The 72,089-nt window shown below is 39.6% G+C and overlaps 5 protein-coding genes across 5 annotated transcripts; 1 reads left to right on the top strand and 4 right to left on the bottom strand.

Moving 5' to 3' along the window:
- Positions 1-16,036: 16,036 nt before the first annotated feature.
- LOC135677534 (RING-H2 finger protein ATL68-like) lies at positions 16,037-16,717 on the top strand. Its single transcript, XM_065189894.1, has one exon. The coding sequence runs from the start codon at positions 16,037-16,039 to the stop codon at positions 16,715-16,717; it is 681 nt and encodes a 226-aa protein (XP_065045966.1).
- Positions 16,718-34,596: 17,879 nt separating this feature from the next.
- LOC135676954 (probably inactive leucine-rich repeat receptor-like protein kinase At3g28040) lies at positions 34,597-38,137 on the bottom strand. Its single transcript, XM_065188703.1, has 2 exons — positions 36,314-38,137; positions 34,597-36,238 (listed from the first exon to the last, which is right to left on the bottom strand). Exons 1-2 carry the CDS (start codon positions 37,900-37,902, stop codon positions 34,753-34,755), a joined length of 3,075 nt encoding a protein of 1,024 aa, XP_065044775.1. The 5' UTR covers positions 37,903-38,137; the 3' UTR covers positions 34,597-34,752.
- Positions 38,138-51,352: 13,215 nt separating this feature from the next.
- Positions 51,353-52,078, bottom strand: LOC135677533 (E3 ubiquitin-protein ligase SIS3-like). The gene has a single exon (XM_065189893.1). The coding sequence runs from the start codon at positions 52,076-52,078 to the stop codon at positions 51,353-51,355; it is 726 nt and encodes a 241-aa protein (XP_065045965.1).
- Positions 52,079-56,573: 4,495 nt separating this feature from the next.
- LOC135677532 (uncharacterized) lies at positions 56,574-63,363 on the bottom strand. Its single transcript, XM_065189892.1, has 2 exons — positions 62,850-63,363; positions 56,574-56,914 (listed from the first exon to the last, which is right to left on the bottom strand). Exons 1-2 carry the CDS (start codon positions 63,361-63,363, stop codon positions 56,574-56,576), a joined length of 855 nt encoding a protein of 284 aa, XP_065045964.1.
- Positions 63,364-68,443: 5,080 nt separating this feature from the next.
- Positions 68,444-69,289, bottom strand: LOC135677830 (E3 ubiquitin-protein ligase RING1-like). Its single transcript, XM_065190239.1, has one exon. It carries the CDS (start codon positions 69,258-69,260, stop codon positions 68,577-68,579), a length of 684 nt encoding a protein of 227 aa, XP_065046311.1. The 5' UTR covers positions 69,261-69,289; the 3' UTR covers positions 68,444-68,576.
- Positions 69,290-72,089: the final 2,800 nt, after the last annotated feature.

Raw genomic sequence — 72,089 nt, 5'->3', positions numbered from 1 at the left:
TGACGGAGTTAACCTTAACTCCGGGAGTTTAAACAAACTCCCCCTATCAATATGCCATATTGATAGAACCTTGAATTCAAACTGAATTCAAGTCGTTGCAATATTCATCATGAATACTTGCAACACATCATCATGAACATATGCATAAACTTATGCATATCATGTCATCAACATACTTCTCCCCCTTTGTCATCAACAAAAAGGAGAAGTACAACTATTTTTTGTGTTTTTAATATAAGTTCAACTCATTGCATGAAAAACATAATATCAAGTTTTATCATCATGCAGTTTTGAAGCTAGAAAATTTAGCAAGTATTGCATCATGCTTAGGACATTCAAGCTATCAAGTTTTAGATATGCAAGTTTTATAGCATACAAGATAGCACTTTTGGTAATGTTCAAGATAGCAAGTTCTACATCATGCAAGCTAGCAAAATGTTTGAAAAAGTGATCAAGTTTTGCAACATACAAGCTAGCAAAAATGTCAAACTAGCAAGAAATAATGTTTTACATGAGGCAAGCAAACAATTTGACAAATGTTACATTTGCATCTTCTCTTTTGAGAAGTGCAATTTTTGCTTTCATCTTGAATTGTGCAAGCTAGTTAGTTTGCCTCTTTTCATGATGTCCACGCTAGAAATTCTTGCTCCCCTTTGTCATTGTCAAAAAGAAGGGAAGACCCTTATATCAATTTTCATATTATGACAAAGGTAAGTATCATTCTTATTTGTGCATCATTATATATTCAAATTAAAACATACACAATTTCAATAACCTTATTTTTCATGCACGATACCGAAAAATAAATCAATCATCATTAATAAGCATATCATACATGATACTCAAACATTAAAATTTTCAAGCATTTATCAACATGTTGATCATGATACCAAACATTCATCATTTAAAGCATTCATGATACACATCATATGCAATACATCACATAAAAAGCATAAGTGTTGCATGCATCATTTTAGCAACAATTCGTAGCATTTCATCATATGACAAGATATCAGCAAGTAAAATTACAATGCTAGTTCTTGATATCTTAATATGATGCAAACATGGCATATGGCAATCATAGCATTTCGATTATCAATTTTCCATATATTTCGATGCAAGCTTCTTTTGATATCTCAACATAATTCAAATTTAAATATGGCACTTATTAATTCATATATTTATCATTCAAATATGGCACTCATAGTATCAATTCATATATTTCTCCCCCTTTGTCATTACCGAAAAGAAGGGAGAAATCGATGGCCAAAAGATTTTAATCATTATACAAGCCAACTTACAAAATCATGTCATGATATCAAGAAAATTCAAGAATGACATGATTCATTCAATAAATCCTTTTAATAGAGCAAAAGAATTATATAACCAAGGATCATGATTAAAATATATCAATATCATAGATCAAATCATGATTCATGATTCATCATAAAGCAAATTAATTTTTAATCATCTCATAAGGTTTTTAAAGAATTTTTGAAACATAGGAGAATGATTAATTTAAGCATGTAATGTTTCAATCAAATTCAAGTCATGAATACCAATACTTTCATATTGTGAGTATCAATTCATAAATACCAAAAGATATTATTTGTGATTCCAATTTTGCAAGATCAAGATTATGATTTAAATAAAACTTATTCAAATCAAATCGGTAACTTGAAACTCATAATCAAGTCATCAAAATCAATTTCGAGATTCACAAAATATCATGAAATCATTAATCTTGATCCGATGGGAAAAGCATTTTTGAAGTGATTCTTTTTCATCTAAGTATGCCTTAGTCATTATATGCCAAATCAAGATAAGCATGAAAGTTCAAGACATAAAGGCAAAATCTTATAAAACAGCTAATCAAGCAAGATTTTAAACATCTATTTTCAAGCTAGAGTAAGTCAAGGATTCAATTATCTTATGTCATGAATTCCAATAGGCATCTTAAATTATCAACATCACATTAAAAAGATATTTCAAAAAGACATATCGATAAGTGATTCATTTGCATCATTTTATTTTTGGAAGATTCTCCTCTTTCGTAAATAAATCTAGGAGAACAAAATGAATTAAGGGAGATATAATATGATTGAAGCATTGAACATGATTCATATTTAAAATGTGTCTCATGTCATAAGTATGAATCAAGCATTTGTGAAATCCGAAATCATCCTCAAAATCACATTCAATAAATTCATACATGACAAGCATAGATTTATTGAAAAATCGATAAGATAGAGGATCGTATTTCGTTTTTATAAATTTCTATTCATGTGATTTGCTTCTTATAAGCATTCCTTTACCTTTAATAAAACAAGTGTCAATATTTAAGACGGAAAGGTAAATTTCATAGAACAAATCATCAAGTATGATTCCATGATAACATCCTTTTAATATCTTGATATTCATAATCAAGTATGATTTCAAAAAAAATATGTTTAAGAGAAATCATTAAGACCAAATACATGATACACTCATTTATTTTTAAAATATTCATCATGTTTATTTTCATGAGATTCACAAGATTTGTAAACTAAATTCATTAATCTCAATAGGATATAAAATTTATTTCCATTTCATATAATTGATTTCATGTGAGGGTGTTCAAATCTTTTTGTGAAAACATGTATCATCATTTAAAATCAAAACAAAAGTTTCGTCATAAAACCGTCAAGACCAAACACATCAAAAATAAAACATCATGATATCACATCTATCATCAAAAGACTATCAAGAAATTCATACATAGATGTACATACACTTTGTCATCTTAATATGTCATGAGAATGTCATCTTAATTCATCATAAAAATGATTAAACCAAAAACATGTTAATCCAAAATGAGAGTATCAAATCAATATTCACTTCAAAAACTCATGCATGACATAAAATCATCAAAAAACACATGCATGAATTAATCCTAAGCATTATATATAACTATCATCCATAATGTTGCATACATCATTCAACATTTCAAAACATAACATGTATGAAAACTTAGCAATATACTTTTCATGATCAAATTTTTAATTTTTTCAAAGATGCTAAAAAGAAAAACATGATATAATTTTTGAAAAACAATTTTTTTTTTATTTCCTATTCCTACTATCTAAATTAAGAACTCATTAAAAACTTTAAGTAATTTCAAAATAATTCAAGAGAGTTGAGTTACTTACCTTGTAGTTGAAGCTCGTCAAAGCCCTCGTCGTTTCACCTTTGGAAGTTCTTGATTCATCCTTGGTTGCCTTCCTCTTCTTTGGCCTCTTCCTCCATTCAAGTTCATTGTTTATTTTAGATTTTTGTTTAATGAACTTATTAAGAGTTAGTGTTCGAAGTTCAAGTTCATCATTGTCCTCATCACTTGAGTCATCGCTCAAGTGGTATTTATTTGTCCGGAGTTCCAAATCCTTCCTGTTCTTTGGAAGGTGGTCCAAGTGTTCATTGTGTTCATTATGTGCATTGCACACCATTTCATATGTCATCAATGAGCCGATAAGTTCTTCAAGTGGAAAAATATTTAAATCTTTTATTTCTTGTATTGTCGTTATTTTTTATTCCCAAGCTTTAGAAAGTGATCGTAAAACTTTACTAACAAGTTCAAAATTCGAGAAACATTTGCCAAGAGCTTGTAAACCATTGACGACATCCATGAAACGAGTGTACATGTCAACAATGGTTTCGCTCGGCTTCATTTGAAAAAGCTCAAAATCATGCATTAAAATGTTGATTTTCGAATCTTTAACTCTAGAAGTGCCTTCGTGTGTGATTTCAAGAGTGTGCCATATGTCGAAAGCCGTTTCGCATAAAGAAACCCGATTGAACTCATTTTTGTCCAAAGCGCAAAATAAGGCATTCATAGCCTTTGCGTTTAAAGAAAACATCTTCTTCTCCAAATCATTCCATTGGTTCATTGGAAGAGAAGACATTTCAAATCCATTTTCGACTATGTGCCATAAATTCAAATCCAAAGAAAGTAAGAAAACTCTCATTCGAGTTTTCCAATAAGTGTAATCCGTCCCATTGAAAAAGGGAGAACAAATGAGAGAGTGACCCTCTTGAAAGCCGTAAAGAGCCATTTCTATTTGGGTGTTAAACCAAGGTATAAAAACGTGGCTCTGATACCAATTGTTAGGATCGGAGCGGCACTAAGAGGGGGGGGGTGAATTAGTGCAGCGGATTAAAACGTTGATTTCGGCAAATCTTTCGTATGATAAAAATCAGAATCGGAAGTGATTAACTTGAAAGCGTATTCGCAAAGTTGAGCAGCAAAGATAATGATGAAACAAAGCAAGTAAGAAGGTTTGCAGTAATGTAAATGATAATAAGAAATGCAAACCAGAGATTACGCCGTTTTTAAAGTGGTTCGGTCAAGTGACCTACATCCACATGCGAGGCCCCTCTTCGATGAGGCTCCCACCTTCCACTAGCAAATCTCTTGAAAGTAAAGGGTGAATACCCCTCTTACAACTTTTACAAGCGGTTCACTCTCTTACAGATTTTCAGAAAGAAAGAAGGAGGTGAACACTAGCAAATTGAAAACAAGACAAGCTAACACTTTTCTAAAGCCTTTCTCTCAAACACTTGCTGCTCAAAAGTTGTTCTCTCAGCTGAGATTTGAGGGGTATTTATAGGCCTCAAGAGGATTCAAATTTTGGGCTCCAAAATTTGAATTCTCTTTGGGTTCCCGGTGTTGGAGGTGCCACCGCCCAGCCAAGCGGTGCCACCGCCCAGCGCTCGGGTGCTGGACGGTGCAACCGCCCAACCAAGGAGGTGTCATCGCCCAGCTCTCGGGTGCTGGGCGGTGCCACCGCCTAGGCCAAATCAGCTCACTGGTTGAGCTCCAAACTTGGCCCAAACCAGTCCGAACTCGGGCCCAATTAGCCCCTACTTGGGTTATAGGATTAACACCTAATCCTAACTCTAATTAACATGATAACTACGAATTTAAAGACATTTTATAAGCTATTACAAAGTCCGTAAGTCAAGACTTCTTCCGGCGAGCTTTCGGCGAACTTCCGACGGTCTTCCGATAAACTCTCGGAAACCATTCTGCGGACTCCCGACAAGCTCCCAGACTTCACGATTTGATCTTGGCGAGTTCCAACGAGCTTCTTCGGAAAGCTCCGATCATTCTCAGTGAGCTCCGCGAACTTCCAACGAACCTTCCGGCGAGCTTCCGAAAAACCCTTCGGCAAGCTCCCTACTCATTCTTGGCTAGTTTCGGTAGCATTCCCGACGAACCTTCGGACTTCCGTCGAACTCTCGAACTCACAATGAATCCTTCGTGCTTGACTCCGACACTTTGTTTTGCTTTATGTCTTCGTCGTTATCGTAGTTAATCCTGCACACACAAGCAAAAACTCTACTCCGATCTAGACAATTATTATAAAGCGAATTGATATTCTGTTGCCCGGCACGTCATTGGTTGGCGCTTCGTCCGATTCTTCGGCGCATCATCCTCTCTTGCGGCTTGTTGCCCAATCGGCAGTTGACCTCCGCAACGCCGATATCCTTGGCACAGTTTCGCTCTCCTTGGCCCGATGCCCGACGTCCGAAGCGTTCAGCCATCCAATATCCTAACGTGATCTCTTCCAGCGCAACGTCAATTCCTCCTGCGTCAACTGTCTAAACCTGATCGAGTAGACCTGCATCACTCAAAATGCAGTTTAAATCATAAACACATATCAAGTGGTTTCATCATCAAAATACGAGATTCAACATATACATGTCTTGATGAAAAAAAAAATATATCATTAGAAAAATAAATGTGACCTTACATTACTGACACATGCAATATGGAATGATGGCTTTAGGCAATAGGATTCTCCTAATTGAGTCTTTCTTTGTGGTCTTGTATGTGTTAAGTTTACCTTAGTAGCTTATTCTTAAACCAATGAGCTCAATAAAATGACAATGACCTTATTAAGTTTACCTTAGCACCAACATTATACTTCTTGAGGCCTCTTGGTTTAAGAATAAGCTACTAAGTTAAACTTCAAGAAAATATTGTGAGACTAAGAGAATTATTTAAACTACAAGTTGTTGAAATAGGTTTTATTACATGCATCCTTTGTAAAATTTGGCCAATAACATCCTTTATAGAGGACTCTTTAAATGTCACCGTTCACCCACTGATGTATTCTCCCCTTTGTATCAACAAATACCCTTTAAGCCTCATCAGGAGACAAGCACCTTAGTAGTGGCTGACTGAATGACTTATCACACGAGCAGTTATTAATAATACCACGAGACCATATAATGACCATATAATGGCTCAACTTCAAACCAATTTGACCTAATTCATCCTTTTAACTTGACATAGCTCAATTTTAACATAATTAAAACCCAATTTGACTTCAAGAAAGACTTCAAAATAATAATTATTTTTTAATGCATCACTGTCTTTCGGAAAGTCATTCATTAGCATTCTTTTGGCATGTATGTTGTCATGTGTGTTGTCTAATACACAAATACACAAATATACGGGTATGCGAATGTGTGAATATGTGACATGATTGAAAGATTATAGATCTTCTCTCATCTCTCTTTAGTCACGTAAACTAATTAATGAAATATTACAGATCTTCTCTCATATATTTTATATCCATAAATCCATCAATCATAGTGGTCCTATAAAAGATAGAAAGAAAGAGAGGAGAATGCGAGTTTAATTATCCTTGTAGATCGACATCACTACAGATCTTTGATCCGATAACAGTGTGCTTATTGATCAAATAAATGATTTCTTAACAACATCAAAGGTACATATTATAATATTTAGATATATTATTATTTAATTTCAGATTTTTACATTAAAGCTCTTCTGCTTAATAATAACATATTATGATTTTTATGCTTGCACCTTCGACATCCTATATGATTTTTAATTCTTTGACATAAAATCAAGAATCTTTATCATATCATTTGAGCCCTTGGCACTATTTTTAATCTTCAAGTATAATATATAATCCTTTGGCGATCTACATCTTTAGTTGAAATGCACCTATAACACTTATATTATTGTAAGATTAGTTTCATAAACTCATCAATTGATTTCATCAATAAAATTTTAAATTTAATATTATTATTTATAGGCACATGACAACCACATGTCGAGCTCAAAGAGATGGTCAATATTCCATGGATCAATTATTCCCAATATTTTGATTTTATTAAGATAAACTTTCTTAAATAATTAAGAAAATATATAAAAGATACAAAAAAATATAAAAAAAATACCACTATAAGGGGATTTGATCTTGGCACTTTATTTCATTGCAACACCTCATCAATAGCATAGTTATAACTTGACCAGAAATTGACCAATAAGATTAATATATATTTTATTTTTAAGTTACAATTTTGATTTTAAATACTTTTAATAAGATATCAAATCTTCCAAATATATCTTCGGTAATTTTTCTATAAATTACTTATATTTTAGATTGTTTTCAATAGTTATCCTTGTTTTAGTTTTTCCCAAATCACACCCCTAGTTTCAAAAATATTGAAATTGCCCCTTCCTCCGCTACTCTCCTTCACTATCGCTATCACCTTCGTCATCGCTTGTCGTCTACTCACCATTATCGCTTGCCATCCTTGAGAGGAGAAAGGGGAGAAGGGGGGAGGAAATGGAAGGATAAAGGGTGAAGGGCGAAGGCAATAAGGAATGAGGGGGAAGGGAGGAGAAGAAGAGGAGAGAGGAGATTGTAGTTTACGAGAAAGGAGAGAAGAAGTGGGGAAGGAGGTGAAATAATGTGGAATAAGAAGAAAAAACTTCTATAAAAGTATTGACTAAGTCAATACCAAAAAAAGAAGCTAAATAAACTTGATCAAGGAGCCTTCTTTGGCGCCTCAAATCTTTCAAAATATAAAAGTACTTGAGGAGTATAATTTATGATTGCAGAGATCTTATGGTGATCTATAAGTAGGTACCAAGATCCATCAAGGATATCATGTAAAGACTAATTTCAAAGAGTCTAAAATTACCCACTTATCATTTTTATTTTTGTGTTTCTTTTAATTATCTTATATTGTTAGTTAATTAGTTTTCATGGCCTATAACTAGTATAGATAAAGGCCCCCTTTAAGTCTATAGAACCACGAAAAATAATATCTTTCAAGAATTATATGAATCTTCTCTAATACGAGGAGTTGATTCCTCTCTTCACCTTTTATAAGGCCAGTTTGATGGAATAATTTCTAGTTATATTTTCTTGATTTTATTTTTATTATGTGTTAGTTGATATCAGAGCCTTGCTATTGGTGTTAGCATAATAGGTTTGTAGTTAAGAAATTAAGAAGTATGCTCTATACTTGTCACTTATAGTAGTTCTTGTGTATTAGAAATTTAATTTGCTAAGTACAACTTTATAACCCATCAAGATGAGATCTAGTGACAATAATGGTAGCGATCACGATGGTGTTATTGATAATAGCAATGGCAATTTTGACAATAATAGCTTTCGTGATTGAGGCAATGACAACAACCATAATAATAATGATTGGAAAGTGCTAGCCCTATGGGTGGTATTAGAAGCACAAGAAGTAAGAATGACCTAAGATCTTTGAGAGATTCACAACACTTTAATCGACATAGTATTATCCACCCATGACAACAAACAATATATGATGATGACTCAAAATATGACAGTGAAAGATAATACAAGATATTAAGTACCACTTAGATAAAATAGACTATTTGAGGATTACCACCTCAAAGTAGACCTCCTCGTTTAATAGTCACCTCAATATTGAAGCATTTTTTTACTAGAATTATGAAGTAAAGAACTTCTTCAAGGTGAGAGATGTCCTTGTTCATAAATAAGTCAAGCTTATTGTATATAAGTTAAAAGGAGATACAACAACTTAGTAAGATATATTATATAATAATAAAATAAAATATGGAAAGACACCAATATAGATATGACGGAAGATGAGGTAACTTTTCAAAGGAAGATTCCTATGCTAGATTATGAACAATTATTGTTTCAATAATACCAAAGCTACATCCAAGATACTCGATCGGTAACCAAGTATATTGATGAGTTTCTTATACCTTTCAACCAGATGTAACTTATCAAAATAAGAAAACTAGTTGACAACAAGGTACCCTAACAGACTAAAATTTGTAATAAAAAATAGAATGTCTTTAACTCCAACATAGATAGTAGATGAAGCTTATAATATAATATTAAATATTAAAATATTATTGACTTGATCTCCAATTACTATTCGATAATTTTATACTCTGACAACATGGCATACTATAACAAAGAAATGCAAGTTATGATTGAGTCAATACAACTTATAAATTAAGGCACAAGTACCGTAGGAGCAATAAGACAAGCTAAACATATCTTAATTACCACAAATAATCCATATGTTTGATTCTTGGTTGAAAAATATTTTAAATGTAGGGATTATAGTCATCATTCCAATGAGTGTCGTGCTTGTAAGACTCAACCTTGCATATAACAAAGATGACTTTGATAAAGAATAAGATGCTCAAAATGATACGATTAATAATATTGACAATCTAAAATAGCAAAGGAAAAATGAGAACATGCGGTGTGTTGTAAAAAGATTACTACTCACCCTAAGGCAAGATCTATCTCAATATAAGAAAATCTTTTATTCTCGATGTAGTGTTAATAACAAAGTCTATGCATTGATCATATACAATGAATGCTCTAACAACATCATTTCTAAATCATTAGTGAGGCACTTAAAATTATAGACAAAAGCTCGTCCAATACCATACTAGTTATAATAGATTAAATAAGACCCAACTATCATTGTAACTGAGATATATTAAGTTCATCTCTCAATTGGGTAGCCATAAGGAGAAAGTTATATATGAGGTAGTTGATATGAATGCATGTCATGTGCAATTTGGAAGGCCATAGCATATAAATGTAACCCACCTTAGAAGAAAAGATTATAGTAGAATGAGAAGAAGATTATCATTCAACCAACTAACAAAAAGTGAGATGAATCCAACACTTCTAAAGTGAAGTGAAAGTCTTTCTTATTCATTTTTAACTCTATGCAGGAATTTATTATCAGTTCTAAAGAAAAAAAGAGTATACTATGCTCTTATTGTAAAGGGAGAAAAGTCATGTGAAGTAAAGATTCTAAGAAAACTAAGATTGATCTTGAAAGAATTTAAAAAGATCACCTTTAAAGAATTACCAAATGACCTCCACCCATGAGAAATATTCAATACCAAATTCATTGGACTCGAAGAGCAAATTTACTCGAAGAGTTAATATGAAATGAGCATATTTGAGAAAGTATGAGCCTATGTGAAGTCTGACTTTATTTATACCTAAGATGGAAGCCATAGGATGTGCATAGATAGGAGAGTCACCAATAAAATCATAGTCATGTATCACTTTCTCATACTTCAACTAGAATATATATTGGATCAACTTCAATGGTCCAAGATATTCTCAAAGATTAATCTTCATAACATATATCATCAAATTCATATAAGTTATAGAGACGAATGAAAAACTCCATTTAAGAAAAGAGAAGACTTATATGAATAATTAGTTATATCATTTGGTTTATCCAATTATATTCGAATCAAGTACTTAAACTATTCATCAAAAAAAAATTATAATAATATATAATAAAATATATTTTTAAACAAAATCACACATATATTTTAAATAAAATAATTAAAATTAAAAATTAAATATATATTTTACTATTGAACTATATAATAAAATATTTTAAAATAAAAAATTAATTGTATTTTTCTATCGAGCTATATTTTGGATGTCGATTGGTTTTAGGGAGGAATTAATTTGGTGTAATGGCTGTCGTCAACGCGGAGCAGGAAAGATTTGACTTCTTAGAGATGACGTCATAAAACCTTTCAATTCCCAATTAAATCTTCACTAATAATCCATCAAGAACGTTGCAAGTTCTTTCTTCCGCAATGGAAACTACGTGTCCGATTCGAGATAACGATTTGTACTCGATGAATTCGATCCCGTCTACGATTCGGAGACCAGAATCTCTCTATATATAAAGCCGCTCCGCTCCATGGTAGGAATTAATCCGAGTTCACAAAGTTGAAGTGCGACAAGAAGGCGAGGGCGACGATGGAGACTCCTCCTGATGATGGCCATGCCGATTGGGTTTTCAGGGCCTATCAAACGGAGGGGACTTCGGCGTCGCAGCCGTTATCGTCTCCGGTGGTGATAAACCTCGGCTACAGCGTGATGCAATTTCTTGAAGATCGATTCGTGGAGGAACCGCCCCGTGCCTACTACACCTTTGCGTTCACTCTCTGCGACTTCCTCAACCAAGCATCTCGCCGCCAGGCGATCTCCACCGTTCTCTCACGCACCGGCGCCTATGGTTATGACACCTGCTTCGCCGGGCGGTTGGAGAGACAACTCGTTGCCTTCTGCAATGATCCAGTCGAGACGGCTTTCAACTCGGGCAACGGGATCGAGATGATCGTCGACGTATTTTTGTCCGACTTCCCGAGCGATGAGGAACCCTCTTTGGACGTCGAATGCGTCGGCGAGGACGGGGATTTCGTCAGCATCCCGGCGTCGACAGATGCGGTGGAGGAGTTGGCGGTGGTGAAGTACGAGCGTAGAGGAGATATCAGAGAGGAGAGTTGCATCATCTGCTTCGAGGAGTTCGACGAGGGCGTGGCGGTGACGCGGACGCCATGCAAGCACGCCTTCCATGGCGACTGTCTCACTCGATGGTTGGAGAGCAGCCGTGTCTGTCCTCTCTGCAGACACGCCATGCCTGCTTCTGCTGATCCCTGAAATGCTTCTCCTCTTCTTGATCTCCCCGAGATTCAGAGACATCTTCTGTTTCCTGCTTCTGGACTGCATATTGTTACAGATGAAGAGAAAATAAGTGCTAGCGGATGCAGTCGATTCAAAAGGTAGATAATGGCGTTCGTGTTGTACATACATTGATGAGGACTTGAAGGAAATAATTGGTTCTTGAAATGCTCTACAGCTACCGACGAAGAAAGAGTCCTCTGTTCTATGCTTACCGAAAACATCCTTGTTTTCGGCAGATCAAACAAATTGAGTTGTGTGCCTTTCAAGTCAATTTTGGAACGAACAATAGAGTACTTAAGAATCCCTGATGGATTTAGGAAGGGTTTAATTTGGCATCTAACAGTGACTGGGCGTCGAAAGCGAGCAATCCATTAGATACGTAGCAAACTCTGGTTTCTCCTATATATGGCAATGGAAATTTCCGAATCTAAACTGCAACTTTATATGGCAATGGAAATTACGTGTCGAATTCTAATTAGGATTTCTTGCAACGTAATGCCATCCTATCTGGGATATGTCGAGGCTCATCGTTCTACCTAATTTGGATTATTAGAATCACTTAGAGAGAAGGATGAGAATATTTATTACAGGTTAAATTGTTAAAATGTACAGATCTAAAAGAGGACCGAGAGAAATAAGAAATCCAATGGTATCAAGATCATTAAATTCTGACTCATAATGAAAAAAAAAAGATGTAAATCTATTTACAAATCAGTCGCTTATAATTTATATAGTGATTGGTACATCTTTAAAATTATAGTGTATGATAATTTATTATTATTTATATATATTTTATTTTGTTTCCCTTTCATTCCTTATTTCTTCTTCTTGGTGTGCTCATGACTTACCTCTTGATTTCTCTATTTTATTCTCTTAGGTTAAAAATCAATTTGTTATGATCAATCACTATTTAATGGTCTATGGTCCTTTCTTTCTCTTTTTATTATTTTTATAATAAATTTCTCATCATCTACTGTCAATAAAAGAAATATAATTAGAAAATAAAAAAAATCTATGGTGATCTAAACACAACATTTACTTTATGAATCCTTATAACCTAATTTAATTGATAGAAAAATAATGACATGACCAACACTTCACTGATACTTTGGTGTTAAATAATCGATATCTTGATGCCACGTACCTAATATTTTTAACACATGTGTCTATTATAACGATGTTCCCTAGACGATACCGACTACTTCGTGCTTAATACATATTTTCTAGATTCGACACAAGAAATACAAAAAACTATCTCAAACATCAATATATGTCCCAAGCAAACGTTGTTACTAAGGAAGTAAAAGAGAATATAATTGATACAAGCCATACTACATGAAAGTAGTGGTCATGCATGAGATTTATAGTTTATCTTTCCATCGATTAAGGGGAATTACTCGAAAACATAAAGGTGTTGAAGCAAATGATCAAAAGGGATGAGAAAGTGACGATAGGTTTAGAGGGACAAGAACATAAAATCAAGCATTGATTAGAATAGAGGTGGAGTTAGAGGAGTGTCATAGTGCCTTAGGGACAAATCTACTAAAAGCGAAGAAAGGAATGTAGATATGAGATGACAGATAATAGGGTCATGAGTATGACAACGTTATGATACCATAAAGGTAGGACTATCATTGAGTTATCGATTCCTTACTCTCATGAAGGGAGAGCACTTTATCATAAAAGAGACCACGGAGGTAAAGAATACAAAGTCAAACTCTTAAGTACTGAGATAAGGCTAACGAGCAAAGACTAAAAGACTTTGCAAAACTAGTGTCAACCGGCTTCTTATCTAAATAGTTGAAAGTGAGGGACTTCGGGTCAATACAGGAGGGCTCGACTAAGGAATGAAGAAGTTAGTATATAGTGTTATACTTTTTCTATTCAAAATAGTCGACAATAGAAATGATAGAGAAGAAGGTATAATTTCAGATATGACAAACTATTAGAGACTTGCTCCAAGTCGAGGTAAAATTTTATTTTTTTCAATAAAACTTCATACATTCCAAAAGTTTAATGGCAATGAGAAGGTAAATTATAATAGCTAATACAATTCAAGGAGTGTAATCACTTATGATGCTTCAAAAGTATGAGTAAAAAGTAAACGAATGCTAGTAATCAAATCAATATATGAAGTACAATCCTCGATGAGGTGGGCGAAGTCAAATAACTTTTACCTTATCAACTCTTAAAAAAATAGGCGAAAATGATTCCCCTAGTTCTCTTATTTATCTTATAAAGGAGCTCTATCTATGTTTAAAGATCCTTCGAATAAAGTGAAAGATAATAGTTTTTAAAATCTAACCAATGATGATTGGTGCTATCGAGAGTAGACTATTCATTTTATTTCCTAACAAAATATCAATTACAAGTAAAAATGATACGAACCTACTTGAAAACGATAACTAAAGAGAGAAATTGATGGGCATATTTTGTGAAGGAAAGACCTCGAAAATTTTAAAGTCTGTGAGACAATGTTTATTAAAGTTCAAACAGGCATCCACCCAGTTAAAGCGATGTGAAACGTTTAAGAGACTAGTTCATAATAAGGAAGGTTTTTTTCCTTCATCTATCTACAAGAACTTATAATGATCAATATAACTTAGCCGATTCTACACTAGTGTTTGAGTCATTGGCAAGTTGAAGTAACATGACAGATTAAAGTTCAACTACTCAATAACAAAAATGGAGAGTAGTTGGGAGCCAAGAGGTGTATTGCAACTGGAGTAGAAGATTAAAGATTTAGTAAAAGTTAGAAGATATAGCATCCGTAAAGACTTCAACAAGAACGTTAAAAGAATAAGTGAAAGAGAATGTTATAGATAAAGTTATAATTAGAGTGTTCGATATAATGCTCATGCATGTCTGTGTCTTTTATTTCTGTTTATGCTTTGTGTAGCATATAAACGACTTATAGTAGGTTTGGTAGCCCCAATTTTATTGGCTTTTGTGGTCGTTTCAAGCTTGTAAATATAGGTTGTGGGCAATTATCGTGTATAGATAAAATTATCCAGAAATAAACCATCCAAGTAGTCTTTTTGGGAGGGTTTTCTAGTCCCATGGAGTGGTATAGAGTGTCAACTTGCACAACACCCACGAGCTACCTCGGTGGCATATGGTTGGAAGAGCCTTTGGGATAGTATTTAAGGCTAGTTCATTGTCTTCTTTCATAGTAATATCACATGGGGACTTGTGGGGACTTTTAACCACGATAAATCACCTTAGACCCTTTGTCGAGTGACCGGTCAGAGTTTGCAAAGTCTATATTTGTCATTTGTATTACCTATTAGGTGTTTGTTAAAATAATTACTTATGAATACCAAGTTAAATAGTTTCTCTAACCTATCTTCTCTTTTGCAGGTCCTCAAGGAACCATAAGAACTTTGGGAGAAGCTAACCTTTTGTAGATGGACACGCAAAGATGTCGCACGAGTTAAGTAAGACCAGTTAAATCATTGATAGCCTATTGTCCACTTATTGTCATTGCTCGGCATCCACGATGGAGAGAGGAGGAGAGGATGAGCTATTGGGAAGGAGAGGAAAAGACGAAGGGGAAAGATGGAGCAATGGGAGAGGAGAGGAGAAGAGCGAGATAATGTGATGGTGATAACAACCAAGGGAGAGGGACGGAGGAGAAGGGGTAGTTTGAATTAAAATGAGATAATCATTTGAAAAAATCTAAAATATAAGTATTTTTTTTAAAAAAAATCATCCTTATATCTTTAAATAAAATAATAAAAATATTAAAAATTAATTCAATATATTACTATCGAGCTATATAATAAAATATTAAAATATTAAAAAATTAATTCTACATTTTGCTGTCGAGCTATATTTTGGATGTCAATGCTTGATTGGTTTTAGGGAGGAATTAATTTGGCGTCTAGTAGTGAATGGCTTCAGTCAACACGGAGCAGGAAAGAGTTGACTTAATACATCTGACGTCACTAATAATCCATCAAGAACGAAGCAAGTTCGTTCTAACGTAGGGTTTGAACACGTGTCAAATGCAACTGCTTTCGGAGTCCAAGCCGCAAACTTATATGGCAACGGAAACTACGCGTCGGATTGTATTTAGGATTTGTACTCGATGAATTCGATCCCGTGTCGGATTCGGAGACCAGAATCTCTCTCTCTATATAAAGCCGCTTCATGGTAGGAATTATGCCGAGTTCACACGGTTGAAGTGCGACAAGAAGGCGATGGCGACGATGGAGACGACTCCTCTCCATGGCCATGCCGATTGGGTTCTCAGGGCCTATCAAACTGAGGGGACGCCGGCATCGGCTCCGGTGGTGATCAAACTCGGCTACACCGTGATGCACATTCTTGAAGATCGAGTCGTGGAGGAACCGCCCCTTGCCTACCACACCTTTGTCTTCACTCTCGGCGACTTCCTCCACCAGGCATCTCGCCGCCGGGCGATCTCGACCGTTCTCTTACGCGCCGACGTCTATGGTTATGACATCTGCTTCGCCGGGCGGTTGGAGAGACAACTCGTTGCCTTCTGCAATGATCCAGTCGAGACGGCTTTCAACTCGGGCAACGGGATCGAGATGATCGTAGACGTACTTTTGGCCCACTTCCCGATCGATGAGGAACCTTCTTGGGACGTCGAAGGCGTCGGCGAGGACGGGGATTTCGGCGGCATCCCGGCGTCGACGGACGCGATGAAGGAGCTGGCGGTGGTGAAGTACGAGCGTGGAGGAGATGTCAGAGAGGAGAGTTGCATCATCTGCTTCGAGGAGTTCGACGAGGGCGTGGAGGTGACGCGGATGCCATGCAAGCACGCCTTCCATGGCGGCTGTCTCACTCGATGGTTGGAGAGCAGCCATGTGTGTCCTCTCTGCAGACACGCCATACCTGCTTCTGCTGATCCCTGAAATGCTTCTCCTCTTCTTGATCTCCCCGAGATTCAGAGACATCTTCTGTTTCCTGCTTCTGGACTGCATATTGCTACAGATGAAGAGAAAATAAGTGCCAGCGGATGCAGTCGATTCAAAAGGTAGATAATGGCGTTCGTGTTGTACGTACATTGATGAGGACATGAAAGAAGTTTTTGAGTGGACTGTAAATGAAGTATGTAATGAATTGCCTTTCTTAGGCAAATAAAATGCTATACAATCCCATCTGGTGATCTTTCTTGTTTCGCTCTACTACTCTGTTTGTTTTGTGCTTGTTAGAGCTCTCTGTTTGTGGCAGAGATCTCTCTGTTATATGCTTACTGCAAGCATCCTCTGTTTATGGCAGATCAAACAATTGTAGTTATGTGCCGTTCAATTTCGATTGGGAGTGAGCAAGAGAGTAATTATGGGTCCAATTTCAACCTGTTTTGACCCAATTCAGTAATTTGACATTGCTCGAATTTAGCATAATTGAACCCTAATTTAACTTCAAGAAAAATTTCAAAATAACATTCATTTTTTTTGGGTATAACACCGAGTCTTTCGGAGAGTCATTTATTCTTCCGGTGTATTAGCATTCTTTTGGCATCTCAGTTGAACCTCTAGAGTATCATCATATCTTTCGATATCTCAATTTATCCTTCTTCAACATTTCATATGATGTTCGATTTTTCAGCAAAACATCAAGAACCTTTATCACAAGCCTTTGACACCACTTTTAATCTTTAGCATAACATCTAAACCTTTCACAATCTGTATCTTTTATCAAAATACCCTTATATAATTTTGTTTACTATAAGATTAATTTTTAAAACTTTTTAATTAATTTCATCATCAAAATTTTATATTTAACATTAAAGATCAGTATTCCACGTATCAACTATTGCCAACATTTTGATTTTATTAAGATGAATTTTTAAATAATTAAATAATCATAAATATTTAAGAAAATATGTAAGAAATACCATAATAATCACAACGGAGGGGAGGATTTGATCTTGGCAGTTATTTGATTGCAACACCTCAATGGCAAAGTTTAGATCATAAATTGACCAATAAGATTGATATATATTTTATTTTTAACTTAAAATTTTGATTTTGAATTCTTTTAGTAAGCTTTCAAATTTGCAAGATATATCTTAGGTAATTTTTTATAAAATACTCATATTTTAGATATTTTCTAAATAGTTACCCTCATTTTATTTTTTTAGATATTTTCAAACCACAACTCTAGTTTAAAAAATATCAAAACAATCTTTTCCTAGTGACGCTTCATTGTCGCTATCACCTTTTTCATCGCTCTATCACAAATAAAGTCATAAATATGGTGTTTGATGTGATGTAAAACTCATATATATTTGCGTCATTTGATTTTATTCATGTTTTATACATCATGTAGATGGCTTATAATAGGTTTGGTAGCCTCATTTTGGTTAACTTTTGTGACAATTTTAGGCTTATAAATGTAAGTTGTGTGCAATTATCACATGTAGGTAAAACTGCCTGGAAACAAACTATCCAATTAGTCATTTTATGGATTTTCTAGCTCCATAGAGTAGTGCGAAGTATTAGCCAGCATAACACCCAAGATCTACCTAGGTGGCACATGGTTAGATAGACTTTTGGGGTAGTGTTCAAGGTTTGTTCGCTACCTTATTCGACAAACCACCTTGGACCTTTTGTCATATGACCGTTTAGAGTTTGCAAAATTTATGTTTGTAATATGCATCGTTTATCAAATATTTCTTGGTAACAACGTTCACTTAATATTTTTTTTATATGCTGTTAATATTCCTTAATCTATTTAAAATCATGCTTACCCATCTGATGAAGGCTTAGTAACAAAGTATTTTTTGATAATAGAGAAATAAAAAGAGAAGAAAGAAATAACGATAAAAATAAATGGATAACTACGATACTCATTTTAAGACAGAAATGAATTCCAAAGAAAAAAACCGCATCTTCTCATGTGTTGCATGTGGACATTAGAAAAATAAATATGATATCATTACTCACATATATAATGTAAGAAAAGGACATTGTTCACTATATTCTTATGGTCTCCATTATAATGTTCTTTTTTATTTATAGGCCTAAATTTAAGAATAAAAAGAAAAATATAATTATATCAAATCAAATATATGATAAGTTCCACTTGATAAAGGTAATAATCTTTTACTTGATTTAACAAATAATCTTTCTTTCTTAATGACATTATTTTTTGGTATATTTTCATCTTTGTAGAGATGAATTTTTAATATTTTTAGTCAATATTTGTAGTATTCGATTAAGATCGAATCTGATTGAGAATTGACTCATTTGCTTTAATATCAACATTAAATTGGATTTAGAAAGCGTTTAGATTTGGAATCCGAGGCGTAAATTTAAGTGGCAATAGAATCCACGCGTCCAGTGCTAATTAGGATTACTCCCCCACGGCAACGCTATCCTATTTGGGACTGAGACGGCTATAAAGCCGCTCCGTGGAAAACCCGAGAGCACACGGTGGAAGCGCGAGAAGAAGGCGACGATGGAGTTTCGTTTCAGTTCTGCTTCTTGGGATTTCAAGGCTACGGTGACGGGCCGGACGCGGGCGTCGCAATTACATAGACAATTGGCTCCTGTGATGATCAAGCTACGCTACCCCGTGATGACCCAGCAGGGACCGCGCTACCGCCACCGCTACTTTGCGTTCACCGTCGCCCAGTTTATCCACCAAAGATCTCGCCAACACGCGATCTTCTCCCTTCTCTGCAACGTACGCACCCACGATCCTAGTTTCCTCTATATTCCGCGCTCGGAGCTAGATCTCGTTGCCTTCTCCCATTCTCCAGTTGTGTCGGTTTTTTGTTCTGGCCGTGGGATCGAGATTGATAAGGTATATGTTAGGTCCAAGACATGTCACAACCGATGTCACGCCGCGTCACAGCCGAGTCAGCAAGGGGAGCACAACCACGCGCTAAGTCAGAATCCGTACAGAGGCGTTGTTTGGCATGTCCCGTCCCGGAAGCTCTGGACGGCGCCGTCTGGTGCCGCCCCTCGCATCCCGGGACGACGGTCGTACAGAAGTACCGTCTCATCCCTCGAGGATCAGTCGTCACGTCGAACCCACGTACGATCGACCATCGTACAATAATATAAAAGCCCCTGGCCAGCATCCGGCTAAGGAGGGAGAGGACACAAAAGAAGAAAAAAACAACTACTGACTTGCTCGTCAGAGGGGCCAAAGTCGGGAATCACCCGACGAAGGTCATTTTTGCAGGAAAGCGGCCACTCTCGAGCCACGGGCATCTCAACCTGGGAATTGCCATCCGGTGAACGAAGATGAGTTGCCAACCAGCCTGGAGATGAAGAGACACTGCTCAACGCGGACGACGCCCGAACCGAGAAATCCTGATCAACACCCCGTCGCGAGGGCCCCGCCTACCTCGGCATCCAACTCAGTTGACAGAAGACTCCCGACATCGACCCGTGGACCAAGCCGTGCTAACTCATCAACCACGGCATATTTGTTCACCAATATTTTTGGCGCTAGAAGGCGGGTCATGTCGCAGGAGCATCCCGCGGGAGCTCTCCCCGAGGGAGAACCACCGGCCGGTCACCCTTCTGTCGGGCCCGGAGATCAGCCCCTTCCCGTCCTTCGAGATGGGGGGATCCCGACCTCGACGCCAGATCGGTACTAGTGTTTGTTCAACGACCCGGGGTTATCACTCGCAGGACTTACCACGGGACCCTCGGCCATGTCACCCGAGGCGTTCCTCGGCCTAACCAAGCAAGTGCAGGCAATGGCAGGGATAATGCAGACGATCATCCCACTCATTCCCCAAATCGTGTGGCTAGCAACTCCCCTGACTGACCCGACATGGCAAAGGTCGAGCAAGGAGCAGGTCGGGACGGGAGAAGCCAGAGAGCGAACGATGAACCCGAGAGGCCTACTGGAACAGAGCATACCCACACCCTACCGGGCCACTCCGCCCCACGCCGAGCCTAATACTATATCGTCCGACTCGACAGATGACTCGTTCAGAATTCAGTTGTCCCGTGTCAACTAGTGCCTGGACGAGTTCCAGCACAAGTTCTAGAAGTCGCGAGGCGAGACGAGCAAAGGCAGCTCGGGCGGATCTCCCTTTACTCAGGAAATATAGGACAAGCCTGTACCACTCAACTTCAAGCTACCAACATTGGAAATGTACAACGGTGGCTCGAACTCCACAGAGCATGTCATGGCATTTCGGGCTCAGATGGCCCTCTACGGCACCTCTGATGCTCTGATGTGTCAGGCATTCCCAACCACCTTCAGAGGACCGGTATGAATATGGTTCAGCCGGCTACGCGCGCTCTCAGTCTCATCCTTCTACCAGCTCGCAAGGGAGTTCGAGCAAAACTTCCTCGCCAGCGTGCGACCCAAGCCTTCTATCACCACTCTGTTGGCGTTATCTCAACACGAGGGCGAATCGCTCTCCTAATTTATGGTGCGCTTTGCCGCGGAAATCCGAGGATTCCCGGACGCTCACCCTTCTGTAACCATGCAGGCATTCCTGATGGGCTTGAGGCCCTCGAGGTTATTTTGGTCACTCATCGAGAAGCCACTCACGACCATCCCTGAGATGCTCCGATGCGCCAATCAATACATCGCCACTGAAGCCCTAATGGCAGGGAGGCACGAGGACAACAAGAGGCCGAGGATGGAGCAAGTCTGAGGAGCAGCTCCATCGCCCCCATCGCAAGCTCGCAGGAGGCTCGATCAGCCCGAGTTAGAACCTGCGTCACCCCAGTCAGCACACAACGTGGCGCGATGGCACCACACGTAAACAAGGGGTCTCCCACCAAAAGTTGCGTCACCCCAGCTAGCACGCCATGTGGCATGATGGCACCGTGCATAAATAAGGGGTCTCCTGCTACAAGCTATGTCGCCCCAGCCAGCACGCCACATGGCGCGATGGCACCGCTCATGACAAAGGGTCTCCCGCCGGCAGACCTAAGCCCGAGATTAGCTACTCAACGGGACTAGTCTCCTCTCAAGCCATATAGCTTGGTCCCCTGACTAGTGACTGGCCATTATCATCCTGCCATGATGCCGCCCCTCAAGGACCGGCTGCCACATCGGCCCAGTCTTCGCCCTAGTCGCTCCAAATCGGACCCCGACTTGTGACTCGTCAACCTAGTCTTCGCCCGAGTCGCTCCAGATTGAACACCCGACTTGCGACTCGTCGGCCCAATCTTTGCCCGAGTCGCTCTAGATCGGACCCCCGACTTACAACTCACCGGCCCAGTCTTTGCCCGAGTCGCTCCAGATCGGTTCTCAACTTGCGACTCGCCAGCGTCAAACCTAAGCCCGAGATTAGTCACTCGGCCCATAGGTCCAATCCATGCCCGAGTCGCTCCAGATCGGACCTCTGACTTGCGATTCGTCAGCCCAGTCTTTGCCCGAGTCGCTCCAGATCGAACCCCCGACTTGCGACTCGCCGGCCTAGTCTTTGCACGAGTCGCTCCAGATCGGTTCCTGACTTACGACTCGCCGGCACCAAACCTGAGCCCGAGATTAGTCACTCGGCCCACATGTCCAATCCTTGCCCGAGTCGCTCCAGATCGGACCCCCGACTTGCGACTCACTGGCCCAGTCTTTGCTCGAGTCGCTCTAGATCAGTTCCTGACTTGTGACTCGCCGACACCAAACCCGAGCCCGAGATCAATCACTTGGCCTACATGTCCAATCCTTGCCCGAGTCACTCCAGATCGGACCCCTGACTTGCGACTCGACGGCCCAGTCTTTGCCCGAGTCACTCTAAATCGGTTTCCGACTTGTGACTCGCTAGTACCAAACCTGAGCCCGAGATCAATCACTCGGCCCACAGGTCCAATCCTTGCCCGAGTCGCTCCAGATCGAACCCCCGACTTACTACTCGCCAGCCCAGTCTTTGCCCGAGTCGCTCCAGATCGGTTCTTGACTTGCGACTCGCTGGCACCAAACCTAAGCCCGAGATCAGTCACTCGGCCCACAGGTCCAGTCTTCGCCCAAGTCGCTTCAGATCGGACCCCCAACTTATGACTCGCCGGCCCAGTCTTTGCCCGGGTCGCTCAAGATTAGTTCCCGACTTGTAACTCGCCGGCACCAAACCTGAGCCCGAGATCAATCATGTTGGGAAATCATTGGGGGCGACATCATATGCGCAGCGGAAGAACAAGAAAACAAAAATCCCCGATTCCCAAAAAGATGTTCGTCGTCGTGCGAAGATTGGTGCGCAAAAAATCCGCAAAAACACAAAACTGCGTATAGAGATTGTGTTACCTAGGGAGATCGTATATCCCTGTTTCCTTGCAGATCCTTAGGAGAGGGTGAAGGAGGTCAAGCGTCCTCCTCTCTAGCGGTGATCCACACAGCAGGGTTGCGACGACGCTCCTCAAAACTCCAGGCCTACTCTGAGGTGGAGAGGGAGAGGAGAATAGGAAGGGCAAGCAAAGACTCTAGCCTATGAGGCTGTGAATCCCTCCTATTTATAGAGATCCCGTGTCAAAACCCTAATTGGTCCTTTCCCTAGTGGGTATTGGATCTGCATCCAATAAGACAAGGGCTCCGTCGGATATCTCATATCCGAACCTCTACTCATCGCAATGCCTACCATATGTGTGTGACCCTCTAGGCCCAATATCGAGCTGGCCGTGAGTCATACCTGTCAGAACTCCTTCTAACTTAGTGAATTATTATCTCTGTAATAATTCACTCGACTCATCGACTACGGAAGTACTAGGCCACTACGCCGTAGTCCCCAGACGATACAGGGGAATCCAATCCATTGGACCTGTCTGTCCTCAGTTACCATGTACCTATAGTCCCTCATCCATCTAATATCCCAGAGACCGTATATCGAGCATGGTGCTGTCAGACCCATACGGTTTCTACTCGAGTCTCGCTCTAATCGGATTCTCCCGGAGAACTCTTTCTCTCTCAACCCGAATGACCCTGGCCAGGGATTTGTCTGAGCAAGAACACATAGGATATTCCTCTCATGACGCCGAGAGTGGATGATCCTCTGTCGACACTCAATAGCCCTCGTAAGGTCGACTACCACTCCCAATGACCAGCTGTACTAGATCTGAGAACAGTCAAACCTATAAGTCTGGTATCAAAGAGTGGAGCACTCATACAGGACATCCTTGGTGTCTCAAGTCTAAGGACCAGATACACCACTAGGACTATGGAATCGCTGTCTGACAATAAGGCATCATCAACCATCCAGCATTCCGTAAGCGGATCAATCAGTGAACTCATTCTCCAATGAGCACCTGTACTGTATCCCTAGTGTCCCTACACGAGCAGCTATGAGACCAGCTGCATCCATCATATGGACGGGTATACAGCACACCAGTCTATCCGGTTATCACGATGTCCCTCTCGAGTAACCTATGACCGGGATTATTTAGGATATGTGTTTAAAGGTGAATCGATCTCATTATCGTGATCTCATCACGATCCGATTCCCATTGCACAAATCCAAGGACATCACAATATATATGCATTTATGCAATAGTTATAAAGTGATATACGCCAAAATATAATAAGCAAAAAGATTCTGTATCAAGTCACACGTGCCATCACTCACGTGATTGGCTTGCTGGGCACCTATGACTAGCAATCTCCCACTTGACCTAAAGCCAATCACCTATGTGTCTGATCCCCATCAGACCCCTGTGACGCTCAAAGACAATCTGAGACAACGGCTTTGTCAGTGGATCTGCAATGTTATCTTCGGATGGAACTCTTTCCACTGCTACATCTCCTCGGGTTACGATCTCTCTGATAAGCTGGAACCTCCTCAGAACACTTCTGATGAGACCCGGGTTCCCTTATTTGAGTAATCGCCCCATAGTTGTCGCAATATAAGGAAGTCGACTTCTCGCTATTCGGAACGACTCCCAAATCTGTGATGAACATCTTCACCCAGACTCCCTCTTTTGTTGCATCTGATGCAGCAATATACTCCGCCTCTATGGTCGAGTCAGCAGTAGTATCTTGCTTGGAACTCTTCCAGCACACTGCTCCTCCATTCAAGGTGTACACATACCCTGAATTCGACTTGCTATCATCGACATCAGACTGAAAACTTGAGTCAGTGTAGCCTTCAACCTTAAGGCTATTACCTCCATATACTAGTAAAAGATCCTTAGTCCTTCTCAAGTACTTAAGGATACACTTTACTGCTTTCCAGTGCTCCAAGCCTGGATCCGCCTGATACCTGCTCGTGACACTCAAAGCATGCGCTATATCAGGTCTAGTACATAGCATGGCATACATGATAGACCCTATTGTTGAGGCATAAGGTATCATATTCATGTTTGCCCTTTGGAATTTTCCATGCCAAACCTTTTGACAATGGTTACTATGTACCTGGACTGGGACAAGCCAAGCATCCTCTTGGATCTATCTCTATAGATTCTAATCCCCAAGATATAAGATGCTTCCCCAAAGTCCTTTATGGAGAACTATCTAGATAACCAAGTCTTTACTGTGGATAGCATTCCTACGTCATTCCCAATGATGAGGATGTCATCCACATATAACACCAAAAAGGTGATAGCGCTCCCACTTACCTTTCTGTATACACAAGGCTCATCTTCGTTCTTAACGAAGTCATAAGATCTGATTGCCTCATCAAATCTTATGTTCCAACTTCGGGAAGCTTGCTTTAGTCCATAAATGGATCTAAGCAACCTACACACCTTATCTGGGCAGTTCTTGGACACGAATCCCTCAGGTTGCATCATATACACCTCCTCCTCCAGGTTCCCGTTGAGGAATGCGGTTTTCACATCCATCTGCCAGATCTCATAATCATAGTGTGCTGCAATAGCCAATAGAATTCTGATGGATTTTAGCATTGCTACGGGTGAGAAAGTTTCGTCGTAGTCAACACCTTGCCTTTGACGATACCCCTTAGCCACTAGCCTTGCTTTATAGGTCTCTACCTTTCCATCTACTCCGATCTTTTTCTTAAAGATCCACTTGCAACCGATGGGTACAATACCTTCGGGTGCATCAACTAGGTTCCAAACCTTATTGGAGTACATAGAATCCATCTCAGAATTCATGGCTTCTTTCCACTTCCCGGAGTCTATACTCATAATAGCCTCCTCGTAGGTCTGAGGATCAATATCCTCTACATCCTCTGCTCTAATATGTCCCACATATCTCTCAGGAGGATGGGATACTCTATCAGACCTGCGTAAAGTTGATACTTGTGTATTAGGTACCTGAACAGACTCGGGCTGTAGAGTGGTGCTTGAGCTTGGTTCCCTAACTTCGCTCAACTCTATCATTCTCCCACTGTCTCCGCCAAGAATGTGTTCCTTCTCAAGGAACACTGCTCTCTTAGCTACAAAGACCTTTTGGTCCTCGAGATGATAGAAATAATACCCACAAGTTTCCTTGGGGTATCCCACAAATTTGCATCGCTCTGTCCTTGATTCTAACTTATCGGGGTTGTGTCTTTTAACATGGGCAGAACAGCCCCAAATCTTAACAACCTTAAGATCAGGCTTCTTCCCTTTCCATATCTCATATGGTGTAGACACTACCGACTTAGTTGGAACTCTGTTCAGAAGGTAAGCTGCGGTTTCTAGGGCATATCCCCAGAATGAGATGGGTAGGTCAGCGAAACTCATCATGGACCGTACCATATCTAATAATGTACGATTTCTCCTTTCAGAGACACCATTGAGCTGAGGTGTATAAGGAGGTGTCCATTGGGATAATATCCCATGGTCCTTGAGGAAGTGAGTAAACTCTGTACTTAAGTACTCACCTCCTCGATCTGATCGAAGAGTTTTGATACTCTTTCCAGTCTGGTTCTCCACCTCATTCTTATACTCTCTGAATTTCTCAAAGGCCTCGGACTTGTACTTCATTAAGTACACATATCCATACCTTGAGAAATCATCAGTAAATGTAATGAAGTAGGAGTAACCTCCAATGGCATGAGTTGACATGGGTCCACATACATCACTATGTATGAGTTCCAACAACTCAGTGGCTCTCTCTCCAGTTCCACTAAATGGAGAGTTGGTCAGTTTTCCACGAATGCAAGGCTCACAAGTTGCATATGACACATAGTCGAATGGATCTAAATATCCATCATTTAGCAACTTTTGAATCCTTCTTCCATGGATGTGACCTAGCCTACAATGCCACAGGTATGCATTGTTCACCTCATCTCGTTTCCTCTTAGACACATTTACATTCATGATATGTGGAGTGGTGTCTAACATAAATAAACCATTATGCACTGTTCCTTTCGTGATGATCTTATCATCTAATAATATCGAACAACCATTGTTCTCAAAAACAAATTTATATCCACTAACTGTTAAACATGAAATGGAAATAATGTTTTTGATAATAGAAGGAACAAAATAACATGCATCTAATGCAATAAAAGCTCCACTAGGCAGATGTAGAGCGACCTCGCCAACAGCTAATACAGCAACTTTTGCTCCATTACCCATCTTTAGGTCCATCTCGCCTCTCTCTAGTCTCCTAGGCCTTGCCAGAACCTGCAACGAATTGCATATATGATAAGCACTACCGGTATCTAATACCCATGTGTTATCATAAGAGTCTGACAAATGGAGACTGATCATGAATGTACCTGAAGCTTCATCAAGCTTTTGTTTCGCCCTTTCTGCAAGGTACTCTTTGCAGTTTCTCTTCCAGTGCCCATCTTTACCACAGTGGAAGCACTGGCCTTTGTCCTTTGTTGGGTCTTTCTTAGCAACCTTTGCTTTACCTTGTTTGCCCTTGCCCTTTCCCTTCTTAAGGGACCTTTCTGCTTTCCTTTTCTTTCTGGTCTCACCAGTGTAGAGAACTGGCTTCTCTTTCTTAATAGTACTCTCTGCCTCCCTCAACATATTGAGGAGCTCTGGGAGAGTCACCTCAAGCTTGTTCATATTAAAATTCATTATGAACTGTGAAAAGGAATCTGGTAGGGACTGAAGCACAATGTCCACACACAAGTTATCCTCTAGGACCATTCCTAGACCTGTGAGTTTCTCTATCCACTCAATCATCTTTAGGACATGGTTCTGAACCGGTGTCCCCTCAGTCATCCTAGCGCGGAAAAGGCTCTTGGATATCTCATATCGTTGAGTCCTTCCCTGTTCCTCAAACAATTTACGGACATGTAGGAGAATGGATCTGGCATCCATCTTTTCATGTTGTCTTTGTAACTCTGGAGTCATAGAGCCCAACATATAGCACTGAGCAAGAGTGGAGTCATCAATGTACTTCACGTAGCGAGCGATCTCATCCTCGCTTGCCCCTTCTTCGGGCGTAGGCATCACTGTATCAAGGACGTACACGATTTTCTCCGCTGTGAGAACAATTCTCAAGTTACGGAGCCAATCCGTATAATTTGGACCAGTGAGGCGGTTGACATCAAGTATGCCACGTAAGGGATTTGAAAGCGACATTTTCTGAAAATAAAGATGTAGCAAAATGAATAACATGCAGATTTTGCAAGAAATAAACTATCAAGATATGGACTTCTATCTTAATATGCTCCCACTATTTTACTAACGAGTCACGCGACACCCTCAGCACGTGAAACGGAAGTCTCCGGCAGACTTCTAGTGGGGATCAGGATCCAATCAGCGTCTTAGTGTAACCTCGAGGGACTCGACCAATCACACTAAGCCTAAAAGGTAGGCAACTCTTACCGATCACAACTCCTTGTGATTCCCGTCCTGTTCGGCCTCCGAATCACCATGGCCTCGAGGGACTCGACCAACCATGATGCTCGGTTAAGTCAACACCTTCGTTACAAGATGAGTCTGATTTGATGATATACCCTCGAGGGACTCGACCAAGCATACCATGTCCTCAGGTCACCGGTGACATCTCTATGTCGTAAGCAAGATAGCGAATCGCGATATAGGTGAGTCTCGAGGGACTCGACCAACTCAACCTACACCGGGATTCGGTTCCTACTCATAACGATGGAAGGCCACGTGGGTCAATCTAATTGCCTCACGTTTACCGACTTAATATTATCGAGAGATGTTTCTATAATTTGGTCTCCTAATATGACATGTCACACATATACATATTTTAATATATATCTACATCGCATGCAAATATATATACATATCTAGTATGTGTATAATCAATCACATCAGATGATCATGGACCACAACCTAATATGATTAGGCCCGAGCCAGTAGGCCTAATCACTCACATCAAGATCTATGTGTGCAACGGTGCATCTCCATGCCCTGTGATCGTCCATCTCGTCCTCGTCGGTTTCGTCGACATCTTGATGCATCTCCATGCATCACGATCGTCCGTCTCGTGGGTCCCGCTGTCGCATCCACGCTCCCGCTGCGCCTCCTCATGTGATTACAACTTAATCATAGGCACGCAGGCCCGACAATAAACGAGAAATATAATGGAGGTTCGCAGACCTCAATAATAATAATCACAAGTACACACATCACACGGTCCATGATCATCCGTCCACACATCATACATCACATGTATAAATAATCATCATCATGTAGGACTACTAGATAATAATAAAAAATAATAATCAACTAAACCTTTTAATTAATTAATATTTTTCTGAAATCAGGGACATATAGGGAATTTCTCAATTCCTAAGGGTATTTTCGTAATTTGGACAAAAGACAGAAACTGGAATTTCTCAAATTCCGAGGGGCAAAACTGTCTTTTTCCCAGAAAACCCTAATGCCCTTTCCCCTTTTCGCTGCTGCCGCCGCCGCCACCCTGCCGGCGGCGGCCTGTGCGGTGAGGGGCGGGGCGCTGCCCTCGCCTGCGGGCGTCGCCGCCTCCGCGGGCAGTTCTGCCGGCGAGGCAGCGCCCGCAGGCGGTGCTGCCTCGCTGGCGGCCGCCCCTGCGGGGTTTTTGCCCGTGGGAGCAGCGGCCACATGCGCCGCTGCCCTGCGTTGCCTCAGCCCGCGCTGCTGCCCCGCGGCGCCTCTGCCCGCGGCTCTGCCCTGCGGTGCCTCAGCCCGCGCTGCCAGCCCCGCCGGCCGCAAGCCTGCTGCAAGCAGGCCGCCGGCCGGCTGCTGCAGGCACAGCGCTTGCGCATGCGCCGGCGCTGTGCTGCCTGGCTGCGACTGCGGCTGCCGCTGCAGGTGGCTGCAGGCATGCAGATCGAGGGTAGCAACTGTTGCTGCCCTTCCTCGCTTTTGCGTCAACGATTTTGACGTCAATTTTCTTCCTAAACACAATACACGCAGTTCAAAACCAATCATTCGCACGAACAACCTGGCTCTGATACCACTGTTGGGAAATCATTGGGGGCGACATCATATGCGCAGCGGAAGAACAAGAAAACAAAAATCCCCGATTCCCAAAAAGATGTTCGTCGTCGTGCGAAGATTGGTGCGCAAAAAATCCGCAAAAACACAAAACTGCGTATAGAGATTGTGTTACCTAGGGAGATCGTATATCCCTGTTTCCTTGCAGATCCTTAGGAGAGGGTGAAGGAGGTCAAGCGTCCTCCTCTCTAGCGGTGATCCACACAGCAGGGTTGCGACGACGCTCCTCAAAACTCCAGGCCTACTCTGAGGTGGAGAGGGAGAGGAGAATAGGAAGGGCAAGCAAAGACTCTAGCCTATGAGGCTGTGAATCCCTCCTATTTATAGAGATCCCGTGTCAAAACCCTAATGGGTCCTTTCCCTAGTGGGTATTGGATCTGCATCCAATAAGACAAGGGCTCCGTCGGATATCTCATATCCGAACCTCTACTCATCGCAATGCCTACCATATGTGTGTGACCCTCTAGGCCCAATATCGAGCTGGCCGTGAGTCATACCTGTCAGAACTCCTTCTAACTTAGTGAATTATTATCTCTGTAATAATTCACTCGACTCATCGACTACGGAAGTACTAGGCCACTACGCCGTAGTCCCCAGACGATACAGGGGAATCCAATCCATTGGACCTGTCTGTCCTCAGTTACCATGTACCTATAGTCCCTCATCCATCTAATATCCCAGAGACCGTATATCGAGCATGGTGCTGTCAGACCCATACGGTTTCTACTCGAGTCTCGCTCTAATCGGATTCTCCCGGAGAACTCTTTCTCTCTCAACCCGAATGACCCTGGCCAGGGATTTGTCTGAGCAAGAACACATAGGATATTCCTCTCATGACGCCGAGAGTGGATGATCCTCTGTCGACACTCAATAGCCCTCGTAAGGTCGACTACCACTCCCAATGACCAGCTGTACTAGATCTGAGAACAGTCAAACCTATAAGTCTGGTATCAAAGAGTGGAGCACTCATACAGGACATCCTTGGTGTCTCAAGTCTAAGGACCAGATACACCACTAGGACTATGGAATCGCTGTCTGACAATAAGGCATCATCAACCATCCAGCATTCCGTAAGCGGATCAATCAGTGAACTCATTCTCCAATGAGCACCTGTACTGTATCCCTAGTGTCCCTACACGAGCAGCTATGAGACCAGCTGCATCCATCATATGGACGGGTATACAGCACACCAGTCTATCCGGTTATCACGATGTCCCTCTCGAGTAACCTATGACCGGGATTATTTAGGATATGTGTTTAAAGGTGAATCGATCTCATTATCGTGATCTCATCACGATCCGATTCCCATTGCACAAATCCAAGGACATCACAATATATATGCATTTATGCAATAGTTATAAAGTGATATACGCCAAAATATAATAAGCAAAAAGATTCTGTATCAAGTCACACGTGCCATCACTCACGTGATTGGCTTGCTGGGCACCTATGACTCGGCCCACAGGCCCAGTCTTCAACCGAGTCGCTCCAGCTTGATCCTCGACTTGCGACTTGCCAATCCTCTACCAAGTCGCTCCAACTCAATCCACGACTTGCGACTCGCCAGTCTTCAACCGAGTAGCTCCAGCTCGATCCTCGACTTGCGACTCGCCAAATCTCTCACCCGGGTCGCTCCAGATTAGTTCCCAACTTGCGACTCGCCGGCACCCAAACCTGAGTCCGAGATCAGTTATTCGGCCCACAGGCAGTATTTAACCAAGTCGCTCTAGCTCGATCCTTGACTTGTGACTCGCCAAATCTCTCGCCCGGGTTGCTCAAGATCGGTTCCCGACTCACGACCCGCCGGCACCAAAATTTGAGCTCGAGCTCAGTCACTCAGCCAACAGGCCTAGTCTTCAACCGAGTTGCTCTACCTCGATCCTTGACTTGCAACTCGCCAATCCTCTACCGAGTCGCTCCGGCTCGATCTCCAACTCGCAACTCATCGGCCCTAACTTCGAGCCACGCCAAACCGGTTATCCGACTTACAACACGTCGATCTCATCTCATCTGGACCCGACCAACGGAGCCAACCTCTCCCGAGGCACGGGACGTCGCCCCTCCAAACTGTCTCGCGATAGGCCAATCCAACTTTCCCTCATAAGCAACCAATACCTCCGCAGCATTCCGACCCAAGCATGCCTCTCACCCCCTCAGGGACCCCACGACATGCCTTGATGGGGGGCGGGGAGGAATTGATAAGGTATATTTTTGGTCCAAGACACGTCACAACCAATGTCACGTTGCGCTACAGCCAAGTCAAATAAGGGGAGCACACCCACACGCTAAGTCAGAATCCATACCGATACACTGTTTGACATGTCCCGTCCCAGAAGCTCAGGACGACGCCATATGGTGCCGCCCCGCACATCCCGGGACGACGGCCACACAGAAGTACTGTCTCATCCCTCAAGGATCAGCCGTCACATCGAACCCGCTTGCGATCGACCCTCGTACAATAATATAAAAGCCCATGGCTAGCATCCGACCAAGGAGAGAGAGGACATAAAAGAAGAGAAAAACAACTACTGACTTGCTCGTCGGAGGGGCCAAAGTCGGGAATCACCCAACGAAGGTCATTTTTGCAAGAAAGCGACCACCCTCGAGCCACGGGTGTCTCAACCTGGGAATTGTCATCCAATGAATGAAGGCAAGCTACCAACTAGCCTGGAGATGGAGAGACGTTGTTCAACGCGGACGACACTCTGACTGAGAAACGCTAATCAACACCTCGTCGCGAGGGCCCGGCCTACCTCGGCTTCCAACTCAGCCGACAGAAGACTCCTGACATCGACCCATGGACCAAGCAATGCTGACTCATCAGCCATAACACATTTGTTCACCAACTGACCGTCGACATACACTTCTACAACCTCCGGAACATCCCTTATTTCATGGGAATTGTCCGCGTGGGCTGGCTTATCCGGAGTATTCCGGAGCCTTATTACGACGAAACCATCGTCCGGGACGAGGATAATTTCTGGAACGATGCGGAGTCTGTTCACGACGAATTCGTCGGTCGTGGCCGCGGGGTTTTCTGAAGCCTGCCGGGGCCGTCGGATGCGGCGAGGGAGCTGGTGGTTGTGAAGTATGAGCCTGGAGGAGATTTCCGGGAGGACAGTTGCATAATCTGCTTCGAAGAGTTCGAGATGGAGGAGGAGGTGACGCGGTTGCCATGCAAGCACACCTTCCACGTTGACTGTCTCGCTCGATGGTTGGAGCGCGGCAACGGTTGTCCTCTCTGCAGACACGAGCAATCTGCTTCCACCGCTGTGCTCTGAGGCACTTCTCTTCTTCCTCAATCTGCTTCCCAAGATTCACGGATTTCTCTTTCTTGTTGTTGTTGGAGGTGGGAGAAAAAGTGTCAGTGGATGCAGGTTCAACAAAGCTTGGAGAGTCCAAATAGATGATGGTGTTTGATGGTGTACATATATTGCACAGTAGTGTGCGTCTTTGGCTGATTGAACAGTGAATAAACTGTTCTTGGAATCCAATCTCTTTCAGCATGTCTCTTTTATTATCGTTCTTACACAAATTATTTTGGACCTGCAACAATCGTGCATATCTGTTCCTGTATATATAATCCTATCGAATTCACAATATGGTGAGAATGTGAATGGACTATGAGAATAGATATAGTGGCGTCATAAAGGCGCCTATGATCATGATTTCCGGTCCACTCGGCGCTTGGAGGAAGATCTCGTTGCATTCTCGGATGTCGCGTTTGAGTTGGCTCTCGACTTGGGCAGAGGGATTGAGATGACCTTCGACTAAGCTTCCGTCGAGTCTGGAGTGGAGCGGATGCTTCTTTCGACGAAGGCGGGGTTTCGGAGGCGTGCCGGCGTTGTCGGATGCGGTAAAGGAGGTGGCGGAGATGTCCGAGAGGAGAGTTGCTTGATCTGCTTCGAAGAGTTAGACGTGCGAGAGGAGGTGACGCGGATGCCATGCATGAACGCCTTCCATGGCGGCTGTCTCACTCGATGGTTGGAGAGTAGCCATCTCTGCTGCCCTCTCTGCAAACACGCCATACCTGCTTCCGCTGATCCCTGAAGCACCTCTCCTCTTCGTCAGTCTCCCCAAGATTCACAGACAATTTCCCTCTTGTTGGTATGCACATTGTCAGAGATGATGAGGAAAACGTGGCAGTGGATGTTGGTAATGTTAGGATTGAAATGTTAGTAATAGTGTTTGGTTGAATTGGCTTCTGAGTGAGTCGAGAGTTGCACAGTGTATTCTAGTTTACGAGCCACGTGTCCCAAATGTTGACATCAACTTCCCATATTTCTAGAAATTGCTGTTATGATTATGTTGACCTAATTTGGAGTCAGGTCAACATTGACCAATCCATGGTCATACTCAAACGTGGATCCTCCAAACGAGATCTGCCCCATTGCGTCACTAATCTTCACATATATAAATCACTATATAATGGGAACAATGGTGACAAAAGCTGCACGTCCAACACATCCACAACAAGGTTTCTCTTCCTGGAAACAATGAGAAGTTGGATTCACTGAAGCAACCAATTGAGACGATAAGAACCAAATCCATGCTTATGAAATTACAGATAAACAAACCCGAATTTGCCTCCCCACCATGAACACAGCTGAGAGGAGAACCAAGGAAGTCAAAGCAAGAAAACAGAGGAAGAGCGCGTCGCTGGTGCCGAGGAATGAATTCCATCAGAAAGCTTCCATCCTCTCCAACACCGGCGTCTTGATCACCTGCAGTATTTGCACGACCTCCGCCATAGAAGGCCTGCTCGAGGGGATCTGAGAGGCGCACACCAATCCTAGCTTGAGCACCGGCAGAACCTCCTCCTCCGGGTACTCCCCCATGCTCGCGTCGATGCACTCCAGCGCCTTGCCCTGCTCCAGCAGCAGCCTCACCTGGTCGATCAGTATCACGACATCGTCATCCCGGTACTCCACCGGCTTCCGCCCCGTCACCAGCTCTAGAATCAGCACGCCGAAGCCGTACACGTCGCACTTCTCGTTCACCCTCAGGCTCTGGCACGCTAACTCCGGGGCCATGTAGCCCATTGCGCTCTGGAACCGGCTGCTTATGATGTGCTTGTCGAGCTTCGGCAGAAGCCTGGCGTGGCCGAAGTCGGAGATGATGGGATTGCAGCTCTCGTCGAGGAGTATATTGGTCGGCTTCAGGTTGTAGTGGATGATCGGAGGACGGAATGACTGGTGCAGATGAGCGAGGCCGTCGGCCGTGCCAATCACGATGTGGAAGCGATCGGCCCATGACAGCGGCGGCATCGACTCGGGGTTCTCGTGAAGCCTGGAATGCAAGCTTCCATGGCGAGCGTAATCGGATATCAGTAGCTGGAGCTGAGGAGTCCAGTAGTAGCCTCTCAGTGGCATCAGATTCGGGTGCCTTACCTTCCCTAGCACTCGAACCTCTCTGTCGAAGTCGTCGTGGTACTGAACTATGTTAGCTGTCAGGAGCTTCTTAATGGCGACGGTTCGCCCTTCTCCCATCGATGCTCGGTACACCGTACCGAAGACTCCCCTGCCTATCTCAGTGGCTTTCGCCAGTAGAGCCTCAGCGCTTCCAGCCAAGTCCTCCGACCTCAGATCGTTCTTGGGGCCGAACACCACCATCTTCCCTGCAGCGGGAGTCCCCGTCGACCTCGTCGAGCTCGAGCATTTGCTCTCCAGGGCGTTCTCCAGCTGCACGATCCTCCTCCGGGCCGACATGTTGAGCAGAGTTATCACAAGCACACCGGACGCGATCACGAGAGCCGCGGAGATGGCCACCATGGACGAGATGCTGAGGAACTTCCTGTGTCGAACAACCACCGGGTTCGCAGGGTCGACGGTGACCATGTTGTTGCCGTTCCCTCTAGTGTAGGCATCCGGGTCGAGGACCAGCGGCTTGGGGACATTCATCTTGCACGGCTCCAACACGAGGGGAGAGCACAGGCCAAGATTGCCTTGCAGAGCAGTGCCATCAAGGCTCTGGAATATGCCTTCCATGGGGAGCCGGCCGATGAGACGGTTGTGCGATATGTTAACAGCCAGAAGGTTGTCCAGCCCACCGAACTGCTGCGGTATCTCGCCGCTCAAGTTGTTGAACTCCAGCTTGAGGATTTCGAGCTTCTTGAGCCGCGACAAGGAGGCTGGAATCGATCCGTTCAAGCTGTTGTGGGATAAACTCCTGCAGAGAATCATCAGAACAGATCAAGATCGACATAGATTCTTTCTCGTCCAAGGTGAATATGATGATGCTTACAGCAAATATAGTGATGAACAGTTCCCGATCTCGTCAGGAATTGGGCCGCTGAAGGAGTTGCCGTCGAGTTGCAGAACAGAGAGGCTACCGGATTTGCACATGTCCGCGGGTATAGTCCCGTACAACTTGCTGCTCCGGAGATCCAACACCGTCAGGTAACGGAACAACCCGAACTCCGGAAGCAGCGGCGCCCGGAGCTCGTTCCACGAGAGGTTCAAGAACCTGAGACTGAAGTAGGACGCCATCTCCGGCGGAATAGCCCCTGTCAATTGATTAGCTGACAGGTCGAGTGAGTGAAGGGTCTCCGAAATCCTCGTCGACCCCGGCGGCATTGCGCCGGAGAGTTCATTCGACGACAAGTCGAGCACCTCCAGGCCCAGATTGAACAGGCCTTGCGGGATGCTACCGTTGAGCCTGTTCCCCTTCAGCCGAAGCTCGGTCAGCTTCGAGCATTCCGCCACCGCGTCCGGGATCGTTCCGGTGAGCTTGTTGTTGGATAGGCTTAGATAAGTCAACTCCTTCAGCCCGCCGAGCGACGGCGGCAAGCTGCCGGTGAACTTGTTGTTCGATAGATCCAAGTGCTGGACGGAGGTCAAGTTCCCGATCCATGGCAGAACATCGCCAGAGAGTTGGTTGTTTGACAAGCTGAGGAAGGTCATAGAACTCAGATATTGGACGGAGTCCGGGAGATGTCCGTCGAAGGAGTTGAAGCTCAGGTCCAAGGTGTCTAAGTGCGGACAGAGGCCGATGCCAGCGGGGATGACCCCGGAGAACTGGTTGTGGTTCAACTGGAGGTGCTTGAGGTTATGCAGATCGCCGATTCCGGCGGGGATCGGCCCAGAAAAGGAGTTACGGGACAGATCAAGCACTCGCAGCCGGGAGAGCGGCCAGAGACCGTTGGCGAAGTCCGGCGCGCCGGAGAACCTGTTGTCGGAGAGGTTGAGATGGAGGAGAAAGGAACACTGCGGCAATGTGGAAGGCAAGGGACCCTCAAAGCGGTTGCCAGCGAGGGAGAGGTAGCGAAGCGAGCCGCAGGTGGTGGCCGAGGAGTGGGAGGACGAGAAGAAGGAGTCTGGGATGGGGCCGGCGAGGGAATTGGAGGAGAGGTCGAGGGAGCGGATGGAGGAGAGGAGGGAGAGATCGTCGGGCAGGCGGCCGGAGAAGGCGTTGCGGCTGAGGTCGAGGGAGCGGAGGGAGGGGAGGAGGGAGAGGCCGGGGGGGATAGGGCCGGAGAGGTTGTTATCGGCTAGGGAGAGCGAGGCGAGGGCGGGGAGGCGGTCGAGGCCGCGAGGGAGGGGTCCGGAGAGCGAGAGGGAAGCGAGGTCAAGGCGGACCACCCGGGAGGAGGCGACGCCGCACTCGACGTGAGACCAGTTGCATGGGGTGGCATCGGCCTCGTTCCACGTCGCAAGGGCGCCGGCCGGGTCCTCGAGCACCGACTTGAAGACGATGAGACCAAGGACTTCGTCGTTGAGCGGCGTCGGCAGGTCAGCGCCGCCCGCGGACACAACGAAGGGGGACAGCATGCATGAGAGCGTCGACAAGAGCAGCACCCGAACCAGTTGACGAAGGAGATTTGGGAGCCTCATGCTGGGGGTTGGGCAGGGCGGCCGAAGCTGGAACTACTGAAGCTATCTTTTCTCTTCATCAACGGCGATGAGTGCCATGATCTCGGCCTGTCAAGGCATCCATGGTCTGGCGTCGGTTGTTTAGGATCGCAAGCAAGAGAAGAAGGATGGACAAGCGGAAGCAGAAACCAAAAGGGAGGCAGAAGAGGGGAGTCACGTTCCTGTGGACTGTTGGGTCTGCCTCTGTGGATTGCCCTAATACGACATGGCACGAAAAATAATGGCGGGGAGAGGGGAAGGTGAAGGGTAATAGAATCTAAGACACGGTGTGGCCACATTCGCTGAGGTTAATTACTGTAGGTGTTTGAACTTGATTTGAAATGAGAACTAAAGATTGGAATGCGCTCGCCTGTTTCAGATGCGACAGGGTTCACCCACTTTTCTTGAGATGAGCACTAATTGGTCTGCTAGATTTGCTGGACGAGTCTTAGAAAGTGGAATGGCTGTTTTGCATGACGTTGATAGTAGAGGTTTTATTTTTTATCCAAAATATCGAGAAATCAAAATTTATCTTATAAGATTTTGAACTCTTAATCATTTGATATATATATATATATATATATATATATATATATATATATATATATATAATAAAATTATAAATCTTAATTATGTGGATTGAGAATGTAATGGTCATATATTTAATTGAGTTTAGAATATTTAAAATTTTATTTAAAATTTTTATTAATTTTTTTTAGATTTTTCTTTATCTATTCTTGTATCACTAACATTAATTATTTTATTTTATTATTATTATATCTGGATATCTTCTAAGCAACATGCCCATAACATCTTACATAATTTTCGCCCATCATATCTTCTATCGAGATAATATTTAATTATTTAAAAATAAAAAATATTTTTTTAATAATCTTACATATTCATCTTAATATTTTGATCTTGACAATATAAAATTATATATATATATTATTTCTTAATTGTCCAATGCTTAAATCGTTTGATCTCACAATTGTCTTATAAAATTTTTCTCTTAATCTATATCCGATAATCATATAAAACATAATAGTTACAAAGGACGGAAATTGTCTACCAAACCAATTTCTTTAATCTCAACCATCCGTTCTATATTCCTACAAATTTTAGAAACCCTAATTTAAATACTTCATGTTAGACTTGCTAAGAATACAAAGATTATCTATTAAGTTATAATTCTATTGAGATTAATGATTCTTAATTAGATTACAAGAGGATCACAAAACACTGTCAAATAAACATGCATATAAGTAAAAAACAATTAGAAAATCAAGATTAACATTATAATGTGAAGAAATGTAATCTTATCCTATCATGTGTTGAAGTTGAAATAGAACTCCTGATAGAATTAGAGCCCTTCTTCATATATTTTTTTTGTATCATTTTTATAAAAAAGAATTAATTCTACCATCTTCCAAATTAATCTACTAATAAGCATTCCAAATTATATAGATTTACAGTAACTCATAATGCCAAAAAAGCAGGAGGCAGATGGAAAACAAGTTCCATCGAGCTTTTGCAAGTGGGGACTACCACGTTCGTTCCATTGTAGAGTCCACATCAATCAACGTTTATGCCAAGAAATGGTGAATCCAACTCCATTCATCTCTTCCTCATATTCTTCGCCGCTGCTGCACACTGAGATGATTTAGAGCATCCCATATTAACCATTCATTCGAATAAGACAATCCAATGAGTTAAATACAGCTGTTGATACTGATCGAGTGAGCAGATACAGACAAAAGAACACTGCCACATCCATGCTTATTACGAATCCAAGACGTGACACACAGGTGTTTGAATCACATGCACCTTACCGACGTGCAAAGGAGGAGGAGAAGAAGAAGAAGAAAAGAAAAAGGAAGACATGGAACAGTAACATCCATTTTCACTGTGTCGGAAGCTGAGAACATCTGACTCCCGTGGCTTAACATTTGTCAACGGCGACCGTTGCAACCTGGCCTGGTATGATAGGATCATAATGCACTAGATGAGAGAGGAAGAAGATAACTGACAACCAAAGACCATGGTGGATTTGGAAGTGTTTGCAGAAATACTATATATAAGGGACCTATTGAGATGGTGGTGGGACACAGTAGCTTCTGCAGGAGGAGGCCCTCGTGAGCCACGCCCAGCCATCCGGAGTTTTGTGGAAGGAGGGAGTCACATGAGGGAGTAGATTACTGAGCCAGGAGATGCAAACTTGGCCTGTCATTTAGTTTTCTTTGATTCTTGTTTAGCAGGAGCAGCATGTCTTTTTGCATGCAGTGGATTCTCTCCCTTATCAATGCTTGAAGAATGATGTTGTGGTGTCGACTGAAATCAAAGCATTCTCTCTCTCTCTCTTTCTCTCTCTCTCTGGAGGAGAAGAACTGTAGAGTAGAGCCTGCATGCATGTTCGGAACTGAGTTAGGGATTGGATTATAATGGGTTATTATGTGAGCCGCCAGTGAACATAACCATGTGCACAGATGCACATCCTCTCATGGAAATGTGTTGTTCTTCCCCATTTGCAGAATTCATGTACACAGCACAACTGGGATACATGTATCCCAGTATCTAAACTTGGTGCATCCCATGAGCAGATGACAAAAGTAACTCATACGTGCCTCGAGTCTCACCTACTGCTACTACTCACTTACAGAAACAGTACATAAAAGTTAAACCTAGAGATGATCCAAGCTTCACAAGGAGCCCACAGTGGCAGCACCCAACAACAAAGGTCACGGGTTAAAGCTGTTCGCAGAGAGCGATCACGGGTTTCTTGTTCCCTGCCACTCCATCTCGCCCCCCACACCACCCTATCTCTGCTCTGGAAATCCGTGTAATGGCACCATCTCTTTGCTGGTATTGCTGTCGGATCAACCAGTGGATTCCGCGTTACTTCGTTGCCTCTCTGATTGAGATGGGAGAGGAACACAAGTGGAAGCAATGCCCTCTCCAATCGGCTCAGTTGCCTGCGAGGCAGGGAAGACAGGAAATGGGCAGAACAAGTACTTCAAATTGCACTGATGAATTATCCCATGCAAATGTTACATTATTCAAGGACAATATTAATTATGCATGCATGCATGCGCCCTCTCACTAACTTTTCCTCCTCATTGATGACTGAGTTGCTACGGAACTGATCGCAATCGTCGGCAGGAAGATTTGTCACGGATGCACAACTTTTGGCACCTCGCAGGAAAAGTAGAACTTGAGTATTTTTAAATGCTTATTAACCATTAATCTTAATAGTAACTAATATTAATAATAATAATTATATTATATAAAATTATCTTAAAATTAGATCTGACCGGTCGGTCTGAGAAGAATAATCGGTAAGTGCAAAGCAGCTTTGGCTGATCAAACGGGAGTGAACCAAATCAGACCGGCTAGTTTTGTACGAACCGGAAGGACCGACGGGCCCAACAAAAGTGACTCCCAGTGGAAGACAATCGTATTGCTTGGATCACTACTTTGCAGTATCTATTTCTACCTTCGATTACTAATATTACGAACAGTCAATATGCATATACAACGGAGAATTAACAGCCAGTGTGTCCTGTGTTCTTCGAGTCATGTCTGCTTCTGATTTGGCTCGTTGTCCGAAAAAGCGATCCGCGTTGGAAGAAGGCGATGATTGGGAGGCCTTTCTCCACCGTGGTGGCCTGCCTGCGTCGATGTTCCTTTTATTGCTGCTCGCTGCTCGCTGCTGCTGTCATCTCATCTTTTTCATGAACCTTTTTTGCCTGCAAAAAGATGGTGGCTTTTGCCCCCCTAACTTCCGTGAAGGTTGCACTTGGAATTCTTGAGAAAAATTCTCGGAAAAGGCTTTTTATTTTTTATTTTTAGTTTTTCATGATAGATACTTTTTTATATTTCTCAAAAGATGTATCCTATTTACTATAATTCTTGAAATATTTTCTGCAAATGCAACTGAAACAGTACCTAATTATACTATATTTCTCAGATGTTTTTGAGTATTTGAATATTTGTGTTCCTAAATCAATAATAATATATATTTATAATTTTATTTTTTATATAAATTAATTTCTATTGGATTTTGAGTTCATTTGTCTCCTTTTAAATAAACTTACAGTGTTTTGATTAAAAATATAAAAAAAAATTCACTCCATGAATCAGTCCACATGATATAATGTATCTACTCCCAATTGTATTTTAATGATCATGGTAAACAAGGAAGACACTTAGGAAAATATGAGAGAGATTTTTTTGGAGAATTCATCTAACAATATTTTCTCTCTTGGCAATCCCAAATTGCATAACAAAATCATTAAATCCCAAATTGATAGCATAATAACAACAACAACAACAAAAGAAAAACATAATTTCCTGTCATCAAGTGTACTCAACAATATTATGACATGGATTTGGATTCAGGATGTGGTAGTCCATCCCCATAATAGGCATTTAGATTAAACAAGCAGGTTAAATATTAATGCTTGAGATACCAGAGCAGATTTTTTGAGATTCTAACTTTTGTGATGGATAGAGAGAGAAAACCAATTGAATGATATGATGCAAATTTACTATGAGTTAAATTAATGCAGAGAAATGCAGCAAAACAAAAAGCTTCAAAGAAAGCATAGACCAAAAAAATAGTATGCTATAATACAGGCAACCATCATCAAATTTGATAATTCTAAAAGTTAGAATAACCATAATATCAAAGGCATATGATGTTTCACTAAGACTAAATCATTTCAAACACACAACTAGCTAAAATTAACACATTCATAAAATTTTCAACCACATCATGACAATGATTTGCTAAAATACAGATCAATCATGATCATCAACAAATCATTTGACAATGACAAGATATATTTCATATGTGATACAACAGCAACTAACATGCCAAGAAAGTATAAAATAGGCATGGAACTGGAAAATTGGTAATTTGAACTTAGTTCAGAAGCATCATGTACTAGCAAATCCAAAAAAAGAACCAGTTTGAAATATGAATGAAACAGAAGGAAGATGCAGTATGAAGAACTAACAAGACTTTATGATAGATAGTATATCACCTATATTATTATGGTAGATAAGAGTCCCAAGAAGCCATGACAATAAAAAAGAACCTAACATTAAGACATACAAGTTTCCATAAATATTCCAAAAAGGGAGAAGAGATATAGACAAGTACAACCTCTTTCAAGAAGAACTTAGCCATAGAAATGGATCTAACGACTACATCATATATATCCACAGGTCACAAAGCAAGAACATCCCTAAATTTGAACTACAACTGAACACAGAGAAATCTAGACATGCTTAAGTATATCCTGACTTTAAGTTGATATAAGCAAATGAATTGAATATAATAAAAATGATGTATAAAAAGAATTATAGTAGAAGTCAACTCAACTATAGTCCATAGCCATCAAATAGCTTATAGATGACTCAAGCAATGGACCTACTCCAGAATATTCCATCAAATAGCCATCAAAAACTGACCTCGGGATTTAGAGTAGTGACATCAAAATATTCCAGAATACATGAATATATATTACATGCTAAGCGTTTAAACCTAACTAAATTTATACATGCATAAACATACACTTACTGATATTATCTCAAACTGATCAGTTTTTAGGTGAATATACTGTTTATGGTTATAGCTTCATGTTTTACATGAATATAAGCACTCATACAGACAAATATAGATGAATCTAGGCGTACAATTGGTATTCCAAACCATCATGGTTGAAGCATCTTGGCAATCACTTAATACCCAGACACAGCAACAGACCATGAAAACACTGGAAACAATAACACAGCATGGTATACAATGATGCTACATACATGACAAAACACAAAGGGTCGCATAAGGAAAATGATTTCTTAAAAGAGTAGTCCTACCGATGCAACAAATCGTCAAATTGAAACAAAGAAATTCTGTAGTCACTGTCAAACAAATCAAAGTCCCATACAAGTGAAATGCAAGTGTCTTAAGAAGAATACTGTGCAACTTAAACGCGTCTTCAAGGAAAGATATAACTCCTATTTAAATTATTCATACAAAACAACAGTATGTATAAATCCTTCAAGACACTGAATGGACTACAATAAGGGAACTAAGATAATACACTTGATTATTCCAGAGCATCTATTTCTCCATCTTATCAATTACGTTGAAAATATTTTTATAATTTTTTATATATCAGGATGAGAAGGGAGTAAATAGTGACAATGTCAGGATTAGAGAGACCAGAGCATGACCAATCACAGTGGGGTACAAATATAGATCTTGCTTGTAACATTGTTAAGACAACTAACCAAAACCATCTTAATAGAAACTCGAACTAATGATCAAATTTCCAGAGAATCATGATTCTAAGAAGCTTATGATTAATAATTCCATCTTCATCGGTGACTATCCAACGCTAAAATTGCTCAAAAATAAAAAAGAAAATGGAACCAATTAGAATAGTAAGAAATCATTATAATGAATAAAAAATTTCACAGTTTCCATTATCTACAAGCTAAGCGGCACGCTGTTTGCTTTATCAGAATACCACAAGTACAATGGAGTACACAGGGCCATGAGCAAGTTTCAACATAGTTGAAAGAAACTTAGACTTAGAGATCAGCTTTACAACAGAATTCATTGACAAAAGCATAGTTAAACAAACCAACTACTAAAAACTGCAATTGGCAAACCTGTAAATGACATATATTATGAAACGAGAGAATGCCACATTAAATTTATGAGACACATATTCCTAATGAATCAGCAAGCACATAGTGATCCAATTAGAGTTACACAGAAACAGATCATTCAGCGTGCATAATTTACGGCACGTTAAAACATGAGAACCATTAAGAAAATAAACATTACATCACGGTACTCAATCCATTGACTGATAACCAGCTGGATCATGCTCATGCTCCCACCACTATTTCTTCGCGTTGCCTTTGTTTTTCGAATCTGTGGTGGCTCCTCCTCCTGATGCTTGCGCAGCCTTCTTAGCTGCCTTCTCTTGGAGCGCCTTTGCATCCCTTCACAACATCAGTGCAACTCAAAATCAGTTCTTTTTCTGCTCAATCAATTATTAAAATAACAATCTCACTTAAAATAAAAATAAGATGCAAAAAGAATGTAATCAATAGTAAAATTCCAGAAAGCCCTAACAACAAGAAGCTGGATCAATTAGAACAAGGGAAGGGATACCTCTCGCGGCGCTGTTCGGGGGTCATGCCGTCGTCTTTTTGCTTCCCCTGAGCTTTTCGAGCTTGTGCCCTCTGCCTATCAACTTCCCTCTGGTTTCCCCGTGAATTAGAATTAAGAGAAACATCATCACATCCGTGCATAATCAAGAGACGGAAACTAGGATTCCATCGAATCAGCCATTTACAACGAAACCAACGACAAGTAAACAGATCGAATCATCGACAAGAAAGGTTAACGAGACCAACACGAATCGGAAATCGCAGATCTCGCTCTCTCATCAAACGATCTGGAAAAGATGATAAGAACGAAATCCAAGTACGGAATCGAAATATATCATCGAATAAGGATATGAGTCATCCTCTCCGCTTCTGTGCAGGAAGAACCACCCGACGAGAGGGCACGAAGAATCCGTACCACACGACAGAAAGAAAAGGGGTGAGATGGAGGCAGGAAAGGGAATATATGAAGAAGGGGAATCGAAGAGGTGTTCGGGTATTGTTCATCTTTTCCTACCCGTTCAATGCTCGCATCTCTCGCCTATCCTGGTGGGCCCACCCTAGATCAATCATAGCGACCATTAACAGGAAGGTTGGACGTCGGGGTAGCTCTGGAGAGTAGGAAAAGTATCGCCCTTGCGTTGGGACAAGGCGTAATTTCCTGCACCGAGACTACTTGATTTTTCATTGGAGTGACCACTGGGTCCCACGTGGGGTCTCCCTTCATCACCGATAGGTTAGGCGGGTACGAACAACGAGTTCCAAGCGATTGGCTCAAGACAAAATTTTATTATTATTATTATTATTATTGTTTAGTAGTTTGGATCATTTTAAGTACCCAAAACGTTTAATTATTTGACTCTTCCATATAAAATAACAATGAGATATTCTCTTTTGATAGTCTATCAGTCAAAATTTTTCTTCTCATCAAAAATTTCTTTTTCGTTTATATCTTTAATGAGTTGAGAGATATTTTATCTGAGCTCATCTTACGTTATATTATCTCGACATTGTCTAAGTTAATCATATCTTATCTTGGATGTTTTTTTTTATATATTCTTTTAGATTTTTTCACAAGATACTCTTATTTTTATTTTTTCATAATTATTTAGAGTATCATTCTTACTATTCATAATCCCTCAATGAATTAATAAGATGATATTTTACTATTCACAATCCTTCTATTTTTGTTTTTATTCTCATTTTTTTTCTTTCTCCTTAAACCTCACCTGTACATATTATTATTTTCGACTCTCCCTACTAACAGTTTACAAAAGCATAGAACATGATATCTTTTAGCTTAATATAACTGAACTAAAAGAAGATATCTTTTGAATTATTATATAATATAAACCATAAAAACATTAAATCATTATAATAAATATCAAAAGCTATTTCTCACCTCATCCTCTTGTTCATCTTATTTCATTATCTATCTTTTTTTTTATCAATTTATGTCAAAAGAGGAAAGAAAAAAAGTTCTAGGTAAAGAGCAAAAATATTTATTAGAACGAAGTTATAAATTGAGGGCATATATGTCTTTTTATAAAGGAATAACTTAGAAATATTCAAAGTTCTTAACATAAGATCATAAATAATAAAAAAAAGTTGTAAATAGTAATCTCCCTTCCCAAATCTAACAACTTCTTTCTTTTTTTGTTGCTTTATCCGAGCATGCGTAAATTTTGATATTATTTTTTTATAAAGTGATACATTAATGGACTCTTCTTGATATAACCAATTGTTAAGTATAAAGAGTTGACAACTATTATCTAATAATAATCTCGAAATGACTCTTATTAGATGTAGAGCTCTGTTATAAATTATAAGAGAATTAGACTATGTCTAACAACTTTATCCAATCTCAATGATTGACATTCACGTAGTTTCAAAGATATCGCTTAAGGAGTAAATTTATTTTTTTAGTTTGGTAATTCATTTGAGGGTGAAGACTTATAAAGAAGTATTACTTGGATTCTAGCAATTTGGACAACTTAGTCTAAAATCATTCCAAGAATCATATATCTCGATCGCTAATGATATTATATAGAATTCCCAAATACTTCATCTTATTTATCATCATCAACTTGACCACCTCTTTCATTGAGCAATGTAGGGGTGTATCAATGAACATTGTATATTTCGAAATGATCGACCACTATAAGTATTAATCCAAGTCCCCTTACCATCAACAAACTTAATATGAAATATAAAAAAATCTCATGACTTTTTTGGTACGAGCAATAGCTTTAAAAGTCTTATCGACTTTTGGTGCTCTATTACATCTTATTGGCAAATAAGGCATGTTCGAACATATTCTTCTATATCAATTCTCATTTTTGACCAATAGAAGCCTCTCTCCATAAGAGTCCATGTTCAGTGAATACTTAGATGTCCTGCCCAAAGGGAATCATGACACTCTCTCAAGAGTTTACACTTCAAATTATTTGCTCAAGAAATATAAATTATATTCCTTTAGGGGTAGACGAGTCCATCTTGGATTCAAAATTATCATACTTTCCCTTCTTCAATCAGTTGCATCAAAGTTACTACCTATAGATCACTATACATTCCATCCCTCATCTTAAAAGAAAGTTAAATTGTAATTGACTTGCTTGGCCTTCGCCTTCTAATTGCACAACATTCATCAACTATACTTTCTTGCTTAATCCATCGGCTACAACATTTGCTCTTTTGGGCTTGTACTGAATTGCTATATTAAATTTAACTATAAAGTTTTGCTATCATGCTTATATTAAGGAGAGCTTTTTTTGAGTTCGGAAGTAATTCAATATGATATTGTCAATTCTTAGCACAAATATGTTTTAAGAAGATAGTACCGACATACTCATAGATAGTGGACTATCATCTCCTTATTGTGCACCAAATATCATTGCTAGGTCTCATTGAGCTTGGGACTCTCATAGATCACCGTGTGACCCTCCTACCTAAGTACTATAATATCAAAGTCCAAAGCATCTATATGGACCTTGAAATATTCCCCATAGTCTAATAATTTGAGTACTAAGTTATTCTAACATAATAGCCTTTAGGTCTTTGAATGTCATTTCATATTTGTCTGATTATCACTAAGGTTTAATCGGGTTTCGATTAAACCCAATTCCGACGAAAACCGTTTCGTAAAGATATTAACTTGAAAACATATGAGTGTAGTGAAAGCAATAAGAAGGTAAAGCAATTTGCAATAAAGGTAAATTGCTCAAAACGAAATGCAAACTAATTTATAGTGGTTCGGTTGTAGTGACCTACATCTACTCCACCGATTCCTTTTATATCGAGGCCTCCAGCATCCACTATTAATCTCCTTTCAATAGGTGAAGATCAACTACTCGTTTATACCCCTCCTTTTCTTTTCACAGAGACAACCTTTTATAAGCACTCACTCCTCCTCCCTAAACAGAATTCTAAACTTAGACTTAGAGGAGGAATTCTCTCAAGTGATTGCAACAACATTTTCCCACTTTTAAGCTCTCTGTGCTTGTGTATGTTAACCAGGGATGAGAGGGATATTTATAGGCCTTAAGTGGATTCAAACTTGGAGCCTAAAAGTGTATCATCCCGGGTTTTTCAGGTCCTGGCGGTACCGTTGCCTGTGTTGGGCGGTACCACTGCTTGCAGCACTAACACTGGACGGTACCATTGCTTGACACTCTGCCATTGGGCGGTACCACTGCCCAGTCTGGTAGTTTCATCGCTTGACAACCTCAGAGACTGAGTCTTGGCGGTACCACCGCCCAGACTGACGGTACCACTGCCTGACAGTCTCGGAGACTGTGCCACGATGGTTTCACCTATTGAGTCATTGTTTGGACTGTTACACTTGACCCAATACAGCTTAATCTTGGGCCAAGTTGGCCCCTAATTGAGTTGGCCCAATTCCAACCCAATTATATATTAACTATGAATTTTAAGGCATACACTAAGTTAAATAAGTCTAGTAAGTCTAAGTTTCTTCCGGGGAACTTTCGATGATCTCTTGGCAATGTTCCAACGGACTACAAACTTCTGGACTTCACAATGATCTTCTTGGTGAGTTTCGACGAGCTTCTTTGGCAAACTTTGGACTTCTCGATCAATTCCGGCAGAACTTTCGATTAACATCTGGACTTCCGACGAACTCTCGAACTCCCAACGAAATCTTGTTCTTGACTTTGAGACTTCATTTTGCTTTATGCTTTGATTGCTATCATAGTTAATCCTGCACACTTAAAACCTACTTTAATCAAGGTAATTATTATAAATTAAATCACATGTTGTTCGGTATGTCATTGGTCCATCGGCGCTTCGTCCGAATCTTCGGTACATGTTGTCTGGTATGTCATTGCCCAATCAGCTATTTGATCTCCGCAACTCCGATATTCTTGGCGTAATTTTCGCTCTTCTTGGCCCAATGCCCGAACTCATGGCCCAAAGTATTCTTTCGATATGTCGACCGATCCTCCGACTCGATGTCAAATCTTATGATATTTTCTACTCTGGCCCAACATGATTCTTCATACATTTAATTGTCTTTCTTTGATCGAAGCTTCCTGCATCACTCAAAACGCATATCAAATCACAAATACTATTAATTGATTTCATCATCAAAATTCGAGATTCAACAAATACTCTCCCAAAAGCCTATCTAGCCATGTGCCACCTAGGTAGCTCTTGGGTGTTATGCTGGTTGATACTTCGCACTATTCTATGGAACTAGAAAATCCATAAAATGACTACTTAGATAGTTTATTTCTGGGCAGTTTTACCTATACGTGATAACTGCACACAACTTACATTTACAAGCCTAAAATTACCACAAAAGCTAACCAAAATGAGGCTACCAAACTTATTATAAGCCATCTAAATGCTGCATAAAATATGAATAAAATAAAAAGATGCAAACATATATGAGTATTAACACATCAAACACCATAATTATCACTTTATTTGCGATTAAGCGACGATGAAGGTGATAGCGACAATGAAGCGTAAGCGGAGGAAAAGATAGTTTTGATAATTTTTAAACTAGAGGTGTGATTTGAAAATATCTATAAAAAATAAAATGAGTGTAACTGTTTAGAAAATATCTAAAATGTGAGTATTTTATAAAAAAAATTACCTAAGATATATCTTATAAAATTGAAAGCTTACTAAAAGAATTTAAAATCAAAATTTTAAGTTAAAAATAAAATATATATCAATCTTATTGGTCAATTTATGATCTAAACTTTGCCATTGAGGTGTTGCAATCAAATATCTGCCAAGATCAAATCCTCCCCTCCCTTGTGATTATTATGGTATTTCTTACATATTTTCCTAAATATTTATGATTTTTTAATTATTTAAAAAATTCATCTTAAAAAAATCAAAATGTTGGTAATAGTTGATACGTGGAATATTGACCTTTAATGTTAAATATAAAAGTTTGATGATGAAATTAATTAAAAAGTTTTAAAAATTAATCTTATAGTAAACTAAATTATATCGGGGTATTTTGACTAAAGAAATGGATTGTGAAAGATTTAGATGTCAGATTAAAAGTGGTATCAAGAGCTTGTGATAAAGGTTCTTGATGTTATACTGAAAAATCGAACATCATATAAGAAGGATAAATTATGATATCGAAAGATACGGATCAACTGAGATGCCAAAAGAATACTAATACACCGAAAAAATAAATGACTTTGCGAAAGACTCGGTGCTATATCCAAAAAAAATGAATGTTATTTTGAAATCTTTCTGGAAGTTAAATTAGGGTTCAATTACGCTAAATTCGAGCAATGTCAAGTTACTGAATTGGGTCAAACCAGGTTGAAATTGGACCCATAATTACTCTCTTGCTCAATCCCAATCGAAATTGAACGGCACATAACTATAATTGTTTGATCTGCCATAAACAGAGGATGATTGCAGTAAGCATAGAACATGCCACAAACAGAGAGCTCTAACAATCACAAAACAAACTGAGTAGTAGAGCAAAACAAGAAAGATCACCAGATGGGATTGTATAGCGTTTTATTTGCCTAAGAAAGGCAATTCATTACATACTTCATTTACAATCCGCACAAAAACTTCTTTCATGTCCTCATCAATGTATGTACAACACGAACGCCATTATCTACCTTTCGAATCGACTGCATCCGCTGGCACTTATTTTCTCTTCATCTGTAACAATATGCAGTCCAGAAGCAGGAAACAGAAGATGTCTCTGAATCTCGGGGAGATCAAGAAGAGGAGAAGCATTTCAGGGATCAGCAGAAGCAGGTATGGCGTGTCTGCAGAGAGGACACACATGGCTGCTCTCCAACCATCGAGTGAGACAGCCGCCATGGAAGGCGTGCTTGCATGGCATCCGCGTCACCTCCACGCCCTCGTCGAACTCCTCGAAGCAGATGATGCAACTCTCCTCTCTGACATCTCCTCCACGCTCGTACTTCACCACCGCCAGCTCCTTCACCGCGTCCGTCGACGCCGGGATGCCGCCGAAATCCCCGTCCTCGCCGACGCCTTCGACGTCCGAAGAAGTTTCCTCATCGCTCGGGAAGTGGGCCAAAGGTACATCCACGATCATCTCGATCCCGCTGCCCGAGTTCAAAGCCATCTCGACTGGATCATTGCAGAAGGCAACGAGTTGTCTCTCCATCCACCCGGCGAAGCAGATGTCATAACCATAGACGCCGGCGCGTAAGAGAACGGTCGAGATCGCCCGGCGGCGAGATGCTTGGTGGAGGAAGTCGCCGAGAGTGAAGACAAAGGTGTGGTAGGCACGAGGGGGTTCCTCCACGACTCGACCTTCGACAATGTCAATCACGGTATAGCCGAGTTTGATCACCACCGGAGACGATGCCGGCGTCCCCTCAGTTTGATAGGCCCTGAGAACCCAATCGGCATGGCCATGGACAGGAGTCGTCTCCATCGCCTTCTTGTCGCACTTCAACCGTGTGAATGAACTCGGCTTAATTCCTACCATGGAGCGGCTTTATATAGAGAGACAGAGATTCTGGTCTCCGAATCCGAGACGGGATCGAATTCATCGAGTACAACTCCTAAATACAATCCGACGCGTAGTTTCCGTTGCCACATAAGTTTGCGGGTTGGACTCCGAAAGCAGTTCCATTCGACACGTGTTGAAATCCTACGTTAGAACGAACTTGCTTCTTTCTTGATGGATTATTCGTGAAGATTTAATTGGAAATTGAAGGGTTTTATGACGTCATCTCTATAAAGTCAACTCTTTCCTGCTCCTCCGTGTTGACGGAAGCCATTCACTACTAGACGCCAAATTAATTCCTCCCTAAAACCAATCAAGCATTGACATCCAAAATATAGCTCGACAGCAAAATGTAGAATTAATTTTTAATATTTTTTTATTTTTTAATATTTTATTATATAGCTCGATAGTAATATATTGAATTAATTTTTATTATTTTTATTATTCTATTTAAAGATATAGGGATGATTTTTTTAAAAAAATACTTATATTTTAGATTTTTTCAAATGATTATCTCATTTTATTTCAAACTACCCCTTCTCGTCCGCCCCTCTCCCTTGGTTGTCATCACCATCATATTATCCTATCTTTCCCCTCTTCTCTCCCATTGCTTGATCTTTCCCTCTCATCTTTTCCTCTCCTTTCCGGTAGTTCATCCTCTCCTCCTCTCTCCCTCTCTTCCTTTTTCTTCTCTCTCCTTTCCGTCATCTCCTCCCTTCTTCTCCCATCGTGGATGGCGAGCAATGACAATAAGTGGACAATGGGCTATCACGGATTTAACTGGTCCTACCTAACTCATGCGGTGCATTTGCGTGTCCATCTGCAAAAGGTTAGTTTCTCCGAAAGTTCTTATGGTCCCTTGAGAACTTGCAAAAGAGAAGATAGGTCGAGATCCCCCCATCTCGAAGGACAGGGAGGGGCTGATCTCCGGGCCCGACAGAAGGGTGATCGGCCGGTGGTTCTCCCTCGGGGAGAGCTCCCGCGGGATGCTCCTACGACTTGACCTGCCTTCTAGCGCCAAAAATATTGGTGAACAAATATGCCGTGGCTGATGAGTTAGCACGACTTGGTCCACGGGTCGATGTCGGGAGTCTTCTGTCAACTGAGTTGGATGCCGAGGTAGGCCGGGCCCTTGCGACGGGGTGTTGATCAGCATTTCTCGGTTCGGGCGTCGTCCGCGTTGAGCAGTGTCTCTTCGTCTCCAGGATGGTTGGCAGCTCATCTTCGTTCACCGGATGGCAATTCCCAGGTTGAGATGCCCGTGGCTCGAGAGTGGCCGCTTTCTTGCAAAAATGACCTTCGTCGGGTGATTCCCGACTTTGGCCCCTCTGACGAGCAAGTCAGTAGTTGTTTTTCTCTTCTTTTGTGTCCTCTCCCTCCTTAGCCGGATGCCGGCCAGGGGCTTTTATATTATTGTACGAGGGTCGATCGCACGTGGGTTTGACGTGACGACTGATCCTCGAGGGATGAGACGGTACTTTTGTACGGCCGTCGTCCCGGGACGCGAGGGGCGGCACCAGACGGCGCCGTCCAGAGCTTCCGGGACGGGACATGCCAAACAACGCCTCTGTACGGATTCTGACTTAGCGCGTGGTTGTGCTCCCCTTGCTGACTCGGTTGTGACGCGGCGTGACATCGGTTGTGACATGTCTTGGACCTAACATATACCTTATCAATCTCGATCCCACGGCCAGAACAAAAAACCGACACAACTGGAGAATGGGAGAAGGCAACGAGATCTAGCTCCGAGCGCGGAATATAGAGGAAACTAGGATCGTGGGTGCGTACGTTGCAGAGAAGGGAGAAGATCGCGTGTTGGCGAGATCTTTGGTGGATAAACTGGGCGACGGTGAACGCAAAGTAACGGTGGCGGTAGCGCGGTCCCTGCTGGGTCATCACGGGGTAGCGTAGCTTGATCATCACAGGAGCCAATTGTCTATGTAATTGCGACGCCCGCGTCCGGCCCGTCACCGTAGCCTTGAAATCCCAAGAAGCAGAACTGAAACGAAACTCCATCGTCGCCTTCTTCTCGCGCTTCCACCGTGTGCTCTCGGGTTTTCCACGGAGCGGCTTTATAGCCGTCTCAGTCCCAAATAGGATAGCGTTGCCGTGGGGGAGTAATCGTAATTAGCACTGGACGCGTGGATTCTATTGCCACTTAAATTTACGCCTCGGATTCCAAATCTAAACGCTTTCTAAATCCAATTTAATGTTGATATTAAAGCAAATGAGTCAATTCTCAATCAGATTCGATCTTAATCGAATACTACAAATATTGACTAAAAATATTGAAAATTCATCTCTACAAAGATGAAAATATACCAAAAAATAATGTCATTAAGAAAGAAAGATTATTTGTTAAATCAAGTGAAAGATTATTACCTTTATCAAGTGGAACTTATCATATATTTGATTTGATATAATTATATTTTTCTTTTTATTCTTAAATTTAGGCCTATAAATAAAAAAGAACATTATAATGGAGACCATAAGAATATAGTGAACAATGTACTTTTCTTACATTATTTATGTGAGTAATGATATCATATTTATTTTTCTAATGTCCACATGCAACACATGAGAAGATGCGGTTTTTTTCTTTGGAATTCATTTCTTTGTCTTAAAATGAGTATCGTAGTTATCCATTTATTTATATCGTTATTTCTTTCTTCTCTTTTTATTTCTCTATTATCAAAAAATATTTTGTTAAAGCCTTCATCAGATGGGTAAGCATGATTTTAAATAGATTAAGGAATATTAATAGCATATAAAAAAATATTAAGCGAAGACGATGTATATTACAAACATAAATTTTGCAAACTCCGAATGGTCATGTGACAAAAGGTCCAAGGTGGTTTGTTGTGAGTAAAAATCCTCATAAGTACCCACATGACATTATAGTAGAATAAGGTAGCGAAGGAGCCTTGAACACTACCCAAAAGCCTATCTAGCCATGTGCCACCTAGGTAGCTCTTGGATGTTATGTTGGTTGACACATTGCACTACTATATCGAGCAAGAAAATCCATAAAATAACTACTTAGATAGTTTATTACTGGACAGTTTTACCTATACGTGATAATGACACATAACTTACATTTACAAGCCTAAAATTACCATAAAAGCTAACCAAAATGAGGTTACCAAACCTATTATAAGTTATCTACATGCTATATAAAACATGAATAAAATCACGAACATATACGAGTATTACATCATATCAAATACCTTATTTATGACTTTATTTGTGATAGAGCGACGATGAAGGTGATAGCGACAATGAAGCGTGGTTTGAAAATATCTAAAAAAAATAAAATGAGAGTAACTGTTTAGAAAATATCTAAAATATGAGTATTTTATAAAACATTACCTAAGATATATCTTGCAAATTTGAAAGCTTACTAAAAGAATTTAAAATCAAAATTTTAAGTTAAAAATAAAATATATATCAATCTTATTGGTCAATTTATGATGTAAACTTCGCCATTGAGGTTTTGCAATCAAATAACTGCCAAGATCAAATCCTCCCCTCCCTTGTGATTATTATGGTATTTCTTACATATTTTCCTAAATATTTATGATTTTTTAATTATTTAAAAAAAATCATCTTAATAAAATCAAAATGTTGGTAATAGTTGATACGTGGAATATTGACCTTTAATGTTAAATATAAAATTTTGATGATGAAATTAATTAAAAAGTTTTAAAAATTAATCTTATAGTAAACAAAATTATATAAGGGTATTTTGATAAAAGATACGAAAGGTTTAGATGTTATGCTAGAAGATTAAAAGTGGTGTCAAGGGCTTGTGATAAAGGTTCTTGATGTTATGCTGAAAAATCGAACATCATATGAAATGTTGAAGAAGGATAAATTGAGATATCTAAAGATATGATGATACACTAGAGGATCAACTGAGATGCCAAAAGAATGTTAATACACCGGAAGAATAAATGACTCTCCGAAAGACTCGGTGTTATATCAGAAAAAAAATGAATGTTATTTTGAAATTTTTCTTGAAGTTAAATTAGGGTTCACAATTATGCTAAATTCGAGCAATGTCAAGTTACTGAATTGGGTCAAAACAGGTTGAAATTGGACCCATAATTACTCTCTTGCTCTCCCAATCGAAATTGAACGACACATAACTACAATTGTTTGATCTGCCATAAACAGAGGATGCTTGCAGTAAGCATAGAACAGAGAGATCTCTGCCACAAACAGAGAGCTCTAACAAGCACAACACAAACAGAGTAGTAGAGCGAAACAAGAAAGATCACCAGATGGGATTGTATAGCGTTTTATTTTCATGTCCTCATCAATGTATGTACAACACCAAAGCAATTATCTACCATTCGAATCGACTGCATCCGCTGGCACTTATTTTCTCTTCATCTGTAGCAATATGCAGTCCAGAGGCAGGAAACAGAAGATGTCTCTGAATCTCGGGGAGATCAAGAAGAGGAGAAGCATTTCAGGGATCAGCAGAAGCAGGTATGGCGTGTCTGCAGAGAGGACACACATGGCTGCTCTCCAACCATCGAGTGAGACAGCCGCCATGGAAGGCGTGCTTGCATGGCATCCGCGTCACCTCCATGCCCTCGTCGAACTCATCGAAGCAGATGATGCAACTCTCCTCTCTGACATCTCCGCCACGCTCGTACTTCACCACCGCCAGCTCCTTCACCGCGTCCGTCGACGCCGGGATGCCGCCGAAATCCCCGTCCTCGCCAACGCCTTCGACGTCCCAAGAAGGTTCCTCATCGATCGGTAAGTGGGCCAAAAGTGTTAGCATAAAATCTGTAATCATGCTGTCTGTAATGCGGAAAAACTTTTATGCCAAGATTGAAATCAAATAAATTAGATCTGATAATATTACGATGCGTACCTTTTCTTGTTGTTCAGAAAAAATAAATCTTATCTAATCTTCAAACGCTTCATCTTCGGATCTGAAATATTAATCTGCAAGGATCTGCAAGGAAAACTAGATCCTTCTCCTCTCTTCCTATCTTTTCACAGGAACACCTAAATTGATGGATTAGGGGATTAGGGGAGAGGGAGATTGAGAGAAAAACCTTAATCTCTCAATTGCTGAGATGCTACTCAAACGTACTCTTAACCCCCTGTCTATCAGATGCCCCCTTAGCCCCTAGAGGTTATAGGCGAGAGCTGAGGGTCTAGGATAAGTTATTAGGAGAGTTCCTCCCATCAAGGTTATCTCCTAAGGAATCCTACTTTAACATGGACTTCTTTTCTATTGGCCAATAACCATAATTAGAATCCAATCATAATTATAATATATCTTACTTAATTAAATAGGGCCACATAATCTTACATTCTCCCATTTGGCTCATTAATCAGTAAGATATAAAAGGATTTAAAATAAAAATAAATAAATAAAATTTATTTAAAACAATTTGACTCAATTGGATTCTGAAATTTTACAAAAACTATATACACACTGTGAATTTTTAGAAAATAGGCCAATAAGTCCAATAACAATAATAATACTACATTAAGTCTGACTAATATTATGAGTCATAGCGGTTGTATGCCATCGATGTCACACTTCCTTCTATGTACCATAATACTATTAGTCTTTCCTAATGTAGTCCAAAATGACCCCTATAATTTGTCTTGTCAAGACAATCCTGTCATCACATTCAACCATAATATGTACATACATAATTGTGATCAGGATAGCAAAAACAAATAACTTTAAGTACGTAAGTAAGAATGTCAATTATAGTATCCACTCAAACATGCATCACCATATCTTTTATGGGTTGCTCACAAACCCAATCATAAGAACATGTTCTTTCAAAATACTTTAGACTATAAGTCCTAAGTGAATGGATCAACAATCAATACAGTGGAACTCAAGTAATTAATTGACATTAGATGTTTCTGGACTCATCTTCTCTAACCATCAAGTACTTTATACCATAATGCATATAGATGCAATAGTACTTGTCATTCTTAGAGAAGAAAACTACTGCAATGTCATAAAATATCTTCAACGACTTAGTAATTGAGCCTGACCACACCAAGTCCTGAGATAAAAAGTTTGCAGTCACAAATTTGATTAGTGGCCTTAAAGCATGCTACAAAATCAACTTCTATTATTAATAATAATAAATTGCCTCTCTAATTACATAGATATTAACCGTAAGGTGGACTTCCTATTATCGAGGTAATTTATATAATCAACATATGAAAAATACCATAATTTCAAGCTGATATAATTTCATACATGTGAGCATATAATCTTTTGTCCCTTTCGAATATCTTATTACTTTCTTTTTAGTCCTTTAATGTTTTTACTTCTGGGTGACTTCAATATATACCCAATATTTTAATTATAAAAACTGATATCTTTTTTTTTAATACAAGCTTGGGCATAGACTTCCAACTGCGCATATACAAAGAATATTTTCTTTATCTGATTCTTTTCAAGTCATCTTCAAGTATTTACTATTGACTAAAACTTTGCTTTTATGATTGACTGAACAAAGCTGTATATTAAAATCTTTTCAAGACTCGGTTGATATATCCTTTCTAAGACAATCTTCATAATCATTGAGGTCTATCCTTGAATTACTCAATGTTAATAATATAAGATGTCTTATTCATATCAACCATATTAAAACTTTTAGTGACAAATTCTTGATTTAGTATAATAAATCAAGATCACTATAGGTCAGACAAAATATTATCCATAGGACCAATATAATAAACTTGCTCCCACTAATATAAATACTAATTAATAGTATTTACCTTAAATATGAAATAATGATATCAAGAACCTTTATATATCATTACCTTGAAGCTTATTTAAAGTCATAAATGGATTCCTGAATTTGCATACCAAACTTTATATTTCTTTCATTTTCTTTGTAAATCATTTAGAGTAACCCATATAAAGCTAGATATTAAAAATATTTTCATATCATTATGATATGACTCAAACTCATAATGAATCATTAATGTCATGATGATTCTTAACGAGTTCATTAAAAATCTCGTTATGATCGATACATTCTTTATGAGTAAAACTTTTAACCACAAGTCTGACCATTATATCGTTCGACATTGGCCTTTGAGTCATATGTATATAATAGACTCTTTTACAATTATTGGACAATTCGATAAATTTATCAGACACCATTCTGGTTATTAATTTTAACTCTTCTTTTATTGCATCATATTACTTTTCAGAATCATTATTTTTCATGACCCGTGACAAAAATAAGGGATCCATTCTGATTCCTATAATATAATTCTTATAGATATACAACATAATAACCATAAATAACATGATTCCTTCCCCTTTGAGATATTCTCAAAGTTATCAATTATGGTTGTTCTACAAGACCATTAATAGCAATATCAATATAATGTGGGGGTTTAATAATGTTATTTTGTTGTTTACTTTCATCAAATCATTTAATGATTTGAGTAACAACAATCTCTCGAATAATAAAGGAGTATTAACTTGTATCTCCTTTATATCAAAATTAAATTTCGAGATTTTCACTATCACTGATTTGCTATTTTATAGGAATCTTATGTTACCAGATTTAATTGTCTTCGTACTATGATTAAAGCAACAAGATATGTACCCCTTTTAAACTTTTCTAAATAGATAATAAAATATTCAGAAATAATTATTAAATCTAATTTTCTTTTATGTGAGTTGAAGATCCTTATCTCTATAGGACAATCTCAAATATGTAAATATCTTAAGTCATGTTTCCTATCATTTCATAACTTAAAAGAAGTCATGTAATTTACTTACTAGGAACACCATTCAAGATATACATATTTGTCCTTGAAGCTTCCTCTCACATTGATTTGAGTACAAAAAAAATAATCTATCATGCTCCTAACCATATCTATAAGGTATGATGATATCTTTCAGCAATCATATTCTGCTGTAACACATCTGGTAAATCATATACCTTATTTTTCTAAGAATCTAACAAAAGAATTGGGTTCATCATAAATACCATAAAATTTATCACCCGTGTCAGATATGATGATCTTGACTTTTCTATCTAATTGTCTATCAACTTCATTTATATACACTTCAAGAGTGTAAATAGTCATAGACTTTACATGAATTAGATATATATATAATCATATCTCAACAGATTATTTATATGATGATAAAATGTCTCTCTTTAATGAGACAAAATCATAAAGTGATAAACATAACCTCAAGGAGTTTATAAAACTACATTTCACTTCAATATTTAATTATAGGATCATTGTAAACCTATGATTCATATTAATTCTGCATAGACAATTATACATAATTCAAAGGTTAATTTTTTTTTAATCACCATAAGTTTACAACCATCAAAAGGGAAATAATATTATAACAATTCTAGGTAAAGAACTTAAATTCCCAGAATTATAAGAACATGGATTCTCAAAATTTATCAAATTGAATCATCTTTAGATATAAACGATAAATACAAACTAATATAGCTTTCACTTTAAGATGATTCCCTACATTGATAAATATCTCATTCTCTTTTGATTTTATCCCTCTTCATTTTTCTTTTTATAAAAATATCTATTATTGATAACATATAATAAAGCATTAAATTAATCCATCAATAATATCCGTAATATTTGATTTGAACTATACAAAGGTTATAATTATACCTTTTTCATTTCAAATCAAATCTTATAGTATATTTCTTCTTCACATAACTTTATTTGCTACAAAAGTAACATTTTATTGTAAAGATATTCTTTTATGAGTTTATATAATAATTATAAACTCAGTTGGAATTATGCTTCATCCTTATTTTAGTGTTACCTACTCCTTGAGTAGTACTCAAAATATTATGAGTCTTGAGCTTACAGCTTTATCATTTATTTTGAGGATATAATCTTAAATTCCTCAAATACTATCATAGTAAGGTGTTAACTAATGACTTATCAGATAATTTAAATTGATCCTAAGATATTCTCATGCGCTAGTTGTAAACTGTACTGAAGTCTAAGTATCATAAAATTGAGTCTTTTATACCTTTCTTTATCAGTCACCTCAATTATTTATTTCACGAAACTTTCAGTAATTAATATTATATTCTGTTCAATTAATCTGATTAAGGTCTCACTCACTCAATACAACTTGTATATGCTCAAATCATTTATTTCAGAAAATATAGGGACATTTACAGAAACACAACAAAGGAAGTACCACAGTAATAATATAACATTAATGCTTTGAGTTTTCAAAATATGATGAACTATTGATATCATCTATATTTCACCTTTGGGTGAAATATTGACATATCTAGTGTTCACTCAAAAACACTTATGGAGGACTTATACCATTCTTGTAGAATAGTGTTGTTACCTTTGGGTATACAACCCTAAACTACAAGAATATCCAAAACAGTATCATCCTACCCCATCACATAATTATTTGAAATAGATTCTCCTTTGGGATTATCTAAATCTCATAATTATATGTGTCATCGTGAATATTATTTTATTTAATGTCATTTAGGATTAATTCCATAATATATTTTATAGATTATTGGTCCAGGTCACTTTGGTGGCTATAGGACCAATACAAAAAGATAAAATACAGTCTAAAATATCCCATGAATGATATGAACTTTATTGTAATTCATATCCCATAAGCCTATCATCCCAGGCTACTTTGGTAGCTACCGGTCAGATAAAACTTAGGAAGATAAATTACAAATAATATTCACTAAATTTCTTTATCCTGATTTATACTGTCATTATGAATATTATTTTTATTTAATATTATTTAGGACTAATTTCATAATGTATTTTATAAATTATCGGTCCAGGTCATTTTGGTGGCTGCAAGACTAATACAAAAATATAAAATACAATCTAAAATGTCCTATAAATGATAAGACCTTTATTGTAATTCATATCACAAAAGTTTATATCCAAGACCACTTTGGCAACTACAAGTCAGATAAAACTTAAGGAAATGAATTACAAATAATATTCATCAAATTTCTTTAATTTATGCTAAGCAGTTCAATAATAGAATAACAACCATAATAATTATTGAACATTAATACTAAGCAGTTTCAATAATAAAATAACCATAATAATTATTGAACATTAATGCTAAGTAGTTTAATAATAGAATAATCATAATAATTATTGAACTTTAATCAGCAAAAGAAAACTCATATGATAATCATGATAACATATAAATCATGTCTTCATTGCCTTCATGTGAAAGGTAAATATTATTTCACAATTTCAAATATATACATATGAATAACTAAATAAATATCCAAGAACAATAACTGGATTTTATTTATCACATGTATAATCAATAATTCATATGAGAAAACTATAAAATAACCATAATTTATATTTTTTTAAATCAAAAATTAAATCCAATCAAATAACCAAAATATAATCATGATTAAATTCAATCATAATTATAATAAATCATATTTATCAATTTTATAATTGAGAATATAACTTAAAATTCTCAATTTCATAAGAATAAAATTATAAATATATGAGAATATAAACTGAAATTAAGAAATTCACAAAGGGTAGAACTATAATTTGGCAAAATTAGACTCGAGGGTAAAACTGTAAATATGTTGACAAAACATAAACTGGAATTACGAAATTTGCAAAGGGCATAATTATAATTTTGTAAAAACCCTAACCTCGAGGTCAAAACTATAATTATGCCAAAACCCTAATCTGCCTTGCCGCCTACGCGTGCGGCGCGGCCGTTGCGACGTGCGGCGCTGCCGCCGCTTGCGCGCGGCCGTTGCGACGCTGCCGCTACTCTGCTCGCGCGCGGCCGCTGCGGCGCTGCCGCTGCTCGCGCGTGGCCGCTGCGGCCTTTCCTGCCTGCGGACGGCACGCACGACTGGCCGCGACTGTTGCCAGCACGCGGTCGCTACCGCCGCGGGGGGGCTGCCTTTGCCCACGAGCGACCGCTGCGGCGGTTCGTGCCCGCGCTTGGCCGCCGCCTGTGCACGGCCTACCCACGCGCGGTCGCCGCCGGTGCGCGGTTGCCATGCCGCGGCGCTGCCTGTGCCGCATGTGCCCATGCACGACCGCTGCCACTGCGCGCGACTGTCGCGGTTCCTGCCCACGCTTGGCCGCAGCCTTGGCGCGGCCGCTGCCCTCTTTTCATGGGAGCTGCGGCTGCCGCCATATGCGGCCATCGTCCTTCCATAGTCACCACGTTCACAGGCGGTGCGAGATGCCCGTGGTGCCGCCATCGCTCGCAAGCGAACCTCTGCCCGCGCACGACCGTGATGCGCGACTACGGGGTGGTACACGGCCCTTCGTCGACAACGATCAACAGAGATGATTATCTCAATAACATCGATGATAATAAACAGTAAATTCATCGATCAAACATAAAATTATATAATGCTCGTAAACAATAATAGATCAAATCATATAGAAAGAAAACAGATCAATAATATCCGACGAATCATTCAGGCATCGTAAAGAACAATAATAGATCTACTATATTTGATCTCAAAAACTTGGCTCTGATACCAATTGTTAGCATAAAATCTGTAATCATGTTGTTTGTAATTCGGAAAAACTTTTATGCCAAGATTGAAATCAAATAAATTAGATCTGACAATATTACGATGCGTACCTTTTCTTGTTGTTCAGAAAAATAAATCTTATCTGATCTTCAAACGCTTCATCTTCGGATCTGAAATATCAATCTGCAAGGATCTGCAAGGAAAACTAGATCCTTCTCCTCTCTTCCTATCTTTTCACAGGAACACCTAAATTGATGGATTAGAGGATTAGGGAGATTGAGAGAAAAACCTTAATCTCTCAATTGCTAAGATGCTACTCAAACGCACTCTTAACCCCTAGAGGTACGTCCACGATCATCTCGATCCCGTTGCCCGAGTTCAAAGCCATCTCGACTGGATCATTGCAGAAGGCAATGAGTTGTCTCTCCATCCACCCGGCGAAGCAGATGTCATAACCATAGATACCGGCGCGTAAGAGAACGGTCGAGATCGCCCGGCGGCGAGATGCTTGGTGGAGGAAGTCGCCGAGAGTGAAGACAAAGGTGTGGTAGGCACGGGGGGTTCCTCCACGACTCGACCTTCGACAATGTCAATCACGGTATAGCCGAGTTTGATCACCACCGGAGCCGATGCCGGCGTCCCCTCAGTTTGATAGGCCCTGAGAACCCAATCGGCATGGCCATGGAGAGGAGTCGTCTCCATCGTCGCCATCGCCTTCTTGTCGCACTTCAACCGTGTGAACTCGGCATAATTCCTACCATGAAGCGGCTTTATATAGAGAGAGAGATTCTGGTCTCCGAATCCGACACGGGATCGAATTCATCGAGTACAAATCCTAAATACAATCCGACGCGTAGTTTCCGTTGCCATATAAGTTTGCGGCTTGGACTCCGAAAGCAGTTGCATTTGACACGTGTTCAAACCCTACGTTAGAACGAACTTGCTTCGTTCTTGATGGATTATTAGTGACGTCAGATGTATTAAGTCAACTCTTTCCTGCTCCGTGTTGACTGAAGCCATTCACTACTAGACGCCAAATTAATTCCTCCCTAAAACCAATCAAGCATTGACATCCAAAATATAGCTCGACAGCAAAATGTAGAATTAATTTTTTAATATTTTAATATTTTATTATATAGCTCGATAGTAATATATTGAATTAATTTTTATTATTTTATTTAAAGATATAAGGATGATTTTTTTTAAAAAAAATACTTATATTTTAGATTTTTTCAAATGATTATCTCATTTTAATTCAAACTACCCCTTCTCCTCCGTCCCTCTCCCTTGGTTGTTATCACCATCACATTATCTCGCTCTTCTCCTCTCCTCTCCCATTGCTCCATCTTTCCCCTTCGTCTTTTCCTCTCCTTCCCAATAGTTCATCCTCTCTTCCTCTCTTCTTCATCGTGGATGCCGAGCAATGACAATAAGTGGACAATAGGCTATTAATGATTTAACTGGTCTTACTTAACTCATACGACACCTTTGCGTGTCCATCCGCAAAAAGTTAGCTTCTTCGAAAGTTCTTATGGTCCCTTGAGGACCTGCAAAAAAGAAGATAGGTTAGAGAAACTATTTAACTTGGTATTCATAAGTAATTATTTCAACAAACACCTAATAGGTAATAGGAATGACAAATATAGACTTTGCAAACTCTGACCGGTCACTCGACAAAGGGTCCAAGGTGATTGGTCATGGTTAAAAGTCCCCACAAGTCCCCATGTGATATTACTATGAAATAAGATAATGAACTAGCCTTAAATACTATCCCAAAGGCTCTTCCAGCCATATGCCATCGAGGTAGCTCATGGGTGTTGTGCAAGTTGACACTCTGCACCACTCCATGGGACTAGAAAACCCTCCCAAAAAGATTGCTTGGATGGTTTATTTCTGGATAATTTTATCTCTACACGATAATTGCCCACAACCTACATTTACAAGCTTGAAACGACCACAAAAGCCAATAAAAATGGGGCTACCAAACCTACTATAAGTCGGTTATATGCTACACAAAGCATGAACAAAAATAAAAGACACAGACATGCATGAGCATTATATCGAACACTCTATTTACAACTTTATCTGTAACATTCTCTTCCACTTATTCTTTTAACGTTCTAGTTGAAGTCTTTACAGATGCTACATCTTCTAACTTTTGCTAAATCTTTAATCTTCTACTCCAATTGCAATACACCTCTTGACTCCTAACTACTCTCCATCGTTGTTATTGAGTAGTCGAACTTTAATCTGTCATGTTACTTCAACTTGCCAATGACTCGAACACTAGTGTAGAATCGACTAAGTTATATTGATCATTATAAGTTCTTATAGATGGATGAAGGAAAAAAACCTTCCTTATTATGAACTAGTCTCTTAAACGTTTCACATCGCTTTAACTGGGTGGATGCCTATTTGAGCTTTAATAAACATTATCTCACAGACTTTAAAATTTTTGAGGTCTTTCCTTCACAAAATATGCCCATTAATTTCTCTTTGTAGTTATCGTTTTCAAGTAGGTTCGTATCATTTTTACTTGTAATTGATATTTTGTTAGGAAATAAAATGAATAGTCTACTCTCGATAGCACCAATCATCATTGGTTAGATTTTAAAAACTATTATCTTTCACTTTATTCGAAGGATCTTTAAACATAGATAGAGCTCCTTTATAAGATAAATAAGAGAACTAGGGGAATCATTTTCGCCTATTTTTTTAAGAGTTGATAAGGTAAAAGTTATTTGACTTCGCCCACCTCATCGAGGATTGTACTTCATATATTGATTTGATTACTAGCATTCGTTTACTTTTTACTCATACTTTTGAAGCATCATAAGTGATTACACTCCTTGAATTGTATTAGCTATTATAATTTACCTTCTCATTGCCATTAAACTTTTGGAATGTATGAAGTTTTATTGAAAAAAATAAAATTTTACCTCGACTTGGAGCAAGTCTCTAATAGTTTGTCATATCTGAAATTATACCTTCTTCTCTATCATTTCTATTGTCGACTATTTTGAATAGAAAAAGTATAACACTATATACTAACTTCTTCATTCCTTAGTCGAGCCCTCCTGTATTGACCCGAAGTCCCTCACTTTCAACTATTTAGATAAGAAGCCGGTTGACACTAGTTTTGCAAAGTCTTTTAGTCTTTGCTCGTTAGCCTTATCTCAGTACTTAAGAGTTTGACTTTGTATTCTTTACCTCCGTGGTCTCTTTTATGATAAAGTGCTCTCCCTTCATGAGAGTAAGGAATCGATAACTCAATGATAGTCCTACCTTTATGGTATCATAACGTTGTCATACTCATGACCCTATTATCTGTCATCTCATATCTACATTCCTTTCTTCGCTTTTAGTAGATTTGTCCCTAAGGCACTATGACACTCCTCTAACTCCACCTCTATTCTAATCAATGCTTGATTTTATGTTCTTGTCCCTCTAAACCTATCGTCACTTTCTCATCCCTTTTGATCATTTGCTTCAACACCTTTATGTTTTCGAGTAATTCCCCTTAATCGATGGAAAGATAAACTATAAATCTCATGCATGACCACTACTTTCATGTAGTATGGCTTGTATCAATTATATTCTCTTTTACTTCCTTAGTAACAACGTTTGCTTGGGACATATATTGATGTTTGAGATAGTTTTTTGTATTTCTTGTGTCGAATCTAGAAAATATGTATTAAGCACGAAGTAGTCGGTATCGTCTAGGGAACATCGTTATAATAGACACATGTGTTAAAAATATTAGGTACGTGGCATCAAGATATCGATTATTTAACACCAAAGTATCAGTGAAGTGTTGGTCATGTCATTATTTTTCTATCAATTAAATTAGGTTATAAGGATTCATAAAGTAAATGTTGTGTTTAGATCACCATAGATTTTTTTTATTTTCTAATTATATTTCTTTTATTGACAGTAGATGATGAGAAATTTATTATAAAAATAATAAAAAGAGAAAGAAAGGACCATAGACCATTAAATAGTGATTGATCATAACAAATTGATTTTTAACCTAAGAGAATAAAATAGAGAAATCAAGAGGTAAGTCATGAGCACACCAAGAAGAAGAAATAAGGAATGAAAGGGAAACAAAATAAAATATATATAAATAATAATAAATTATCATACACTATAATTTTAAAGATGTACCAATCACTATATAAATTATAAGCGACTGATTTGTAAATAGATTTACATCTTTTTTTTTTCATTATGAGTCAGAATTTAATGATCTTGATACCATTGGATTTCTTATTTCTCTCGGTCCTCTTTTAGATCTGTACATTTTAACAATTTAACCTGTAATAAATATTCTCATCCTTCTCTCTAAGTGATTCTAATAATCCAAATTAGGTAGAACGATGAGCCTCGACATATCCCAGATAGGATGGCATTACGTTGCAAGAAATCCTAATTAGAATTCGACACGTAATTTCCATTGCCATATAAAGTTGCAGTTTAGATTCGGAAATTTCCATTGCCATATATAGGAGAAACCAGAGTTTGCTACGTATCTAATGGATTGCTCGCTTTCGACGCCCAGTCACTGTTAGATGCCAAATTAAACCCTTCCTAAATCCATCAGGGATTCTTAAGTACTCTATTGTTCGTTCCAAAATTGACTTGAAAGGCACACAACTCAATTTGTTTGATCTGCCGAAAACAAGGATGTTTTCGGTAAGCATAGAACAGAGGACTCTTTCTTCGTCGGTAGCTGTAGAGCATTTCAAGAACCAATTATTTCCTTCAAGTCCTCATCAATGTATGTACAACACGAACGCCATTATCTACCTTTTGAATCGACTGCATCCGCTAGCACTTATTTTCTCTTCATCTGTAACAATATGCAGTCCAGAAGCAGGAAACAGAAGATGTCTCTGAATCTCGGGGAGATCAAGAAGAGGAGAAGCATTTCAGGGATCAGCAGAAGCAGGCATGGCGTGTCTGCAGAGAGGACAGACACGGCTGCTCTCCAACCATCGAGTGAGACAGTCGCCATGGAAGGCGTGCTTGCATGGCGTCCGCGTCACCGCCACGCCCTCGTCGAACTCCTCGAAGCAGATGATGCAACTCTCCTCTCTGATATCTCCTCTACGCTCGTACTTCACCACCGCCAACTCCTCCACCGCATCTGTCGACGCCGGGATGCTGACGAAATCCCCGTCCTCGCCGACGCATTCGACGTCCAAAGAGGGTTCCTCATCGCTCGGGAAGTCGGACAAAAATACGTCGACGATCATCTCGATCCCGTTGCCCGAGTTGAAAGCCGTCTCGACTGGATCATTGCAGAAGGCAACGAGTTGTCTCTCCAACCGCCCGGCGAAGCAGGTGTCATAACCATAGGCGCCGGTGCGTGAGAGAACGGTGGAGATCGCCTGGCGGCGAGATGCTTGGTTGAGGAAGTCGCAGAGAGTGAACGCAAAGGTGTAGTAGGCACGGGGCGGTTCCTCCACGAATCGATCTTCAAGAAATTGCATCACGCTGTAGCCGAGGTTTATCACCACCGGAGACGATAACGGCTGCGACGCCGAAGTCCCCTCCGTTTGATAGGCCCTGAAAACCCAATCGGCATGGCCATCATCAGGAGGAGTCTCCATCGTCGCCCTCGCCTTCTTGTCGCACTTCAACTTTGTGAACTCGGATTAATTCCTACCATGGAGCGGAGCGGCTTTATATATAGAGAGATTCTGGTCTCCGAATCGTAGACGGGATCGAATTCATCGAGTACAAATCGTTATCTCGAATCGGACACGTAGTTTCCATTGCCACAGAAGTTTGCGGCTTTGGATTCCGAATGCCGTTCCGTTCGACACGTGTTGAAATCCTGCGGAAGAAAGAACTTGCAACGTTCTTGATGGATTATTAGTGAAGATTTAATTGGGAATTGAAAGGTTTTATGACGTCATCTCTAAGAAGTCAAATCTTTCCTGCTCCGCGTTGACGACAGCCATTACACCAAATTAATTCCTCCCTAAAACCAATCGACATCCAAAATATAGCTCGATAGAAAAATACAATTAATTTTTTATTTTAAAATATTTTATTATATAGTTCAATAGTAAAATATATATTTAATTTTTAATTTTAATTATTTTATTTAAAATATATGTGTGATTTTGTTTAAAAATATATTTTATTATATATTATTATAATTTTTTTTTGATGAATAGTTTAAGTACTTGATTCATAAGTCTAATGAATATAATTGGATAAACCAAATGACAACTAATTATTCATATAAGTCTTCTCTTTTCTTAGAGTCCTTTTCTTAGAGTCTTTCATTCGTCTCTAGGCCTTATATGAATTTGATGATATATGTTATGAAGATTAATCTTTGAGAATATCTTGGATCATTCTAGTTGATCCAATATATCTTCTAGTCAAGGTATGAGAAAGTGATACCTAACTATGATTTTATTGATGACTCTACTATCTATGCACATCCTATAGCTTCCATCTTAGGTATCAATAATCGGGACTTCACATAGGCTCATACTTTCTCAAATATGCCCATTTCACATTAACTCTTCAACTTCTCTCTTAATATCTCATTTTCTTTTGGGTTTATCCGGTAGTGAGGTAAATTCAGTAGATTTGCTCTTCGACTCCAATGAATTTGGTATTGAATATTTCTCATGGGTTGAGGTCATTTGGTAATTCTGTAGAGGTTATCTTTTTTAATTCTTTCAATATCAATCTTAGTTTTCTTAGAATCTTTACTTCATATGACTTTTCTCCCTTCACAATAAGAGCATAGCATACTCTTTTTTCTTTAGAACTGATAATGAATTCCTACTTTCACTTCACTTTAGAAGTGTTAGATTTGTCTCACTTTTTGTTAGTTGGTTGAATGATAATTTTCTTCTCATTTCACTATAATCTTTTCTTCTAAGGTGGATTACATTCATATGCCATGGCCTTCCAAATTGCACATGACATGTATTCATATCAACTACCTCATATATAACTTTCTCTTTATGGCTGCCCGATTGTGAGAGGAACTTAATAGATCTCAGTTATAGTGACAGTTGGGCATTCTTTAATCTATCATAACTAGTATAGCATTGGATGAGCTTTTGTCTATAATTTTAAGTGCCTCACTAATGATTTAGAAATGATGTTGTCAGAGCATTCATTGTATATGATCAATGCATAGACTTTGTTATTAATACTACATCGAGAATAAAAGATTTTATTGTATTGAGATAGATCTTCTTGCCTTAGGGTGAGTAATAATCTTTTTACAACACATCACATTTTCTCATTTTTCCTTTGCTATTTTAGATTGTCAATATCATTAATCATATCAGCTTGAGCATCTTATTCTTTATTAAAGTCATCTTTGTTATATGCAAGGTTGATAGTCTTACAAGCACGACACTCATAGGAATGATGACCAGGATCCTCACATTTAAAATATTTTTCAACCAAGGATCGAGCATATGGATTATTTGTGATAATTAAGATATGTTTAGCTTGTGTTATTGTTACTTCAGTACTTGTGTCTTAATTTATAAGTTATATTGACTCAATCATAACTTGCTTTTCTTTGTTAAAGTATGCGTCAGAGTACAAAATTATCGAATAGTAATTGGAGGTTAAGTCAATAATATTTTAATATTTAATATTATATTATAAGCATCATCTACTATCTATGTTGGAGTTTAAAGCATTCTATTTGTTATTACAAATTTTAGTCTATTAGGGTACCTTGTTGTCAACTAGTCTTTTGATTTTGATAAGTTACATCTGGTTGAAAGGTATAAGAAACTCATTAATATACTCGGTTATGGATCGAGTATCTTGGATGCAGCTTTACTATTATTGAAATAATAATTGTTCATAATCTAGCATAGGAATCTTTCTTTTAAAAGTTACCTCATCTTCTGTCATATCTATATTGGTGTCTTTTCTTATTTTCTTTTGTTATTATGTAATATATTTTACTATGTCGTTGTATCTCCTTTTAACTTATATACAATAAGCTTAACTTATTTATGATTAGGGACATCTCTCACCTTGAATAAGTTCTCTACTTCATAATAATTCTAGTAAAAAAATACTTCAATATTGAGGTGACTATTAAACGAGGAGGTCTACTTTGAGATGGTAATCCTCAAATAGTCTATTTTATCTAGGTGGTACTTAATGTCTTATGTTATCTTTCAATGTCATATTTTGAGTCATCATTATATACTGTTTGTTGTCATGGGTGGATAATACTATATCGATTAGAGTGTTATGAATCTCTCGGAGTTCTTAAGTCGTTCTTACTTCTTGTGCTTCTAACACCACCCATAGGGCTGACACTTTCCAATCATTATTGTTATGGTTGTTGTCATTGCCTCAATCACAAAAGCCATTATTATCAAAATTGCCATTGCTATTATCAATAACACCATCGTCGTCGCTACCATTATCATCAC

Source organism: Musa acuminata, chromosome BXJ1-6, assembly GCF_036884655.1.
Source record: "Musa acuminata AAA Group cultivar baxijiao chromosome BXJ1-6, Cavendish_Baxijiao_AAA, whole genome shotgun sequence".
Lineage (NCBI taxonomy): Eukaryota > Viridiplantae > Streptophyta > Magnoliopsida > Zingiberales > Musaceae > Musa > Musa acuminata.
The sequence above is the reverse complement of the archived record's forward strand: the minus strand, read 5'-3'. Positions and strand labels throughout refer to the sequence as shown.

Coding starts and splice junctions, on each gene's coding strand:
- LOC135677533 (XM_065189893.1), bottom strand. CDS start 52,078: ATGGTAGGAATTAAGCCGAGTTCATTCACACGGTTGAAGTGCGACAAG.
- LOC135677534 (XM_065189894.1), top strand. CDS start 16,037: ATGGCGACGATGGAGACGACTCCTCTCCATGGCCATGCCGATTGGGTT.
- LOC135676954 (XM_065188703.1), bottom strand. CDS start 37,902: ATGAGGCTCCCAAATCTCCTTCGTCAACTGGTTCGGGTGCTGCTCTTG. Junction 36,239..36,313: donor TGTTCATCACTATATTTGCT/GTAAGCATCATC, acceptor GATTCTCTGCAG/GAGTTTATCCCACAACAGCT.
- LOC135677532 (XM_065189892.1), bottom strand. CDS start 63,363: ATGGCGGCACCACGGGCATCTCGCACCGCCTGTGAACGTGGTGACTAT. Junction 56,915..62,849: donor GCAACGGCCGCGCCGCACGC/GTAGGCGGCAAG, acceptor TCCGCATTACAG/ACAGCATGATTACAGATTTT.
- LOC135677830 (XM_065190239.1), bottom strand. CDS start 69,260: ATGGAGACTCCTCCTGATGATGGCCATGCCGATTGGGTTTTCAGGGCC.